General features: G+C 36.8%; 5 protein-coding genes and 1 non-coding gene across 6 annotated transcripts; 3 read left to right on the forward strand and 3 right to left on the reverse strand.

Annotated features, from left to right (window-relative positions):
- Positions 1 to 2,229: 2,229 nt before the first annotated feature.
- LOC114404012 lies at positions 2,230 to 2,336 on the forward strand. The gene has a single exon (XR_003664773.1). It is a non-coding gene; the product is annotated as a small nucleolar RNA R71 (small nucleolar RNA).
- A 9,360-nt stretch (positions 2,337 to 11,696) lies between these two features.
- Positions 11,697 to 16,956, reverse strand: LOC114402748 (5-methyltetrahydropteroyltriglutamate--homocysteine methyltransferase 1-like). The gene is made up of 12 exons (XM_028365417.1): positions 16,802 to 16,956; positions 14,987 to 15,340; positions 14,690 to 14,777; positions 14,345 to 14,472; positions 13,876 to 14,267; positions 13,642 to 13,805; positions 13,486 to 13,566; positions 13,229 to 13,395; positions 13,031 to 13,136; positions 12,676 to 12,926; positions 12,382 to 12,583; positions 11,697 to 12,295 (listed from the first exon to the last, which is right to left on the reverse strand). The coding sequence occupies exons 1-12, from the start codon at positions 16,909 to 16,911 to the stop codon at positions 11,939 to 11,941; spliced, it is 2,400 nt and encodes a 799-aa protein (XP_028221218.1). The 5' UTR covers positions 16,912 to 16,956; the 3' UTR covers positions 11,697 to 11,938.
- Positions 16,957 to 18,828: 1,872 nt separating this feature from the next.
- On the forward strand, positions 18,829 to 21,946 carry LOC114401880 (protein MAIN-LIKE 1-like). Its single transcript, XM_028364458.1, has 5 exons — positions 18,829 to 19,133; positions 19,547 to 19,934; positions 21,129 to 21,416; positions 21,516 to 21,578; positions 21,767 to 21,946. The coding sequence occupies exons 1-5, from the start codon at positions 18,829 to 18,831 to the stop codon at positions 21,944 to 21,946; spliced, it is 1,224 nt and encodes a 407-aa protein (XP_028220259.1).
- Positions 21,947 to 23,868: 1,922 nt separating this feature from the next.
- On the forward strand, positions 23,869 to 25,162 carry LOC114401645 (alpha-ketoglutarate-dependent dioxygenase AlkB homolog). Its single transcript, XM_028364222.1, has 2 exons — positions 23,869 to 24,050; positions 24,126 to 25,162. Exons 1-2 carry the CDS (start codon positions 23,994 to 23,996, stop codon positions 25,002 to 25,004), a joined length of 936 nt encoding a protein of 311 aa, XP_028220023.1. The 5' UTR covers positions 23,869 to 23,993; the 3' UTR covers positions 25,005 to 25,162.
- A 9,184-nt stretch (positions 25,163 to 34,346) lies between these two features.
- On the reverse strand, positions 34,347 to 35,708 carry LOC114401881. Its single transcript, XM_028364459.1, has 2 exons — positions 35,457 to 35,708; positions 34,347 to 35,375 (listed from the first exon to the last, which is right to left on the reverse strand). Exons 1-2 carry the CDS (start codon positions 35,706 to 35,708, stop codon positions 34,347 to 34,349), a joined length of 1,281 nt encoding a protein of 426 aa, XP_028220260.1.
- A 174-nt stretch (positions 35,709 to 35,882) lies between these two features.
- Positions 35,883 to 37,821, reverse strand: LOC114401882. The gene is made up of 2 exons (XM_028364461.1): positions 36,207 to 37,821; positions 35,883 to 36,138 (listed from the first exon to the last, which is right to left on the reverse strand). The coding sequence occupies exons 1-2, from the start codon at positions 37,819 to 37,821 to the stop codon at positions 35,900 to 35,902; spliced, it is 1,854 nt and encodes a 617-aa protein (XP_028220262.1). The 3' UTR covers positions 35,883 to 35,899.
- Between the last annotated feature and the right edge of the window lie 34,268 nt (positions 37,822 to 72,089).

Below are 72,089 nucleotides of genomic sequence, written 5' to 3' on the forward strand. Positions count from 1 at the left end.
CGATGCATAAATGTGGATGGGCTAATACCAGGAATGTCCGCCAGGGTCTAGCCTATAGCCTTCTTATGCTTCTTGAGAACTGACAACAACTTCTTCTCTTGCTCATCAGCAAGGGAGGCAGATATAATCACTGGAAAACTCTTGCTATCATCCAAGTAAGCGTATTTTAAATTTGATGGCAGAGGCTTCAATTCTGATGTGGTTGGCTGGACAGTGGTAGAAGGAGATGGTTTCTCAGCCTTTACCTCATAAAGAAAGTCAGAGGTATGTGTACTTCCTGAAACATGGTTAGTCCTATCTGACTCTATAAAATCAATCTCGAGAGGTAAAACACCACCACCAGACATGCAATCAATATCACTCTCAGATTCACTCTCAGCATCAAATTCAGACATATGATCAAGTACAATTTCAGACTCAATGCATGAAGAGTGAGAGGCATGCAGATTAGAATAAAGATCAGTCATGTATTCATCAACAACATGGTCAATTATTTCAGCACGAAATACAGAAAGATCTTCATATGGGTATTTCATAGCATCCAGAATATTAAAATGAACAGTTATGTCACCAAATTCCATAGACAGTGTGCCTGCATAAACATCTATCTTAGTTCTAGCAGTTTTCATAAAGGGTCTGCCTAGAATGATGGGAACTGATCCTTGAGAAAATCCATCTTCCATATTCAAGATATAAAAATCAACAGGGAAAATCAGTTCACCAACTCTAACTAAGACATCTTCTATGAAACCAATAGGATAGGCAACACTTCTATTAGCTAAATGAATTACCACATCAGTTGACTACAAGGGACCTAGAGATAGAGAATTAAAAATCGACAGAGGCATAACACTAACAGAGGCTCCTAAATCTAGCATGGCATTGTCAAACTTACTATTCCCTATAATACAAGGTATGCTGAATGTACCTGGATCTTTGCATTTTTCAGGAATTTGAGGAACAGATTACCAATCAATGCGGAGACATTTCTGCCCATGCTAATTCGTTCACTTCCTTTAAGCTTCCGCTTATTAGTGCACATCTCCTTCAAGAATTTGGCATATCTTGGAATTTGCTTTATTGCATCCAACAGAGGTATGTTTACCTCTACTTTTCTAAACGTTTCCAAGATCTCTTTCTCTGCCTCTTCCATTTTTTTGTTGGAAACTGCTCTTGGAGGGAATGGAAGAGGGGAATGTACTGCTTCTGCAAATCAGAATTACATGTGGAAGAAGATTCACCTGCACAGAAATTGTTAGGTAAATTTTTGTCATCACCTTTTTCTGGAGTAGAGCGAAGTTTGGCAGGTTCATTTGCAGATGAGGAAGGTGCTACGGGTTGAGGTCCTTGACACTGCTTTCCCGACCTCAATGAAATGGCACTGACATTTTTGGGATTTTGGACAGCTTGAGAAGGCAGCTTGTCAGAATTTTGGGACTGTTGTTGATTCAATTGGGTAGCCAATTGTCCCATCTGATTGGTTAAGCTCTGAATGGAGGCTCTGGTCTCTTGCTGAAACTGCATGTTCTGCATAGTCATTTGCCTCACAAGTTCTTCGAGGGAAGGTTGTGGAGGGGCCTCAACTGTTGGCTGTTTCTGGGGTTGTTGCTGTTGTTGGATTGGTGGAGGAATGTATGGTCTGCTTGGGCCAACAGCATTTTCGAAGGAAGGAGCAGGCTGCTGTTGTTGTTGCTGAGGGCTGGACCATCTGAGGTTAGGGTGATTCCTCCATACAGGGTTATATCTGTTGCTGGAGAGGTCATAATTGTTCTGCTGTGGTTGATTTTGCTGCTGAGGTTGAGGAGGTCTATTGTAAATATTAGCAGCATAAGCTTTCGGCTGCTCAATTGCTCCAGGTTGCTGCATGGAAGGGCAAAGGTCTGTATGGTGGTCAGCAGAGGAGCACAAACCACAAACCCTTGCGACAAGTACAGATTTCTGATTCAAGGCCAGCTGGGTTACCAGGTTAACCAATGCATCCAGTTTGCCTTCAAGCTTCTTAGTTTCAGATGATGCAGATGGGTTTGTAGCTACCTCATGCACTCCTCTAATGACTATGGCATCATTTATGGCGCTAAACTGCTGGGAGTTGGAAGCCATCTTCTCATTAAATTTTTGGCTTCAGTAGGAGTCATGTCTCCAAGGACTCCACCACTGGCAGCATCTATCATACTTCTCTCCATATTACTGAGTCCTTCATAAAAATATTGGAGAAGAAGCTATTCTGAAATCTGATGGTGGGGGCAACTGGCACATAGTTTCTTAAATCTCTCCCAGTACTCATACAGGCTCTCTCCACTGAGTTGTCTAATACCTGAGATATCCTTCCTGATGGTTGTGGTCCTAGAAGCAGGGAAAAATTTTTCTAAGAATACTCTCTTAAGGTCATCCCAGCTCGTGATGGACCTTGGAGCAAGGTAATACAACCAGTCCTTTGCCACTCCCTCTAATGAATGAGGAAAAGCCTTCAGAAATATGTGATCCTCTTGGACATCTGGGGGTTTCATGGTGGAGCAGACAATATGAAATTCCTTCAAATGTTTGTGCGGGTCTTCACCTGCAAGGCCATGAAACTTTGGAAGCAAATGAATCAGTCCAGTTTTAAGAACATATGGGACATCCTCATCAGGGTATTGGATGCACAAGCTTTCGTAGGTGAAATCAGGTGCAGCCATTTCCCTTAGAGTCCTCTCACGGGGTGGAGGTTGTGCCATGTTCTCAGAATGTGCAAAATCAGAATGCTCAGAATCAGAATGCTCAAAATTATAATGCTCAAGATCAGGATGTTCAAAATCACCAATAACAGAATGCACAGATTCACCAGTAATGGAATGCTCAGAATGATCAAAAGGTATAAAATGATGCCTAACTAATCTATGAAATGTCCTATCTATCTCAGGATCAAAGGGTTGTAAGTCAGATGGATTGTCTCTAGTCATACACTACATTCAGCATGCACACAACTAGTTGCCTTATCATGTAAATAAAGGTGTAGGTTTGAACTACAGCTACCCTCAAATGATATCCAAATGACTTGAAATTTTGTGAGCAACCTTATAAAATGATGAGAAGATAGCACAAAAAATTTCAGACAAAAATTCAAAGTCTAACTACAAAAGCTAAAAATGGTAAGTTAAGAAAAATAAGTGAATAAAACTTGAAAAAATAAAAAACTTTTGACAGAATCGCTTTTTTAGACGATGGAGAGCTCAGCCGGCCATAGGTCAGCTACCATGGCGTAGGAAATTTTTTTCTACCCCAAATGCATATATAATAATTGCGATTCTGATAACCGGAGCAAAAGTTATGGCCGTTTGAAGTTTTGACAAACACAAAATTTGCTAGTTTTTTGGAACTTTCAAATCTGACCAAACTAAAGGCTCTAGCTATTTTTCCCACAAAATATGGATTAAAAGAAGTTACCACAAAAAAATTCAGCCAAAAATAACAACCCTAGCTACTAAAACAAAAAATCTCAAATAATTCAGCATGGGTGGTCGCTAAAATCCGTCTCTAATTGATTTCTACTACTACTCTGTTTTTGCCGCAAGCACAATCTTCACAGCAAAACACCCAAGACTGAAACAGGGGAAACGCTTAATGGGAAAACTGACACAGAACACACATTAAACAAAATACCAGGACACTAAACAACACTAACACACATACTAACACAATACTAACAATTAAACACAAAACACGAAAGGATTAAACACACAACACTAGCTAGCTATTATGAACCTTTGGACACTGCTCCCCGGCAACGGCGCCAAATTTGATCGAGGCCGTACCCGAATCAAATAAACATGAAAATGCTGTAACTAGGAAGTGATCCTAGGTCGTTTCCCAACGAGCAGTGACAAACCAAATGTTCATAATATACTTGCATTAACAGTAACGATTGGGGGGGGTTTGGTTGTTTGGTAATTAAAGAGCAGAACAAGTAACTTGAATACGAAACTACTAATATTAAAAACAGGTTGTTTCCTCTGATTTAGAAGCCATTCTCTTATCCTGGGTTATGGAGAATTCGTCCCTAACAGTCAACCACTTAATCCAACCCTATTTCAATTTACTAAGCGAAAATCAACTTAGGGTTTGCAATACGTGATTAGGCACCACATACACCAGTTAGCCCTTCGTCCATTAAGCATGAACGCAAGTTAGGCTCAGAGGCAATTAATCGAACACGAAGCGTGCACTGATTAATATTCACGAAATTGGGATAACTGGTGAAGGGAAAACTGCCAGGAAACCACATTACAAGTGAAACCTCAAAGAGAGTTGGGCTTCGTCCTCAAAAGGAAACAACAGCAGAAAATCTAGCCTTCCATGGATTCAAACAGAAAACGCAAATGAAACATGAAGCAGAAACGTAAATGAGACAGAAACGTAAATGAACAGAAACGTAAATGAAAGTAGAAGAAGAAGCAAGAATGAACTCGTAATTAGAAGCAGAAAATGGAAATTTGCATTAAGAACGAAAACCGTAACAAGGGAACAGAAAAACGTGAAAACCTAAAACCAAAGCTCTGAATAATGAAAATAGCAGAAAATAGAATGCCTTGCACGAATCCCAAGGCTGCTATTTAAAAAGAGTCACTCAAAGTCACTGGGCCCTATTTACAATACTCTGACCCAAAACGAAATAAACACTGAACAACATAAAAATAAAATTGCGAAATTTCCTAATTAGAAATTAACTAAGGGTTTAGAAAATAGAAGAAAATGATGGCACATCACACGTCATCATCAGTTTTCAACTCAATAATTTTAAATTTGATAACTTTGTCTGAATACTCATAATGACCTAGTTGTCGAAAAAACAATTGCCTTACCGTTTGTGATTCATGAATACCATAAGGGGGAATCCCTTGAGGTGCAACTTGCTTGATCAAATCCTTCAATTCATCGATGGTACATATGGAAGGAATGTCAAATTTTTTTGGATTTTTTCCTGTGAACGAGTAACCGACAAAGTCGTGTTGGCATGGCATGTTCCACCTCCCGTTGTAATATAGCAGGGCATCATGAGTAGGGGTCATAGTTGCTTGAAGTAAGTTTAATATACCATCCGGTATTCTGCCAATGATGCATAATAACTCAATCGGGCCAACACACGAGAATTGATGATTACACATTAACATTGTGTTAACATCATCATCGTTTTTCAATTGCATAGATTGAAAGAGAAATTGGTTACCTGCATCTGTGAATGGCCGCCGGTAGTAAATTTCATCCAAATATTGATTGTTGATTAGCTGAATGGTATTGTCCATTCTACTTTTTAGCGTTTGAAAACCACAATCATTAGGTACTCGAATGGGTATTGGAGTGGAACATCAGAAATAAACACTAGTTTCGTTGTGAATAATTGATCCATTCAGAAAAATAGCTAATTTGTAGTTCACAATCGTTTGACTGCTTGTTTCTCCCAAAAATCCCATAGTTTGTTGTAAAATTTGGTTTGTCAAGTTGTTTTGGGAGAGAATGTGTGATTTTTGAGAGTGTTGGTGTGATATATATAGATGGTGTTCACTAAGACTACTTGATTTTTTTTTTAAATAGACACGCGCGCAGATTTGTGTGTGTGTTGTCAAGTACAACAATGTCGTGTCACGCTTTATGTTGCATCAAATATGTATTGCTTTTAAAAATACGCATGCATTTCACAGTGTGTTGTCAAGTTTGATAACGATGTATCATACATGCGTAATTTATTTTGTTGCACGAATTAGTTTATTTCGTAACATAACATTAATGGCTAATTAACAATAAACGAATCACAAAAATTTATATCACATAATCATTAAAATTAAAAATTAACCAAATGAACCAAATAAATAAATTATCCACAAAATTAAAAATATTCCAAATAAATAACCAAATGTCACTGTAAAAAAATAAATGTATCAAATAAATAAATTATCCAAAAAATTATAAATGACATATACAAGGCAAAAATAAAACAACTTCAATGACTATCCATACGCCGCCTACGCCTCAATCTGTGACCTACAGTTGGTTGGCCAATGTAGCTTCTTGCAATGCCCATACATTCTTCAACAACAGTATAGGCTTCTGTTCCTTCGATCAAGATCCTCAAGTTTAGTAGCCTCTCCAACTTATAATCAATTGCTACAAAGCCATCCTAGCAAGTGAAAAAAAAAACATAACAATTATTAGTAATAAAATACTAAAGAAATCAACAAACACAAATACCAAAAAAAAAAAATATTACCACTGCATGTCAAACATGATGGACATCAATGTCTGCCTCATTAGGTGCCGCTGCTGCCATCGGTTGCTAATACATATCTGGTTCAACAAATTCCTCATATTGCTAAACCGGCGAAACTCTAGGAAGATCCCCTGGCTATGCTGGACTCATGAATGGGTGCGAGATCATGTAAAACCAATCCATGTAATCTGGCGAACAGTGGCCAGGCACTGCACATAATTGCCCTACAAGTGCAATGTACTCACCAAACTGCATCCATCTATCATCAATTTCTTCAACAAAGAGCGAAGACGCAACAGGATGTGGCAGAATAGCCTGGATGTAGCCAAACTGTCGTATAACCCTCTCCGGTCGATGAATGACTGTTAAGGGGCCCCATCTGAGATGGTCGAAAAATAATGAGATGACCCCAATTCTCTAAATGAACGGTGGTCACCGTACGGAATCCAGCACACCACGTCAGGGGTCAGTCTATCAAGACGCCTGCGATACGTGGAAACGAGCAGTATCTTGCCAAAGGTTCATCGACATGCACACACTCTCCTCTCATCATAATCCTTGGCAGGAACAGCGGAACCAACGGATGGAAAATACCCGTAGATCCAACACTAAATATATTTTGCAAACATATTCTTTAAAATACACGACAACATATAATATTCAACTTCAATGAAAAAAAAATTTATAACATCTTAACTAACCTGTAATAGAGTGATATATCCTGCAAGCTGTCTCGTCGTGCTCTTGGACGCATCATTTAAATTATCATACATGTTCACAAGTGCAGCAACGCCCCAAGCGTAACCCCCACTCTGCGTTAAGTCACGTAGTGCATCCAAGAATACCACGTGCACGTGTGTGGCACTCTTGTTAGCAAAGAGTGTACATCCAAGCAGATGCAACAAATACGCTCGCACTGCTACGATCCAGTGACATACCTCGATCTTCATCTCATACACGTCACATAACCACGATAGTCGAACATAAGAGTCATGACATTGAATCGTCTCAGCTCTCGCCTCTGCAACGTTGACCTTGAGTAATTCCACCAACATTTTGAAAGCGTCGTCGACATGAAGTAGCTTAAAGCTATGGAACGCCCTACAATAGGCAGATGTAGCAACGACGGGACGTCATCCAAGGTGATAGTCACCTCTTCGACGGGCAAATGGAAACTGCTAGTTTCCTTATGCTAGCGTTCCACAAAAGCAGACATTTGTTTTCGGTCGCCGGTATCTAGGGAACAGGTTATCAAAGGACTTAGTCCACTAGCCGCCACAAGGCCTTCAATCTCTGGAGCAGGCCTCCCGAACTTAGCCATCTTCCTTCCATGGGAAGATAGCTTCAGCTCAGGACGTTCCTGTAAATAATAATATCAATGATGTAATAAAATTATTAACTAGTAAACTACGTTCTTTATGTTTTTTAAAAATTACATACCTCTCCATTCCAGATTCTCAAAGCAATGTGATTTTCAAAATCTCTGAGAACTTATGTGTCATGGGGTTCGCCTGGAAAACCCTCAACATTAGTAACAACTTCTTCAATAGGTGCTTTTGGCTGCTCTTCGTTCAATTCCTCCGCGGCTGTAGGAGAGTCCTCGACAACACGCTTTTGTTGTCACTGTCTACGAACTAATGCAGTAGGCCTTCGCCACTAGGGGGCATCATCGTCACTCGCGTCTCTCCTCCCCAAGACTTTTCCTATTGCCCAGCCTAAAGCCCGACCAAGACCTCTAGTTCTAACCATTATTTGCACAATAATTATCGTGTTTTTTATATTCAATAATCTAATCTGATCTTACTAATATGATCTTACTCTTAATATGGGAAATCTAATCTAATCTAATCTAATGTAATCTTATATTATCATACATAATTAAATAAAAAAACTAGCCAAATTATATAAAAAGGGAGACTAACATATAAATCAGAAAAATTATCAACAAGACTAACCAAATAAGTCCATACATGATTAAATTTCACAAATGATTACAATACACTAAAAAATAATTACACTAATTTTTTTTAAAAAAAAATCAGTAAAATAAAAAAAATTAAAAAATAACTCCAAATTTTTTTACCAAACATAACATTATTAAAAAAACTTTAAAAAATATTTTAAAAAAATATCATACAAATCACTGATCCATATGACAATAACACTAATTAAATTTTAATAAATAACTAAAATAATTTTTTTTACCATACATAACAGCTATTAAAAAAATTTATAAATAACTCACAATAATTTGTTAAAAAATTGCAACAAAAAAAAATTTTAACATAATTATTTTTAATTTTAAAAAATACCATAATTTAAAAAAAAATACCATATAGATCATATGGTTCATACGGATTGACTCCGTATGACCCATACGAATCACTGATCCGTATGACAATAACGCTAATTAAATTTTAATAAATATAACTAAAATAATTTTTTTATCATACATAACAGCTATTAAAAAAATTTAAAAATAACTCACAAGAATTTGTTAAAAAATTGCAACAAAAAAAAAAATTTAACATAATGTTTTTTAATTTAAAAAAATACCATACGGATCACTAACCCGAATGGCAATAAGGCTTATTAAATTTTAATAAATATAACTAAAATAATTTTTTTACCATACATAACAGCTATTAAAAAAAATTTAAAATAACTCACAAGAATTTGTTAAAAAATTTCAAAATAAATAAAATTTAAACATAATTTTTTTAATTTAAAAAATACCATGGATCCGTATGGCAATAACGCTAATTAATTTTTAATAAATAACTAAAATAATTGTTTTTACCATACATAACAACTATTAAAAAAATTTAAAAATAACTCACTCACAAGGATTTTTTTTAAAATTGCAACAACAATTTTCATTTATTTAATTAATAATTTTTTTAAAAAAATACCATATGGGTCAATTCGTATGGCCACAACACACTGTGAAATTTTTTTAATAATAACTAAAATAACTTTTACCAAAAATAAAAGGAAAAAAAGATTCAAATAAGTTTAAAAAGAAAAAAAAACATAGGGATTAGTAATCCGTATGAACTGATCCATATGGGTCATACGGATTCAACCCGTATGACCCATACGGATCATCAATCTGTATGGATTTTTGTCGGCAACATGCCATTTTTTTTTGCAACAGGTCATTTTTTTCCGGCAAAGCTTAAAAAAAAACCAACACCAACAACAGCAAACACCAAAAACCTATTACATAAAACAATACAATCATGCAACAACATCATAATAGCAAGAAATCATTGAACTCTTCAACAAAAACAACTTGAAAGTGGGAAGAGGAACAAGAAGAAGAACTGAACAAGAAGAACACCACTTACCTCGAAGAAGATTTTCCAACGAACGAGAAGAAGAACTGAAGAAGACGAAGGACCAACAACCACCAACAGCAACAACCACTAACATAGAGGAAGACGAAGGATGAGCAGAAGAGGAACAAGCACCAACACCAACGGTGACAGGAAGAGGAAGAAGCGGCCGTAGGAAGAGGATACGAAGGATTCACGTTGTACGGATGAAAAGGTAAAAATATTTATATTATTAAGATGAAGGACATTTTTGCCATTTCACCACTGGTGCTGGGTGCCCCAGCAAAAATATTGGGTGCACCAAGTAACATCGTACCAATTTTTGTGAGTGTTTCCAATGGCTAGAGAATGGCTCTTAAGGGTTTACCAAAATTTGACCCACAAGAAATAATGAAAAATAAAATATGATTCCAGATAGCTGAGAAATAAACAAAAAAAATCAAAATAAAATACTTGGGGTTCGCCAATGAGTCTTAAAAAATTACAAGATCTAATGACCCCAAAAACTATAGAACAAGTCTTCCATCTTAAAAATTATTTTCAAAAATCAAAACAGGTTTCAGCCATATCACCCATTTGAAGCATTTTTTTTTTCATTTTTCAACTCATGCACAAAACTAAGTCATTTCTATGCAAAAATAACTCATGAACAGTTCAAACATCACATAATGAACATGGTTTATGAGTAAAATCCAAAAACTCCCCATGCCACTAGGAGAAAAGAAGAGATGAAGAGATTAAGAGCAAAATCACACAAAACCACTTAGAATTCCACAATTTTTTTAATTGAAAAACAAAAACTCCCCTCCCCTTGGCTAGCTAGGGTCAGCGCACCATGTAGGTCTCTTGGAGTGCTATTGTGGTGCTTAAATAGGATTCCCAATCCGTTGAGATTTTGTGCTGTGAATGCAAGATCTCAGTGACGTTTAATTATTATTGATTTATTTAGGTAAAATCAAGCCAAATAGCCATATTCTCTATGTTTTGTTTCAGCATCATCAGCTTATGCTGGCAGATCTTAGTCTATAATTTTGAGGGTCATATAATATAGGCATAGATATGTTTTTATCCCTAAGAAGTACTATCTTCTCTAATGAATTTTTATTTTGCGTTGAGTCCTTAATAAAACAACAATTTTATTTTTGGTTCTTAATATTTTGTTTTAGTTCATGATAAATTAGCAAAATTTATATTTGTTCATAATAAACTAATGAATTTTGTTTTAGTCATGACTAATTACAAATGAAAATAATTATCAAAGAACAAACATAAAATTAACTAATTCAGTATGGACTAAAAAAAGGTATCAATGACCAAATATGAAATTGTTGTTTTATTAGGGACTTAATGTAAAACAAATTTTATTAGGAAGTAAACACAAAAATCGAATATTAGTAAGTATCAAAAATACATTTAAGTCTAATATTCAACAAATGTTTGGAGATCATGTGATAGAATAAAGCTACTTACACCTCCAAATCCCACAAAAAGAAACAGACCCTATTACTATAGCTTGCAAGGATATCTTTGAGGGTTCCGATCATGACAATAGCACTCCTCCAAAGTTCAAAAAAAAAAAAAAAAAAACTTCGTACCCTATTGCCCAGAGGCTCTTCGCTATGCGAAGGTATGGAGGAGGGATATTGTACACAGCCTTACCCTGGCATATGCAAAGAGGCTGTTTCCGGATTCGAACCCATGACTAACAAGTCACCAGGGCACAACTTTACCGCTGCACCAGGGCTCGCCCTCAAAGTTCAAAAAATAAAAATAAAAATAAAACAATTTTCCCACAGTTCAACCAAATGTGTTAGATAAACCAAAAAACAAAATAGAACATAAATTTTTTATTCATAAGCAGAACCATATACTGAAAAACCTTACCTACAAACGCAAAAATCGAATATTAGTAAGAATCAAAAACATATTTAAGTCTATAATATTCAACAAATGTTTGGAGATCATGAGATAGAATAAAGCTACTTACACCTCCAAATCCACAAAAAGAAACAGACCCTATTACTATAGCTTGCAAGGATATCCTTCTGAGGGTTCTGAGCATGACAATAGCACTCCTCCAAAGTTCAAAAAATAAAAATAAAACAATTCTCCCACAGTTCAATCAAATGTGTAAGATAAACCAGAAAAACAAAATAGCACATAAAACAGTTTATTCATAAGCAGAACCATATACTGAAAAGCCTTACCTACAAGAGCAGAAAAGATGATTTGGGAGAAGAAAGGACAAAATCTTTTATGAAGACATTATTGGAAATACAAAGCATTCGGATTTTCAACATGAGTACATTATCTCACATGGATGACCTTATTGGCTCATTCTCAACTCACTTGGTACTAGCTATAACTGGTTGCGAATAAGTTTGGCAGCAGCAACCATATTGGTGAGGGCAGGTTTGACCTCAGTGTATTTGCGTGTCTTAAGGCCACAATCTGGGTTGACCCAGAGAATGCTGCTTTCAAGAACTGCAAGCATCTTGTTGATCCTGTCAGCAATTTCTTCTGTGGGAGGAATCCTGGGTGAGTGAATATCATAAACGCCAGGACCAATGCCGGCACCATATTTCACTCCCTCATGGAAGACCGAAAGTAACTTCTCATCTGATCTGGAGTTCTCAATGGTGATCACATCAGCATCCATGTCTATGATTGAGTGAATGATGTCATTGAAGTTGGAGTAGCACATGTGAGTGTGAATCTGTGAAATATCACGATATATTAATATTAATATATAAGATTGTGTAATCATTATTAAAGATTGAAACATGAGAAGTGAAGCTGAACCTGAGTAGTGTCCTCCACACCACAGTTGGTAATCCTAAATGAGTGAACAGCCCAGTTTAGATAGAAAGCCTCCTCAGACTTCCTCAGAGGTAAACCTTCTCTTAGAGCAGCCTCATCAATCTGGATGACAGTAATACCAGCTTTCTCAAGATCCTCAACCTCATCCTTGATAGCCAAAGCAATCTGGTAACATGTTTCAAATCTAATAACAAATAGATAATGTTAAATGAACAGATATCCAGCAAAACAAATCATTTAAATCAGCATGGTAGTCATAAAGGATTATTTTCATACCTTGGTTGGTCATCTCTAACAAAGGACCAGTTCAGAATAGTAACAGGGCCAGTAAGCATTCCCTTCATTGGTCGTTTGGTCAAACTTTGAGCAGTTGAAGACCAGAAAACTGTCATGGGCTTGGGACGGCTCACATCACCATAGATGATGGGAGGTTTGACACAGCGGGATCCATATGATTGCACCCACCCATTGGCAGTAAATGCAAAGCCAGATAATTGCTCTCCAAAGTACTCAACCATGTCATTCCTCTGAATTGGCAAGATTTTTCAACAATTAAATTTTTAGCCATATTTCACTTAAGAAAGAGGTCTTTATTAAACTACCAATAATAACAAATATCATCTCTCCTCACCTCGGGCTCTCCATGCACCAAGACATCAATGTCAAGTTCTTCCTGGAGCTTTACAACATTGTAAATTTCCTCCTTAATGAAACGGATATAATCTTCCTCGGAGATCCTATTCACATAGTAAACATGTAGCAGTTTATATGTCAAACTGTAATAATCATTGGTTTGGCAGGTGACAGAAGATGAAAACTTCATACTCACTTGTTAGCCTTGAATTCACGACGAACTCTTCTAAGATCGGCAGTTTGAGGGAAAGATCCAATTGTAGTTGTTGGAAGAACAGAAAGATTCAATTTCTTCTGTTGAGCATCCAACCTGGCACTAACATTTGTGGCCCTCCGATGATCAGAGCCCTTCAGAGCAGCAGCCTAAGAAAATAAAACAAACAGTTTTAAGAATTCTTCTAAATAAAATTTATCAAGTAAAAGACCAAATTGAAAATCCTGATGAGCACTCACGGCTTTTTGGACAGCCTCATTTATCACCCTTGGGGAGGACTTCCTTGAAGCCAAGGCAGCAGCATTAGCAGAAAAGAAAACCTGCAAAAGGACAGGCAATAAAAAACAGAATGACATCAAGTTTGTGACAAAAAGCCTTCAATGGGTTTGATGTACCTCATCCTTCTGTCCAGACAATGCCTTGGCCAAGGCATTTACTTCAACAACTTTTTGTGCTGCAAATGCAAGCCAAGACTTAATCTCTTGGTCCAATTTGGTCTCATTCACCAGATCAACTGCAGTGTGAAGAAGAGAACACGACGTGGAAACCACAACCTTGTCTGCAGAAGAAAAAGATCGTTCCTATTTAGTTTCTAGTGTGCTATAAAAATGTTAATTGAAAACAAGTACCATTTCCAACAATGTCTCCAAGTGCCTGAAGGGTGTTCAGAGAAGATGCAAAATTATTGGCCCAAATATTTCTTCCATCAACAACACCAGCAAAAAGAAATTTTCCAGATGGAAATCCTTGCTTTATCAAATCAAGGGTCTTTGTTCCACGAACAATGTCAAACCCATATGCAGTAACAGCCTTCAAAGAGGTGAGTGTTTTGTATGCTTCAGCAGGGACATCAGCAAAGTATGTCTCAATCAGAACATTCAAACCAGATAAACTTGACTCTAACTCTGCGTAGGCATGGGTAAATGCTTGTAACTGGTGGGCATTGAGATCCTTCACAAGGGTAGGTTCATCAAACTGGATCCAAGTAGCACCAGCTGCCTTCAGTTCAGCCACAACTTCCCTACATTAAATAACAAAGTATGATTGAAGCAACTTTAGTATATGATTCAAGAACAAATCACTACTTTAAGACCATACCTGTAGACAGGAAGGATCTTGTCAATTAGGGAAAGAAGGGAAAATGACTTCTCAACACCCTTAGCTGGTTTTGACAGCAACAAGTAAGAAACAGGTCCCACAAGCACAGGTACAGTATTAATTCCCAGCTGCATATTAGAAAGAAGGTTATAAGCATCAGTGGATGAAGTTAATAATCCAAAATAACTTCTTTTTCCCTTTTGTAATAAACATTCTTCCCAGATCAGAGTCTTTTGTAGTATGTCATAGGTCATGCAGTGAAGATTTTTCTAAGACCAGAGTCTACAGTTGTTCATTATGAAATCAAATGTAGGATAGTTGTGCTAACGCTATCTTTGAACTTACAACTTTAGCCTCTTTGTATTCATCCACAACCTTGTGTGATGCATAGGAGAACTTAACATCTGGACCCAATTCAGGAACAATGTAATGACTGTACCATAAGGGATTATAAGTTTGTTAGAACTGACAAATATGAAACCAATTGACATATTCGATTTTGCATTTATATATTTAATTCAAATACACTAAACCTTTCAAAGTCCCATGTCCCCATCAAAATTTCCATTCATACACTAACCCTTTCATTTTAATCATGTTTGTAAAACTCAAAAATTTAGAAGGGGGCGATGATTCACTTACTAGTTTGTGTCAAACCACTTGGTCATTTCCATAGCTGGTACAGATGAATTCCCTCTTGCCATCGAGAAGTAAACATCAAACCCAATCTCCCCACCATTCCAATTATATCTAGATGGAACTGCCCCAAGCATGGCTGTTGTGTCCAGTACTTGATCATAGTATGAGAAAGTGTTGCTAGGAATATACTTTATTCCAGCATCAGCCATCTGCTTCCAGATGGCTGACCTAAGGTCAGCAGCAACCTTCTGCAGATCATCAGCACTACTCTTTCCATCCCAAAAAGATTCCAAAGCAAACTTAAGTTCTCTCTTGGGTCCCATGCGTGGATAACCAACAATATGAGATGCCATTGCTCTGTCATTGCAAAATGCAAATCCACAATTTGAATACCTCATACGACCAAGTAAGTTCAAAAATAAAAAATATTTCTTACAGATCCAATTATATCAATATATCCATTCCAAATAAGAAAATAAATAATGGAATGACAGTATTGATAGTTAATAGAAATCTGTGGGTTCAAGACATCTAAATAAATCTTGTAAACAAAATTTTTTTATAGAGACTGATGAAAACCACCAAATTTTTTGCACATGTATGGTCTATGTGGGAACCAGGATCTAACATTCTCTTCAACAATAAAAGTGTATGATTAAAAGATCTAATTGACCACTTAATTCAGCCCTTCAGTTTTTAATTAGTGGTACTGGAGATACTACAAACATCAATAATGAACTTTGATCAACTACTACATAGTTACAAATGAAGAAGAATGCTTGAAAGTATCACATGTGGCCTTCCATATTAGTTTCTTTAGCTGAATGTGGACAGACAACATGAGCAGACTATTACTGACATTACACCTCCAGTAATGAAGCAATATATATATATATATATATATATATATATATATATATATATATATATATATAACAATCAATTATGGAGTCCGAAGTTAGAAGACCATTCGTGAGATTGTTTCTTCACTTCCCCCATATAAGTGAATGATTGTGACAATGAAATTAATTAAAAAAAAACACCATAGCCAAGAAATGAGAATTTTCACTAACAACATTGCAGCATATCAATCCAACATTTCATCCTTTATGTATGAATAAAATGAACAAATTCTTTTACCTCAAGATCATATTCAAAGGTGTGCTTTCATTTGTACAGCACAAATAAATATCAGAATGTCCATTATGAAATATAAATATGTACCAATCATTTGAGCCATGGTCCTTAATCTTTCATTGCATACTGAACATAAATCTTTCTATTGTCTTCAATTCAAGTTCTATAAACCTAAGGCAACCTACAATCTTGGCCCAGTCTCAATTATGCTCCTTCCTACTTTTAAAAATTAACTCTTTAATTGAAATTCAATTCCAACTGTAAGAACATATTCGGAGCAACAAAACAGCCACCGCACTTCTGTATTTTAGAAATTATAGTGATTAAACAAAATAAAAATTAAAATTAAACAAAAAGTTACCAACTCTTAAAAACACACACCAAAAGAAAAGAAAAAATCAGTTGAGAGTCAGAAGCATGAGAAGGGAAGCCATTAACTTGCACATGTGATTATGTGAAATTCAAATTCAACCTCAAGAGAGCATCAAAAATCAAATTTTGAAGGTAAAGAGATAGCAAAACCACAAAGGATAAGCAAAAACCCATTTCGGGGCATCGATCAAAGTCTCAGTTAAACTGAACCATTTCGTTCCATGATTGAAAATGGCAGAAAAAGCCATAAAATAACAATTAAAAATTGAAAGAAAAAAACGATGAGATAGAAAGAAAAGGAGAACGCACCGAGAAGAAGTGGCACGAACAGAGAAGCGAAGAGAAGAGGATGAGAAGGAGAGAGTGCAGAGTGAGATCGTAAACGGCGCCACACACTGAATAGAGGAGAGTTTGTACATTTATACTACTAACTTCACTTCTCTCTCTTCTTACTTCTTTCACTGATACGATTAATAATCTAGCTTCTACCTACTACTACTTTTTTTCTTATCACTGATATTCTATTTTGGGATATGCTAGGTGCACCCAGTATTATTGTTGGTGTACCCAGCAATTTTAGTGAATGGACCATTTTGTCTTTTAAGTAAAAATTTAAAAAAGACGCTCTTCCTCCCGGAACTACTTCCTGCTGCTTCTTTTCCTGGTCCCGGAAGACCACTTGGTGCTGCTTCTTTTCTTCTTCCTGCGTGCTTCTTCTTCTCCGCGAGACCAGCGAGCCCAGCTGATTCTTCTTCTCCGCGAACCACGCCTTTTGCCTTCGAGATAGGTGTCCCTAACTTGCCTTTGCCTTTATTATGCAGTGTAGTTGTAGCATTTAGGGTAGGATAGTGGAACCTTAGGGTAGAAGACGCCGGGAAAATGGGGAAAGGAGTGGTTACGGTGGCGGCTTCCGGAAGATCCGTTTAGGGTTCTTCCGGAACTTCCGGTGTTCCATAAGATTTCCGGAAGAAGGGTTCTTCCGGAAGTACTGAAAGGTCTTCCGGAAGAACTGGTCTTCCGGAACACCTCTTCCAGAAAGTTTCCGGAAGAAGTAGTTCTTCCAGAAAGTTTCCGGAAGAAGGATTCTTCCGGATGACCTTTCAGTGCTTTCGGAAGCACTTTCTGGAAGAACCACTTCTTCCAGAAAGTTTTCGAAAGAAGTACTTCTTTTCGGAAGTTTTTTTTTTAAATATTGTTTTGTTTTTTTTTTAAAATTAGTGTATTTTATTTATAAATAAAGTTGGTTATTTGTATAACTTAAGTTGGTTATTTTTGTTAATTGGTTTTGTTTATTTTTTATATGATTTTAGTTGAGTATTTTACTAATTGTTTAATTTTAAATTATTTTTTTTTATAAATGAAGTTGTTTATTTTTTATAAATAAAGTTGTGTGTGATTTGGAATTTTTTTAAATACTAATTATTTTTTATAAATGATATAAATTAAGTTGTGTATGTTTTGAATTTTTTTTCCCATTTTTGTTTTATTTTTATATATAATTTTAGTTGTGTATGTTTACTAATTATATATTTTGAAATTAGTTGTGTTCTTTTTGTTTATAAATAAAGTTTTTTATTTTATTATAAATAAAGTTGTTTATTTTATTATAAATGAAGAATTTTTTTTATAAATTAATTTGTGGATGTTTACTAATTAATTATTTTTACATTAGTTGTGTTTTTTTTTATAAATGAAGTTGTTTATTTTTTAAAAAAATTAAGTTGTGGATGTTTACTAATTAATTATTTTTACATTAGTTGTGTTTTTTTTTATAAATGAAGCTGTTTATTTTTAAAAAAAATTAAGTTGTGGATGTTTACTAATTAATTATTTTTAAATTAGTTGTTTTTTTTATAAATGAAGTTGTTTATTTTTTTAAGTGGATGTTTACTAATTAATTATTTTTACATTAGTTGTGGTTTTTTATAAATGAAGTTTTTTTATTTTTTTTTAAATTAAGTTGTGGATGTTTAGTACTTAATTATTTTTATATTAGTTGTGTTTTTTTATAAACAAAGTTGTTTATTTTTTAAAAAAATTAAGTTGTGGATGTTTACTAATTAATTTTTTTACATTAGTTGTTTTTTTATAAATGAAGTTTTTAAATTTTTTTTTAAATTAAGTTGTGGATGTTTACTAATTAATTTTTTTACATTAGTTGTGTTTTTTTTTTATAAATGAAGTTGTTTATTTTTTTTAAATTATGTTGTGTATGTTTTCAAATAATTTGATTTAAATTAGTCTTATTTGTTTATAAATAAATTTGTTTTATTTTATAAAGAAAGTTGTGTATATTTTGATCGAAAAAAATACGTGTTTCACATGATTTGCAGATCATGGCTAGAACACGAGGTTTAGGTTGTGCTATAGCTAGACTTATAGGTAGAGATAGACATGATGACCATGATGCAACTGATGTTCCCGAGAGGCGTAGGCCTACTGCCTCAGCCCGTAGGCAACGGGTTTATCAGATGACTGCGGATGCACTTGATATGGTTGAGGATGTTGCTGACATGATTGAGGATGTCCCTGATCTGGCTGAGGAGGCACCTGAGATGACTGCGGACGTACAGGGTGTTGATGGTGCTGAGGGGTCAGATGCTGATGATGCTGAGGGATTCCCTGGTGGGCCACATGACCCGTCAGTGCTGACATCATTTGCGGACCATGTTGCACATGCTGTTTGGAGTGGACATGTATTTTAATTTGTTAATTATTTATCATTGTTGATTTGTTTGTCATTAATTTTTTTTAATAATTGTATAATTTGTACTTCAAATCAGGAACGTCCTGATTTGAAGTTGGTGTCACATGGGAGGAAGGTGACATTGATTGGTGGCCAGTGCCTGAGATTGAAGGACTGGTAGGTGCTACAGGATTAAGTGCACTGATCGATTGTTCAGTTGTTACTGGCGATCCTGGACTTGTATCCGCATTTGTGGAGAGGTGGCACAGCGAGACCAGCACCTTCCACCTTCCGGTAAGAGAGTTGACGATCACATTGGATGATGTGTCGTCACTCCTCCATTTGCCTATCACTGGCGCGTTGCACAGTTTTCATGCTCTTTCTGCGGAGGAGGCGATCTTTTTGTTGACCGAGTTGCTAGAGGTGTCTATTAAGGAGGCTAGAGCCGAGACAACACGATCACGTGGAGCATATGTACGACTGGGATGGGTTCGAGACATTTATGAGATGAGATGTCAGGCCCGGAGGTGGATTGTAGCAACTTGTGCTTATCTGCTGCACCTGGTCGGTTGCACTCTTTTTGCTAATAAGAGTGCAACATATGTTCATGTGGTGCACCTAGACGCTTTTCGCGACCTGGGTCAGAGTGGTGGTTATGCTTGGGGAGTTGCCACACTGGTTCATATGTATGACCAGTTAGATGAGGCTTCTAGGACCACCACACAACAGATTGCTGGGTACCTGACTCTACTACAGGTTGTTAGACAAGTGGCCTCAGATATCTTAAGAAGGGGGGGTTGAATTAAGATATTACAAACTATTTCCCCAATTAAAATTCTATTTCACTTTCTATTCAAGTTACAAATTCCCTTAATAATGAACTTCTTAAATGTTGATTCAAATAGAACAATCTGAATATAAATATAAAACAATAATAAATAAAAGAGATTAAGGGAAGAGAAAGTGCAAACTCGGATTTATACTAGTTCGGCCACACCCTTGTGCCTACGTCCAGTCCCCAAGCAACCCGCTTGAGAGTTCCACTATCTTGTAAAATCCTTTTACAAGTTCTAAACACACAAGGATAATCCTTCCTTTGTGTTTAGAATTCTTTTACAACAAGAGACCCTCGGTCTCTTAATCCCTTAGAGAATTAGAAAGAGAAGAAGAATGAATCTCTCTTGAAAGAGATAGATTTTACAATCTGAGCACTCAAATGATTCCTTAATGAATTGAAATTGAATTGGCTAAGGAATTCTTAAGAGGATAAAATGATTTTGCTCTTTGAGAGAATAAACACTTGTTGTTCTGAAAAACTCTGAGCAAATTTGTGTTCTAAGTCACATATATATAGACCATTGGTGGTCATGTAAAAACCTTTTGAGAAGTTGTGACTCTTAGAAATATTTTTCTGAAAATCTTGTCTGATAATCGGTTACAGTATTTGTGTAATCGATTACAGCTTTTAAAATTTGAATTAAAACGTTTATTAACTGCTGGTAATCGATTACCAATATTGTGTAATCGATTACACAGTCTAAAATTTGAATTCAAATATTTAGTAGTTGTTGTAAAGCATTTTTGGCCACTGGTAATCGATTACCAGAGAGTAAATCTCTTGAAAAACACTTTTTAACTTAAATTACTTGGCCAAACCTTTTGCTATATCAAATAGGAATTCCCTTCCTAACATACTAGTGATCATCTTGATGTTGTGGCTTGTATTCTTGAATCATTGTCTTGAATTTAAACTTGAAAAGCCCATTTGCATCATTTGCATCAAATCATCATGATCATCATCAAAACACCAAAGGCATTTTCTTCTACACAGGTAAATTTTGTGTTTTTAAATATGTTACGTTCGATTATGATTTAAACATGTTTTTATGTTATGTTAACCTCATTTTTTTGTAGTGCTGGATCTATGAGCACTTTCCTAGTGTTTATTAGTGCGTCACAGATGATGCATACCAGGAGACGTCTCCATGTGCCTCCCGATGGCTGGCGTCGAAGGCGCATATGAAGGGAATCATAGGAGCACCGTACAGGGCACATTGTGATGCTTTGACCGTCACAGATGTGTCCTGGTTGCCTTACACTGAGCATCAGGGGGTTAGGGCCTTTGAGCTGATTTCATCATTCCAGGGTCAGCTGAGATGGGGTCCTATGGTGGTCACAGCTCGACCGGAGAGGGTGGTACGACAGTTTGGTTATATTCAGAGCATCCCTCCGCCGCCTGTTAGTGCTCGGTAGTCACATGATGATATAGATGACAAGTGAATGCATTTTGCGGACCACATACTAGCTGTGGGTGTGCTTTGTCTAGTGCCTGGGTAGGTATCTGCGGATTACATGGAGTGGTTTTTCCGGATATCTCACCCATTCATGATATCGACCCAGGTAGGTGACCAACCTAGAGATGCACCAGCAACAGACCCTGAGGAGTTCATACAGCCGCCCAGCCCCTAGGTTCCAGTGGCATTTGACCCCCCTCCACATGCAGTGGTAAGATTTTTCGCGCATTTAATGTTTGATGAGTTGTTATTTATTTTAAATTTTATAATAAATGTTTTTAATGACTGTCACAGGATGATTACGACGGCTATGAGGCGATTGCACAGAGGTTGGAGCGTGTGCTCAACCTTAGGATGGTCACTACAGGCACAGAGTTATATGATATTATGCAGGATTGCCTAACGATCGCCAGAGGGGGAGCCAGTGCTGATGGAAGTGTCAGGGTTCGACAGAGACGGCGCACAGAGCATTGATTATTGTATTTATTTTCTGTTTTGTAGTTGACATGAATTTTTGTATTTGTTACACTTTTTAGTTTAATATAGTTGACTTGTTTTGTACATTTTATTATTTTATGATATTAACTGACGTATCGATTCTGATTCCGATCGTGGTCCTTAAGCGAAGTTTTGGCGTGTTTTAATTTTTTTTTAAAAGTGAAGCTAAAATCATGAGTTTTGTTTGTAATAATTACATTAAAAATAAATGTTTTTATAAAAGAGGCAGGAAATCCAAAAAAATAAGAATCGGATCCTTTTTTTTTATGTTTAAGTACCCATGTTTGGGGTTTTTTTTTATGGGTGTGCGAGTGGCGTAAGACATTGAAGGGGCGCTATTTGTCATTTTGGACGTCAAAGAACACAAAAAAATTATTTCCTTTCCCTGGTTCCATCAAATTACACCTAAAAAATGAGCTAGAAAATCCAAAAAAATAGGAATAGGACCCTTTTTTATGTTCAAGTACCCATGTTTGGGTTTTTTTTTTGTGGGTGTGCGAGTGGCATAAGACATTGGAGGGATGCTATTTGTCATGTTTGGACGTCAAAGAACACAAAAAAATTATTTCCTTTCCCTGGTTCCATCAAATTACACCTAAAAAAAGAGCCAGAAAATCCAAAAAAATAGGAATGTGACCCTTTTTCATGTTCAAGTACCCATGTTTGGGTTTTTATTTTGTGGGTGTGCGAGTGGCGTAAGACATTGGAGGGGCGCTATTTGTCATGTTTGGACTTCAAAGAACACAAAAAAATTATTGCCTTTCCCTGGTTCCATCAAATTACACCTAAAAAAAGAGCCAGAAAATCCAAAAAAATAGGAATGTGACCCTTTTTTTATGTTCAAGTACCCATGTTTGGGGTTTTTTTTGTGGGTGTGCGAGTGGTGTAAGACATTGGAGGGGCGCTATTTGTCATATTTGGACATCAAAGAACACAAAAAAATTATTTTCTTTCCCTGGTTCCATCAAATTACACCTAAAAAAAGAGCCAGAAAATCCAAAAAAATAGGAATCCGACCCTTTTTTATGTTCAAGAGCTAGAAATTATTGCATTTGTCAAGTTGTGTTTACTTGTAGCAGTGAACAAAACGGTGGATATGGTGATAAGGGTGGACGAAAAATACAATGGTTGTGGAAGGGAGACATTTATACTCTCAAGAGGCAGGGTAGGACATTTTATGGTTTCAGTGGTCGTCGTGAAAGTAAGAGATGAAGGTTGAAGAGTTTCAACGATATCACACAAGTCAAGCAAGCGATTCCGAGTACTCGCAAGATCAATCCCAAGGGATTGAGCTAGGTGCTCATAAGAAAAAGGTAAGTGGTAAAGCGGAAGGGATATGACCTATGCGGATAGGCTACCATGGACAAAGGTGGGGAGCAGTCATGGGAGGCAAGGTACCAACAGGTCACACCAAATTGTCAGAAACCTAACTATACTAGCTATGCTAAACTACAACTAACATGTATTTGATAATTCTTCTTTTCTCATTTCTATTATTGCTGATAGCTTATTTATAGTTGTACATATCCCACAACTACGACCCATCATTGGCTAGCTACCATTACACGACTAACAAACTTACACTGAAATGATTATAAAGAAAATGGATATTTGTGACAATGAATAAAAGCAATAACAAAATGATACACAATAATATCATAATGGTGCATAATGAAATATTCTCCAGCTGGTGCCCATGCTGGTTGTCCTATGTATCCTCTTGGGGCCCACTAAGTGTTACTATAGTATTGCTATCATATATCAACCAAAAACTTTTGGAACAAATTTAGGCTATTATCAATTTATTAATTGTAAAACAACTTACAACAACGCTTCTTTTTAAGATGAAGGAAGTAGTAAATATTTTCAAATAGTACTATTCTTTTTAATAAATGTGAATGATATCGAGGAAGAGTAAAGCATAGAAGCGTGGGGGTTGGGGTTGAACTGGTGTAAACGAAAAGCCGCAAGTCACTCTATAAATTTATAAATAGTACCATTTTTGGACGCAAGGAAAGGAGCAATGGAACCTCGTGGTCGTGGTCGTGGTCGCGACCATCACTCTCCATCCACTGCACCGGTAATTCATATTGATTTGACTGTTAATGTAATTAGGGTTTTTTTATGTGGTGATATGTTGCATGGGTATGTGTAGGTTGTTGTTAGATATGAGGAATCTGAGCGCGGTAGTGGCAGTAAGGAGAAGAATTCATCAGCTGATTCTGATTCTGTTGAAATGAGAGTGGGGAAGTTAAGTATTGGCGATGATAAGCCAGCAGCAGCAGGGTTCGATATATGTCCCCCTAAACAAGCTGGAAGCGTTGTTCTGAAACCTCCTTTGCTTTTAAAGAACAGAGAAAAGAGACAGTCTAGTAATAGCCGTAGCAATGTGGTCGTATCATTAAGGCCTGGGATGGTGTTTCTGAAGGGTTACCTGTCACTAAGCGATCAGGAGATGATAGTGAAAAGATGCAGGGAGTTGGGGGTGGGAAGTGGAGGATTCTACCAGCATGGTTACGGGGAAGACACCAAAATGCATTTGAAAATGATGTGCCTCGAAAAGAACTGGGATCCTCAGTTCGGTCAATACGGAGACCGACGCCCATTTGACGGAGCAAAGCCACCGCAAATTCCTCCCGAGTTCCACAGCCATGTCCACAGTGCACTCAAGGATTCCAATGCCCTCCTTCCCTCTATCTCCCCCGACATCTGCATTGTCAACTTTTACTCCGAAACTGGCCGTCTGGGTCTTCATCAGGACAAGGATGAAAGTCCAGATAGTCTTCGCCTAGGCTTGCCCGTCATATCCTTCTCCATTGGAGACTCTGCTGACTTCCTCTACGCTGACCACAGGGATCTCGACCAGCCTAAAAAATTGCAACTCCAATCTGGTGATGTTTTGATCTTTGGTGGCCCCTCTAGAAATCTATTCCATGGCGTCGCCTCTATTCATCCAAACACTGCCCCCAACCTCTTGCTCCAACATACTAATCTATGCCCTGGTCGCTTGAATCTTACCTTTAGGCGGTACTAAATTATATATGCCTTTCTATGCATTGCTACCTATTTTGTAAAGTCTCTTATGTGATACAGACTAAATCAACAATGCTCCTAATGCTCTACTAATTTTGATGATACCTATAGTTTCTTATTGCTTTTTAAATTCTATAGTTTTTAGTTGCATTGCTTCTCGATCATGTGTCCCTCTCTTATTATTGCATTTCCGCCATTATGCTTGGATTGATTAGTTTGTCAAACCGCAAGGTATGTTCTTTCCCTTTAGAACCAGGTATTGTTTTTGCACTTGATCTAAATAGCACTATTATCCATCGAATTCAAAGCTTTCTGATGTGCTTGACTCTGGCGTACTTGTATCTTACTATGAATATCCACAAGAAAATCATTTAATAACTCAACTTTGAATGTCAACAAGAGCCATAAACGACTTTTCTTTATTTTCATCTACCAGAGAAATTGAAATTTAACATCAAGTTAGTACCTCTTTTTTTTTTTTTGGGGGGGGGTACAAATAGCATCATAGATCAACATTGCACTTAGACAGAGCAATCCAAGCTCTCATTATCAATGTTTGGCTCAATCCCGTTTAATAATTTAACTAATAAATAGAATTAGAGTCATATTGTTGTGAAGCAGTTTCTTGATCTAGAATCAAGCTCGGTTCTCCAAAGCTAATGTAGCGGAATCAATATGTACAAGCAGACAAGAATAAACTTTTTGCTTCAACCTGTCAACAGTCTCCACCAGCCCTTCACTATCCGTGTTAGAACTGCTTCTCAGCATTAAACTTGATTGTGTCCTTTAATTTAAAATTTATAATGTATTCCATTATTATATATATTTGTTTTCTATTAGATTCTGGCAATGAAATTGAACCATTTTCAACTACAATGCAGAAAAAACTACCCTTTCAGCCCCGATTGTCATGTTTACCATACAGAAATGGTGACACTACAGAATTTCTTCTGATGAGTATCCTTTGTTGTCATATACAACTGATTGTATCTAATAAGTTGATTGAGATTCTTTGCAATTTTCATTCGAAGTCAATCATATTTGTTTCCATATCGCCTTCACTTTCCTAACTACCCCATGGTTACCTAGGACAAGTTAAATTCTACAACCATACATTCTTGGGCCTTTAGCAATTGGAATCCAAAGCAAGAATCATACCTGGCCTTTGATCTCTAGTTGCTTTCCTTTCAAAGATCCCACCTTTTTACTATCTACACCATTTTCTAAATCATTTCATTTGCTTCCTATATTAGTATCTGCCTCTGTGTTAGCCCATATTTTTGATGAGCTAAAAATATGCTCTAAATACGAATTTTGTTAGATACTGTTTGAATCGAAAAGACAAGAAGGTAGGCTTCGAGCCATTGGGCAAGTCGAGCGGGCGTATGGTCGAATCGAAGGCAATGCAGCAAGATTTCTGGACTTAGCGTAATTTTTGATAAAACTTCACAAAATCAGTTCGACTTCGAGCAATATGGATAACCGTTCTAAGGAGCAGTTATGTGCATGCCAGGTGTACGTAGCAGGACACTTGGCGTTAGGATAATGTTCGATCGTTAGGGCAGTTTATTTTTAAATGTCTATATATAGCAGTTGTTAGTCAGATTTCGAGGTCGCAAATCATTTATACAAATCCTTATATACTCAAAGTACCCAGCGCAGAGAGAAACGAGTACGCAAGGAGAATGTATGTTTGTGAACCATTTTAAGTTTCTGTAAACTTTACATTTCGAATGCAATGCAATTTACGTTTCACTTTATAATTCCTGTCTTTTAAATGGTTCATTCGATCGAATGAACTCGTTGAGCCTTTTAATTCTGCAATTTATCTTCCCTTGTCAAGTTACTTTCAGCATTTCGATTCTGTCAAAGAATTTTCCTTTCTGCAAATTTCGAACCAGTGAGTGTTTGTTGCAATGATGAACATTCAAAAGCTTTACATTTAAACGCAAAATACACAAATGACATGCTCATGAGATTCACTAGTTGATCTCGCAAGCAATTAACTTAGACTAGCGGTTGTTTACCAAATTCCAGTGTAAACAAATTGGCACGCCCGGTGGGACTAGTCAATTGTGCGTTTTGGCTTTAAATTATTATTAAAGTTTTATTGAGTGCAGTTGGTTTATTGCATTCTTAATTGTTTTGATCTTGTATGCATTTAAGAAGTGGGAAATCTGTTCCACACTTAACAGAATTCAAAAGTCGTACAAGGATGGCTAGACCACCCCCAAGTAATCGAAACAATGACCTTCCAAATATGGAGGGGCAACCAACGCAGACATCTGTTAGTAATGCCAATGTAAATTCTGGCGTAGGAGCAATTCCTGACCAAACTATTGGCACGATAAGTTCGACCGCTTCGACGGTTATGAATCAGACAGGGGTAACTTCTCCCATGACCAACATGACGTTGGCAAGTTCGACCACGTCAGCTTCTGTTCTTGCCCCATGGAATAACCCTAGTTTAGGGAATCCCAGTGGAAGTCCCTTTCGACCGCTTCAAAACCCTCTATATGGCATGCCTACATCTTTAATGGCAGGATTGCAAAATTCTCAACCAAATATAGAGAATCTTAATATGTCCTCTCCATCAGGGTCTGTAGCGGGCAATCAAGGTAGGGTAATTCCTCAACATTTAACCAATACATCCGTGTTATCACTCAGACAACAAATGGATGAAAGTAACCATGATATGGTTAACATGTTAACCCAACAAATAGGAACTGTCATTAACCCCTTAATTCAAAATACAAATGACAGTTACCAAATGTTAACAAATCAAATAAGTCGAATTGCTGACTTTTTTGGGGCACCACCCATACAGCAACCACCAATTCGACAGATCCAAATACAGGCGCCTGTCCAAGAGATACAGATGCCTAACAATCCAGGGATGCAAATGGCTCAAGCACCACAACCAGTGGCACGCATAGAGCCACCAGCCCAACAGGTCGAACCAAACCCTGGTATAGTTTTGGTAAATAGAAACCAAAATGCTGATGAAGTAATAGGGAATATTCAACAAAACCGTTTCGATAGGCAGAATAACCTGGCCCAAATGGTCGAAACAATTTTAGTACAGAATGGTTTGAACTTGGGCGTACACAGGCCCAATTTTGTGTCTCCATTATCTGAGTATGTGTTACAAACAGAGTTACCAAGGGGTGTGAAAATCCCTAAGTTTACTAAGTTTGCAGGAGAGACAAATGAGTCCACTGTCGAACACATTGCTAGATATTTGGTCGAGGCAGGGGACTTAGCTAATAATGAAAATTTAAGAATGAAATATTTCCCTAATGCCTTAACTAAAAATGCTTTTACATGGTTTACAACCCTTCCTCCTCATTCCATACATAATTGGAACCAATTGGAAAGGATTTTCCATGAACAATTCTATATGGGACAGTCCAAGATAAGCCTCAAAGAGTTAGCCAGCGTTCGACGTAAGGCACCTGAATCAATTGATGATTATTTGAACAGATTCAGACTCTTAAAGGCAAGGTGTTTCACCCAAGTCCCCGAACATGAATTAGTCGAAATGGCTGCTGGTGGCCTAGACTATTCGATTAGAAAGAAATTAGATACCCAGTATTTAAGGGATATGGCTCAATTGGCTGATAGAGTTCGACAACTCGAACGATTGAAGGCTGAAAAAGCTAGAAATTCTAAGTTCCACAAGAGGGAAAAGGTTGCATATATCGAAACTAATGACAGTGACCAGGAGTTCGATATTATTTATGAAGATATCGAAGACAATGAGGTTGATGTAGCCGAATTAAAACCTGGACCTCCCTATGTTTGTAAATTCCTTAAACCTTCCAATGGAAAAAACCCTGTTGAACCTAAAAATGATAAGTTTGTGTCTAAAACTTATACATTTGATATAACTAAATGTGATGAAATATTTGATTTATTAGTCACAGATGGCCAAATTGTTGTTCCTAAGGGCTTGAAAGTACCCCCAATCGAACAACAGAGGAAAATGGGTTATTGTAAATTTCATAATTTCCTTGGCCATAAAACCTCACGTTGTGTTCTTTTCAGGGATTTGGTTCAAAAGGCTCTCGACGAAGGGAGGCTCAAATTTGGTGAGAAACCAAAGGTTGTTCAGGCAAATGCTGAAACATCCAAAGCTGCTGAAACTCTCTATGCGGAGCCCCAAGAAATAATGATGGTCGAAACAATGGAGTTGTCCCATGTGCAAGTTCAGGACATATCTGAAGAGGATTACAACGAACAAATGAAGGTTGTGTATCCTCAGGCTGAGGAGGATTTAATTGATTTCTTGAACAGATGCAAACTCGAAAACAAGATTGTGATGCTCTGCCCTCGCTGCAGTGCAGTATGTGATAGGGAGGCTACTGAGGGCCTCAAGAAATACCAAGTTGTTAACAAGGGGGCAAAGCAGAACCAACGTTTCGATAAAGGCAAAAGAGTTATGGTGCAGTCGAATACTAATCAGAAGTCTGGTCGAAGGAATACTTTCGCTCCTCCTGGTTCAGTGCCGGTCGAAAAATGGATGCACCAGGGACTCATAAGGTTCAACAAAGGGATCATGGAAGTAGGTGGTTCGAGTGGAACGAAGCAAGTTGGCCCACAAGAGGCTAATAAGTACTCTTATAGGAACAATTACAGAGGGAAGAATCCTATGACGAGGACCCAATGGCGTAGGTTCCAGCGTCAGAAGAAATTGGCCCAACAGAATCTGCAAACGGGCCAATATAAAGAAGTATCTAGGAGGCCAGTAAAAGAGAGGCTCCTGCCTCCAGTGGATGAAGATAAGATGGAGGATGAGGATTTACTGGATTCTGAACCAGATTTTGATGTCATCTGTGTGGTATCTATCTTGCCATCTGAATATGATGTCCAATCTGAAGTTACTGAGATTGAAAGTGAGTTCGATCATTTTGATATGGCTGACCCAAAGCCAGTATGTTACTATGTTATGAACAATGGCTGTGTGGAAGAACAATTAGCTTATTTCGAAAAGCCAGATTTTCAGATGAAGAGTCATCTCAAACCTCTTTTCATCAGGGCAAAAGTTGAGAATGTTGGAATCAACAAAGTGCTCATTGATGGAGGAGCGGCTGTCAACTTAATGCCTCGATCTATGCTCTACAAGATCGGGAAACATGACACTGATCTATCTGCCCACAACATTGTGCTTTCGAATTATGAGGGTAAAACTGGCTATTCTTTGGGAGCCATTCAAGTAGATGTTGCTATAGGCAGTATAGTTCGACCAACTCTATTCCTGGTGATACAGTCCAAAGCTAATTTTAACTTGCTATTAGGAAGGGAATGGATCCATGGAGTGGGGGATGTGCCATCTACCCTTCACCAGAAACTCATTATTTGGAGGGAGGATGGGATTGTTGAAAATATAGAGGCGGATCAAAGCTTCTATAAGTCGGAGGTCGATAATGTTACTGCACAAACCTTTGACAAAAAGTTGGCTAAAATAGCACCCTGTGGTGATAAGGAGGCTATTGTCGAATCAAGTGACAATGTTATCCACTCTGTCAAACTCCATCCTACCTATGGGTTTATATGGGAGAGGGAGGAAATTGATGCTGTTCCCTCTGAAGATGGAGTCATTCCACCAACTGGGTGGAATATATATGAAGATTAATATGACTGAGGCCACTGCATGGGCCAGAATTACGGCTTATATGGCCGAAAATAGACTAAATACGGCCTTTGAGGCTGAATTTCAACAAAATATGGCAGTTGAAGCCAAGATCGAAGATCATGAAAACAAAGAAACAAAGGATCGAAGACTGGATTGTATTTATGATGATGAGCCGCTGGGTTTTGAGAAAAATCCCATAAGTGAGGCGCCAAAGATGCAGGCTCAAGATCCTTTGGAAGAGGTCGACATTGGAGATGGCTCGATAAAAAGGCCAACCTATATCAGTGCCAATATCACCTCAAGTTTAAAAGAAAAGCTGGTGCCTCTTCTTAGAGAATTTAAAGACTGTTTTGCTTGGGATTACCATGAAATGCCTGGGTTAAGCAGAGAAATGGTCGAAATGAAATTACCTATTAAGGAAGGAAAAAGACCAGTAAAACAACTACCAAGAAGATTCGCACCAGAAATCATGTCCAAGATTAAGGAAGAGATCGAAAGGCTGCTGAGGTGTAAATTTATCAGATCTGCCAGGTATGTCGAATGGTTAGCAAATATAGTCCCTGTCATTAAAAAGAATGGAACTCTTAGAGTATGCATAGATTTTAGGGATTTAAATAATGCTACACCTAAAGATGAATATGTTATGCCAGTAGCGGAAATGTTGGTAGATTCGGCAGCTGGCTTCGAATTTTTAAGTATGTTAGATGGTTATTCTGGTTATAACCAAATTTTTATTGCTGAAAGTGATGTGTCAAAAACAGCGTTTCGATGCCCAGGTGCTTTAGGCACTTATGAATGGGTGGTTATGCCCTTTGGGTTGAAAAATGCTGGGGCCACTTATCAAAGGGCCATGAATTCCATGTTTCATGATTTTATTGACACATTTATGCAAGTTTATATTGATGATATAATCATCAAATCCTCTTCAGAAGATAGCCATTTGGATTACCTTAGGCAATCTTTCGAACGAATGAGGAAACATGGATTAAAAATGAATCCATTAAAATGTGCTTTTTGTGTGCGTGCAGGAGACTTCCTTGGTTTTGTGGTGCATAAAAAAGGCATTGAGATAAATCAAAACAAGACAAAGGCTATTCTTGAGACGAAGCCTCCTTCGACCAAAAAACAGCTTCAGTCTTTGCTAGGAAAAATCAACTTCTTGAGGCGATTCATTTCGAATCTAAGTGGCAAAGCTCAAATTTTTTCGCCATTACTTCGACTCAAGAAAGATGAACCATTCAAATGGAATGAAGAGCATCAAAAGGCTTTCGATGAAATTAAAGAATATTTGATCAAGCCTCCTGTGTTAATGCCTCCTAGTCGAAACAAGACTATGAAGTTGTATATTGCTGCATCTGATAAGACCATTGGTAGCATGTTGGCCCAGGAAGATGATGATGGCGTAGAGCATGCAATTTATTATCTTAGTCGTGTACTAAATGATGCAGAAACTAGATATACTGCCATAGAAAAACTCTGTCTTTGTCTGTATTTCTCTTGTGCAAAACTTAAGCAATATATAAAGCCTGTTGATGTTTATGTGTATTCTCATTATGATATTATTAAGCACATGTTGTCAAAACCTATTCTACACAGTAGAATTGGAAAATGGGCTTTAGCATTAATAGAATATTCTTTAACGTACAAGCCTTTGAAATTTGTTAAGGGTCAAATTGTGGCAGATTTTATTGTAGATCACTCAGTGATCGAGATGCCGCAAGACTATGTCGATACAGAGCCTTGGATTTTGTATTTCGATGGATCGAAACACAAACATGGAACTGGAATTGGAGTTTTAATAATATCCCCCAATAAAGTTCCAACTAAGTTCAAATATAAAATCAAAGGGCTTTGTTCTAATAATGAGGCTGAGTATGAAGCTCTAATTACAGGCCTTGAAATTTTAATTAGCCTGGGGGCAAGAAATGTTAACATAAGGGGTGATTCAGAATTAGTATTGAAGCAATTAACACAAGAATACAAATGTGTTAATGAACACTTAGCAAAATATTTTGTTATGGCGAGTTCTCTTCTGAATCATTTCGATTACATTAACATTGAGCATATACCTCGACAAGAAAACCAAGAAGCAAATGATTTAGCCCAAATAGCTTCAGGGTACAAAATGTCGAAGGAAAAATTAACTCAGTTGATCGAAATAAAAGATAAACTGGTGATACCAGAGCCATTAAGTACTAAACTGCCAATGCCAATACTTGTGGGGGCAATTACACCACAAAATAATGAAGATGAAAGCATGGATGATCTCCAGGGAAAAATTCAAATTTTGGCCATTGACAATATGTTAGATAATGATTGGAGAAAGTCCATTGTTGAATATTTGGAAAATCCAATAGGTAATGTGGCTCGAAAGATCAAATATAGGGCTTTAAATTACGTGATTGTGGGAAATGATTTGTTTAAAAAGACTGCAGAAGGAGTATTGTTAAAATGTCTAAGTGAATCAGAAGCATACTTGGCAGTTTCCCATGTTCACAGTGGGGCCTGTGGATCGCATCAAGCAGGCCATAAAATGAAATGGCTTTTATTTCGACAAGGTTTGTATTGGCCTTCGATGTTAAAAGACTGCATAGAATTTGCTAAAGGTTGTCAAGAATGCCAAAAGCATGCAGGGGTACAGCATGTACCTGCTAGTGAGTTACACTCCATAATCAAACCTTGGCCTTTCAGAGGATGGGCTTTGGACCTAATTGGTGAAATCAAGCCTGCCTCTTCTAAGAACCAGCGTTATATTATAGTTGGTATCGATTACTTTACAAAATGGATCGAAGCAGTCCCTTTGCCAAATGTTGATCAGGAAGCAGTAATTAGTTTCATTCAAAATTATATTATTTATAGGTATGGTATTCCCGAAACAATTACCACTGATCAAGGTTCAGTTTTTACTGGACGAAAAATGCAAGAATTTGCCCAAAAAACTGGCTTTCGATTATTAACCTCAACACCATATTACGCGCAAGCAAATGGTCAGGTCGAAGCAGCCAATAAGATTGTAATTAACTTGATTAAAAAACACATTGCCCAAAAGCCAAGAAATTGGAATAAAACGTTAGATCAAGTTCTATGGGCATGTAGAAATTCTCCTAAGGAATCAACTAATACTACCCCATTTCGACTGACTTATGGGCATGATGTTGTACTTCCGGTCGAAATACATTTGCAATCAGCCAGGGTACAAAAACAAATGGACATTCCAATCGACCATTATTGGAAAATGATGTCAGATGAGTTGGTTGATTTAGATGAGGAGAGATTAAGAGCATTAGAAGTTTTGACTAAACAAAAAGAAAGAGTTGCTAAAGCTTATAATAAGAAAGTAAAGTCAAAAACTTTTAATATTGGAGATTTAGTTTGGAAGGTTATCCTGCCCATAGATAGTAAGGATCGAACCTTGGGCAAATGGTCCCCAAATTGGGAAGGACCGTTCAAAATAATTCAGATCTATTCGAATGGTGCTTATGAGTTAGAGGAGCTAACCCCTCAGAAACGTACTTTGAGCATAAATGGTAAGTATTTGAAAAAATATAAACCAACATTGCTCGAAGTTAAAATAAGCATAGAATGAGAGAGATACTGGAAACATAGAAATGGCGATAACAGTAAATTGCCACAAAAGGGCCTGTGTCAGTATTACATCAAAAGTAGAATCGAAATACAGAATTCGAAATAAAGAAATTATAAGTTCTACTAATGCATGACTAAGTCCTCATATAGTTTCTTCAAGGTGGCCATCTCTTTGCTTAAGACCTGGTCAGCACTCTCCATAACTCTCGCCTCATCTGCCACAGCTTGAGATGCGCTAAAGGCCTTCAGGCCTTCCCTCCCTTTTTCAGCAACCTGTTTCTGAATCGAATTAGCGGCCTTCTCTTGGAGTTCCTTGCGTTTCGCCTGCTCTGTTACAATTTTCTGCCTTAGATCATCGACCTGAGACAGCAAATTCGTAATAGTAGCCTCCCAGGAGGAGATGTTATCATCACAGGCTTTGATCTCAGAAGATCCTTCTTTCGCCTCTTTGGTGAGACGTTCGACTTCATGTTGAGCAGCTCGGGCTTTCTCGAGCAGAAGGATATGTGCCTGTTTCTGGGCATCTAGCCTGGCGCCATTTTCGCGTTTTTTCTGCACAGTACTTGCAAATTGATCGATAATGGACTCGATTTGGATAACTTTGCCCAGAATCTCATCAGAAGTAAGGGGGTTGTGCAATTTCTTCAAAAAGTTCAGGTGCCCAAAAGCAGCAGAGGGGTTCTCTTCAATGGATTTAAGTACGTCTTCCCGTGCGTATTCCATTGATAACTTCAGGAGCAGGCAATCTTGGCGTACTGAAGAGTTTATTTCGGCATCAGATGAGGACGAAGCACCAGGATTCTTTTCACTTGAGATGTTGGTTTGACTGGTGTTCAGCAGGAGTCGAAGGGCTGCAGCAGGGTCTTCGTCTTGCATTTGAATGAATGTATCTTCTGCGATCCCTATGCTAGCGGAAAGCTTAGATGTCGAAGACGCCGGGTAAATGTCCGAACCACCAGCTTCAGCCTCTTCTGTGGCCTCTTCATCGAAAAAGTTTTCTTCGGATGAACTTTTCTGACTCGATCCATGAGGACTGCTGGGTCCAATGCCTTGACCTTCACCCTGTTCCTCAACATTCACTGCATCCGTCTCAGGAGCGGGAGATGTTCGAGCATGCGAGGGTATTTCTTCTACAGAAACATTTTGTTGTACCTGATTCGAATTATCATGGAAAAAGGTTAACAAATAGTTTCGTATAAGCTATGATTTAAAAACACATTAAGAGGATGATACCTCGACGGCAGGTTGTTCTTGTGGTAAGTTCGGTTGATCGACAGGGTTACCCATCTCAGCAATAGAAGGAGTAGCCTCTACTTCAGTGCCGTCAATATCGGTCGAAGGTGGTTGGACGTCAACAGGTTGGTTGTCACCTTGCTCTTTTGAAGGCTTGGTCTTTTTCTTTTTCTTTTTGATTGGCTCACCACCCTCAACAGCCACAGAAGGTTCAGGCTCGACCTGTTTCACTTTCTTTTTCTTCTTAGGCATTTGAGCCTGGGAATTCCCTGCCTCTGTTTGTTCGGTAGACTTGGTCGAAGTCGAAGGAAATTTTCTTTTTCTTATGAGTGGTCTTTCCTCCTCTTCCTACATTACGAGGGTAAAAGAATTGTCAGAATATAGACTTGAAAGAGAATTACACTATTGACATTAGGAATAAAAACTTGCATCTTTCTCTTCGTCTAATTCGACGACCGCATGCTTCGAGCGTTTTGAAGTAGTGGTAGTTTCAGTGCTATCATCTTTCTTTTGACTCTGAAAAATAAAGAAATATGAGGCAAGACGTTAAGAGTAAAAGATAAGTTCAGAAGAGTTACCTTCTCTTCTTGTTTCCTTTCTTGGATCTTCACCCCAGTGGGTTTCTTGGGTCTCACATCAGCTCGAGACGTTTCAGCGCTTTTCTTCGTCATGATTGTTTTGCCTGAAAGTAAGAATATTAGAAAAGGCAAGAATACATATCAATTTAGAAAGTCAAAAGTAATTTAATACCTCGAGCTTGAAGGTTTGAGCGGATATTCTCGACCGTTGGTTGTGTAAAACCACTCTCAAGTCTGGAGATCATGATAGTAGTGTCTCCAACTGAACGGGTCGAATAATATTTCTCCCACCAGGTAACAAACCCCATGGTGCAGAAGTGGGAATGGTTGAACTCAAAAGGATGCAGGTTATAGTTTTCATCTAGAGAAATCTTCAAAAACTTCTTGAAAGTTTTTTCTGAAAGATTGGCTCCTCTTATAACATCTCGAGGATCTTCGAACAAGCTTTTAGGACGGATTTGCGAGAGGCCAAATTGTCTTGAAACCAAATTAGGCTGGTATCCAACCAAGCCTAAATAGTTCGATTGAACACCTGTACGACAAGACAGGATCTGTGGATTCAAGTAAAATGACCATATTTCGTTCACTTCTTCTTCATTGTCCGGATCGACAGCAGGAAAATAGTCAGTGAACCAGGCCGGGCCAACCTCTCGACTAATGAATGGAGCATGTTGGGGAAGAAACTTGTCAAAGCTCAGAAAAATCCTCATGTACTTTAGGAACAGCTTTTGTGGGTTTTGATCTAAGGTCTTGGGTGTTAATCGAAGTGCTCTCTGGCCTTCGATCGAGCGATTCGCAACTTCTTCAGCATAATCTTGTGGGATTATTAATCCCATTTCTTGTTCGAAAGTGGCATTAAGCCACAATTGGAGAAGCCACATAGGCCCGGACACTAAGAAGGAAGACCCATCCTTCGATTTCTTCAGATCATCGCATGCCTCACCAAGCGATTCGTATAGCACTGCTAACAAGAGGCGTCCAAATCCAAAGTTCTGACCTTCATGAATTTGTAATGCCATTGGAATAAACCTTTTGGCTACTTGCAAGGATTTTGTGCAAAAGACGTAGTGAGATAGCCACAGGGTCAAGAAGGCTACATGCTCTTCATCAGAGACTTCCTCTTCGACCGGTCCTTTGTGTTCAGCTATATATTTGGAAAAGGTGTTCTCCTTATATACTAGCTTGATATTATCACTAGATTTAGTGGGATCATAAGTTTCTCCGCTAGGCCTAAGGCCTGTGAGGGCGGCTACGTCTAAGAGAGTGGGGGTCATCATACCACATTTAAACTGAAAGGTGTTGGTGGAAGACTCGAAAAAGTGCATAGCTGCTATCAGCATTTCTGGTCGATATTCAGGACCAGATCGAGAGAATTGTATCAAATCAAAAATTCCATATGTCTTCCAGAAATCTTCATATGCTTGTTCGACTCTATCAAGCCAAGGTAGGTAATCCCTATGGGCTATTGACGGGGCGGATCGAAAGAGTTTGTTGGGTTTGCTTAAACAACTAAAGTTGTAGGGCTCACTATCAAAAATCCTAGGTTCGCAAGTTGGGTAGCAGGGAAATACCTTGTTCATTGCACTCGAAAGTGATTCTTGGTCTGGCAGGGGTCCACCGAAAGCGTAAACTGTTCTTTCCACTGCGAAAGGGATCATCACCTCCGATTCCCAGGTTTCTGTGTGTTCGGCGTCACCATGTGGTTCTGGAACCACCTTTTCTCCATCAGTCCTGACTGTAAAACGATGCCATTTCCCAGCAAACGGAACTGTTTGTCCTTGCGACATTGTAAGAAATTTGAATTGGGATGATTTTCTCGCGAAGGGTTTGGTAGTTGTTGGAATCAGTGAGTGAGAGCTTGGGTTCACGAAGAACAGTGGCAAAGTTCGGAAATGCGGTGAGGTTGATGATAAAAGGAATAACGAGTATCTGGAAATAAGAAAGCTTCGCCGGAGATAATGGATGCAAAGAAGAAAAAGGGTTTCAGAAGAAGGAGAAAGGTTTCGGAAGCAGAGAAGCTGAGGGGTTTTCTGGAGTTTCTGGCGCTATTTATGGGGTTTCATTTTAAAAAAGGGAAAAAACAATATAATAAGAATCAAGGGTCAGAAATCAATCACATCAGATTTCCCTTTTAGCTCCCCAGCATGACACGCGTCCCACTCTGCCTAGAAAGGTGGAATTAATGATGGGTAGTGGGAAATCGAGGCGACGGTTATCAGTGAACGTGCGATCATGACGCCGTTTCAGGAAAACTGGTAGAAGAAGAGAAAAAATGTCAACTTCTCATCTTCCTTCGATCTCGAATCGAAGCAGACATTTTTTGGGGGCAATTTGTTAGCCCATATTTTTGATGAGCTAAAAATATGCTCTAAATACGAATTTTGTTAGATACTGTTTGAATCGAAAAGACAAGAAGGTAGGCTTCGAGCCATTGGGCAAGTCGAGCGGGCGTATGGTCGAATCGAAGGCAATGCAGCAAGATTTCTGGACTTAGCGTAATTTTTGATAAAACTTCACAAAATCAGTTCGACTTCGAGCAATATGGATAACCGTTCTAAGGAGCAGTTATGTGCATGCCAGGTGTACGTAGCAGGACACTTGGCGTTAGGATAATGTTCGACCGTTAGGGCAGTTTATTTTTAAATGTCTATATATAGCAGTTGTTAGTCAGATTTCGAGGTCGCAAATCATTTATACAAATCCTTATATACTCAAAGTACCCAGCGCAGAGAGAAACGAGTACGCAAGGAGAATGTATGTTTGTGAACCATTTTAAGTTTCTGTAAACTTTACATTTCGAATGCAATGCAATTTACGTTTCACTTTATAATTCCTGTCTTTTAAATGGTTCATTCGATCGAATGAACTCGTTGAGCCTTTTAATTCTGCAATTTATCTTCCCTTGTCAAGTTACTTTCAGCATTTCGATTCTGTCAAAGAATTTTCCTTTCTGCAAATTTCGAACCAGTGAGTGTTTGTTGCAATGATGAACATTCAAAAGCTTTACATTTAAATGCAAAATACACAAATGACATGCTCCTGAGATTCACTAGTTGATCTCGCAAGCAATTAACTTAGACTAGCGGTTGTTTACCAAATTCCAGTGTAAACACTCTGTCACTCTTGAGTTTGGATTAAGAACACCTTGCATGTACCTGGATGCAACACCAACTTTTTCCTCTTTAATAACGATCTTCTGCCTTGAACTTGGATTCTCTTTGGCTTCTGTTAAATCCATGGACTTTGAACCATTAACTCCAACATTATCTGATTGCTCTAGCATCTGCATTAGATCCTTAGGATTGCCTTCAAAAGGGTGCCGTCCGGGGACTGGTCTAACTCCAACCAGAATTGGAACAAGTGTACCAGACTCGATTCTATCCACATAAAAGAATTGCCCAAGCTGCAGCTTATTATTCAAGATGAACTCGTTGTCTTCCTTGGAGAGTGAGACATAGGTTGAATGAGAAGAGTTAGAGACTTTTATGAAGAAACCTTGGTTAGGCCATAATTCAAATCCAGATAATGCGAGCACGATGCTGATCACTTGCAAAAGGACTGAGCGATATTCCCCATGAACTTTCACATTAGAGTTCATACTTTGGAGAAGCTTCAGTAGAACTCCTTGTACCAGGGATGCCATTCTTCTTCCCCTTTCTTCCAATTATATTCCAAATTGTAACTGTGATGCATTGTAGTTTTTAAATGTTAGTAAAAATGCATGCCTGAAATATTAAAAGACAATGCAGATAAAAGAAAAATTGTGTCAGTAGATACTTCTGTGCCATAAATTGACTCGACTTATTTTATTTTATCTTATCATGAGATCTTCAATGTATAAAAATTTGGTAGGAAGATTTCTTGATTTTCTTCTCTGGTACAACATTAAAAGTAAGTAGAAAAACAGTTGTCTATACAGACAAAGTGAAAAATCAAGTTACCAGAGAGGAAGAGCATAAAGGATCAAGAGAAGTGAAGAAGAGAAAAGTGGAAGAGGCCCTTTTTCTTGATTCTGTACAGAGATGACAAAACTACTTGGCTTCCAAAACAGAATAGATTGACTGCATCATTGCTTCTGCACAGTGACGAACCTACATTGGATTGAGGGTATGCACTTGCACCCCCTCATTTTTTAAAATTCACTAAATTTGTAAATAAAATCTTATATTTTTATATTTTATTTTATTTATATTTATATAATTGAACCCACTGATTTTAATTTTTTATAATTTGTACCCACTGACTCAGGGTCTTGGATCCGTCACTGCTTCTGCAATGGCATAACCGAGAACATCTAATGCTTTGCATGCGAGGCACGTAACCATCAAATTCCCTTGGCTTTCAAGCCAGGGACCATCATATACTTACGCGTGAGAAATGTAGAACACATTCTGTGAGACGCGAAATGACAAATCAGCCCCTTTTATAGAGAAATTATGCCTTACCCTGTTAGCAATTTAGTGGAAATTATGGTCTTTATGCTGGTGGGGCTCCATCTGGTCGCGTTTCATTTTTAAGTTAGAGGCAATGAAAACATTAAGAAAGGTGAGGATATTCCCATATCAATTTCTTGTGTGGTGCATGTCACTATATTTGCACAGGGCACCAAAGAAAACGAAGTAGATTGAGAAATCTGCAATCCTACTAACACTATAAACAATCATAGTCATTCATTCTTTTACCATAACGGAGTCCTGCCATAGTAATTTCCATGAAGATGTACATCATAAAGAAAAATTCAGCTCATCTAGAGTGAGGGACAAAAATGTACTCTCCTACATAAATTTCAGTCTATCAACAATCACAAATACAACGCACAAGAGACAGAAGGTGGCACAGCCATCAACAATCAACAATTAAGACATTTGCTAGGCATGGCCAGCCCGGAGGCTAGGAGTAGGAGATTCCCGAAATCACAGTTTTGCTACAGTCGTCAGATTATGGATTTCTTAGAATAAAATTCCTGCCCCCTTCTTGGTATCTTGGAGCAGCTCCACCTGCCTTCACGTCATGAACAATAAAATACGATGTTATCTATGAGTAGTGGACGACTAGTTTCATAACAAACAAAGCCACTTCTGCCTACAAGTCAGTATATGTAATGTCTATTGCAGATAAATTATACAAACTCTTAGAAAACACTTCATTAGGGAAGCACTTACCATGCATTTCTGCATACCTCAAACACATGCTTCCATGCCTTGTATCCTCATTTTTAATTGTAAAGGGACTTGGGCAACATATATGATTAATCTATTAACTCTATCAAAGCATAATTTGCAATTGCAGACCTAGGTGGTAGCTCTGAAACACAACGAGTAAATCTTCAAATCATCACATGTCACATGACGTCTGAGTTTCCAACTGATTTCACCATTTATTCAATCTTCAAATCATCACATGTAATTCTTTGTACATGGAGTATAGAAGCTTGAGATTTGAATCCCAGAACCTCACACTTCACATTGCCTTTTCCACTTTAATTTATGTAACATGTATGGCATGAATTTCATAGTACGAAGTGAAGATTGTTGTATATACGTAACCCCTAAACAGAAATTCTGGTAGCAAGAATCTAATTCAGATGTATTGTCTGTCTTCCCAAAATTCATTTCATTTCAGTGGAAACTATATTCAAATTATTATATAACCACATCCACAAATTGACTACATATTAACTAACAAACATATTAACACGACATATACATCATACAGAACTATATTCAAATTATTATATAACCACATCCACAAATTTACTACATATTAACTAACAAACATATTAACAACTAATACAAATACATTCTAAGTTTATAACTGCATTATTTACTTAAACTAAACTTAACACTATAATAAACAACTAATAAAGAAATTTTATACAACAACAAAATACAATTATGTTACCTAAATCATTTAATATTATACCAAAATCATTATACCTAATTAAACCAATTATCCACAATTGAAAAACAGATATTATAAATGATAATATTCACACACACACACACACACACACACACACACACACACACACACACACACACATATATATATATATATATATATATATATATATATATAAATTTTAAAACAGAATTAAAAAAATTTGTTAATAAGGGTAACTTCCTGAAGTTACTAAGCTCAATTCCAGAAGAAGTTGTTCTAGAAGCACTTCTTCCAGAATTGAGCTTAGTAACTTCCGGAAGTACTTCTTCCGGAAGTTACCAAGCTCAATTCTGGAAGAAGTTGTTCCGGAAGACACTTCCAGAAGCACTTCTTCCGGAATTGAGCTTAGTAACTTCCGGAAATCCAACATTCTCATTCCGGAACTACTTCCTCCTGTGGTTAAAATTTCTTTCGGGAATAGCTTTTTACTATTTATCTTCTCTAAAAACTACCCAGAAAATGCAAAAAATACCGATAAATGTGTACCTCCGACGAAATAGGAAGAGCAACGATTAACACAACTTCAAATACGGAACAACTGCTTCACGGGACCACCAAATCTTCAAATACGGAACAACTACTTCACGAGACCACCAAATCTTCAAAGCTTTTTACGGAAGGAGAGCAATAGCAAGAACACATGGATGCAGGTGAAATGGAAGGGTGTAAAACGAAAAACCAGCGCAGTAAATTTAAAGAAAATTACACAGGGGCAAAATCGTCATTACATATGCATTAAATATTATTTTATTTTTAGTTATTATTATAAAATGAAATTTATTTTTACTTGACGTTGTTATAAAATTATAATTATTTTTTATATATATATTAAGTTTTGTAATACAAATTAAATGTTATCATAATAAATATTTTATATTTTTTATAAAATATACGAATTAATTAATTTTTATTATTTAAATTATACTAAATTGTCACACAAATTATTATTTACATTTACATGCGCGCAAAAAAGGAATTACAAATATTAGTCATAATTATGTTCACTACTAATTTATGTACAATAATATTATTTATTTTATAACATATTTTTTTTATTAAAATTAAATAATTAGAAAACATAGTATTTTTTAAAAAATAAACAAATTTCGGAAGATCCTTTTTCCAGAAGAAGAAGGTTGTCTTCCGGAAGACCCTTCTTCCGGAACACGTTCTTCTGGAACGTATTTTGGAGTTCTTCCGGAATCACACCTTCTTCCGGAATATGGATCTTCCGGAATGGTTCCGGAAGAAGGGTCTTCCGGAAATAGCCTTTGCGGAAGGGCAAAATTGCCCATTCACTGTTTGCTGGGTGCCCCAGCAATATTGCTGGGTGCACGTAGCAACTCCCTTCTATTTTTATTCTTAATATTATGATTCTTTCTTGTTTTCTAAGTTTTACACTCTTATGAAACAAAAATAAATCAAATTTGAATAATTTGGTTGCTGAAGTTGTAAATAAAAGACTCAGTTCTTTTCCTGTTATTTCTCTATATCTAATTTTAGTTTTTTATTTTTTAACTGAGAATTTTTATTTTTTATTTTTGAAAATTTGTGATTTTAATCTTCATATTTTTTAATTAAGACTTTTTAAAAAAATCTATAATTTTAGTCTCTTGGGTCAATTTTAGACTTAGTTATGTATTTTTTTAATTCTTTTATTTAATAAATTAAGCTTGCTGGTAATTAAATAATTTAAGAAAAAATATTTGTGAGGTGGATAATAAATAAACACCTGTTCGTCCGGTTTATGAAATGGGTAGATCAACCTATAAGTGAAAGAGTGTGTATCTCAATTAAAAAAATATGTAACTAAAATGGTAAAATTTTTAAAAGTAGAAGATGAAATATCTCAATTAAAAAATAAAACGACTAAAATTACATATTTAAAAAATAAGGGGACGAAAGTTACATTTTAACCCAATAAAACTATATACTTTAATAGTTTTATGTTTAATAATTTATAATTTTAGTAAAGATTATTTTCTTTTTTTCGGCAAAGACGCTTAACGTAATAATTGACCTAGTCACTTCAAAAATAAAGATTAGTTAGTGTTTAGAAATATTCACATATTATAATTCAATTTAAACATTTATTTGTTTAAATATGATATTTATCTTTTTTTTCTAATAAATATTAGATTCGTCATTACCTGATAAAAAAATATTAGTCATGGTTATTTTTGTTTATTGAGAAAGAGATACACACAAGATTTGAACATTACATTCTTTAGATAAACTTCTTAGAAAACACTTCTATAAAAATAACATAAAATGAATTAACTTAGTGAAATTAAATAATATTTTGTAGAAATTGAGATGATTTTAGACATCTCCACAATTTCAAATATGTCATCATCTATTTTTTTTCATAAATGCATATAAACTCAATAAATCTCAACATTTTATTTTTTAACAAAATAAATAAATAGATCAGGAAGTGTGTCCAGTGTCCTCGTATTAAAAATATTATATATAAAAATAAATAAATTATATGCAAGAAGATTAATGCCTCCAAATTTGATATGGAGGTGTGTCTAGTGTCCTCATATTAAAACAATGAATTATAAAATAGATAGAGATAAGACATCATTTTCTTAGAGAACATGTTTTAAAAGTTGATTGCTGCATTGAGTTCATTAATAGTGAGCATCAACTAGTAGACATATTCACTAAACCACTTGCTAGAGATAGGTTCTTCTTTATTATAAATGAACTAGGCATCTTAGATGGATCTAGCATTCAATGATGTTATGTTTAGTGCATGTAATATGTTGCATATTGCAATCTATATCTTGTTTTTCTCTTGAAGTGTCTTAGTTTGTTGATATGTTTGATTAGTCATTTTTTTTTAAAAAAAAATACATGATTACCTTGATTATTTCATTTTTCTCTCAGTTTTAATCGATTACTCTTCGTTTTAATCGAGTATTGTGTGTTTAAGTGTATGATTAGTTTTCAAAACTTCTTGTTTTAATTGATTACGCCTTAATTTAATCAATTACCACTGCTTGGTATGTGTTATCAATTTTGAAAATCTTTCGTTTTAATCAATTACCCCGCGTTTTAATCGATTACCATTTATGTGTTTGTGGTGTTTTGATTAAAACTGTCTGTTTGAATCGATTACCTATCTGTTTTATTGTTTACTTGCTTGTAAGTAAGAGTTTTGTTTGGATTTCGTTCTATTTTAATCAATTACTCAACGTTTTAATTGATTACCATGGCCTCAGGGGGGGGGGGTTATGGCATATTTAATTGTTTACGCTTGCGTTTTAATCGATTGTTTATAGCAGCTTTTAGTTTTGAGTGAAAATGATGGCCAATTTAATCAATTACTATGTCTTTTTAAACGATTACTTGCGTGTCTATTGCTTGTAATCCATTACATTACTTCGTCTTCACCTCATCAACCACCATTATTTCTGTATTTACTTCCGCCACCAACTTCAGCCAACTAGAACGTCCCAACCTCTCTATAAAAGGCAACCTTAACCCATCCACAAATCACACCAACACCTCCTCTACGCACCCCTCTATGAACCCAACCTTCTTATGCTTCCAAACCCTCTATTTCTCTTCTGAAAATGGCAAGCAACCCCTCTAGAGCTTAAAAGAAAGCCAAGTCTTCCAAAGGGAAGCAAGGTGAATGCTATCAAGCTACTCTCAACAAGTTGGATACATGGTTTACCGACGAAAGTAAGAAGAATGACTACAAGATAATTTACGCCGTGAATAATGTGAGAATACCCAAGTATTTGGACTTGGAGTAGTTCTCTTAGCAAGGGTTCAACTTCCCTAATCTACTAGAAGCTTAAGATCTGTCCAAGCTTGTGCAGATGAAAGGAACATTTTATTTGGAGCTAGTGAAAGTCTTCTACATGTGTGCATGCACCAATTTATAAGGTAATATTTTTTCTACAATTAATGGAGTACAAATTGAAAAAAATATTATGGAACTCAACAAACAAAGAGGGGGGATGAATTGGTTTCAAACCAAAAAAGCACTGTTAAAAAAATAGAGTTTACAGAAAAAACTTTATTATGCAGATCGCATCACAAAACAAATATGAATCAAACGCAATCAATACTTAATCAATCCTTCCTTACACATGATCCTTCATTAACTTCCTTTCTTTCAAAATAAAAAAACTTGAATCTTTTTAAACCTTGAATAAAACTTGAATGAGTTGATTAAACCTTAAATGAGAGAAAGATATGAACAAGAAAGAAAAAACACAATCTTTTATGCTGGTTCGCTCTCTATTTCTAGAGAAGCTAATCCAGTTATCTAATCCACAACCTGAATTATATTTCCACTATGCATCAAGAATTCTTACAAGAAATTACAATCATTCTACAATCCTCACCTCGGAAAAAGAGACTAAGGCATCCAACACTAGGACCCTCTGTGAATATTGTGAATGTATGAATACATGATTTTGATGTTGCCAAAGAAGAATCAAACAAGGTTGCTTCAAAGGATAAGCATTGCTTCAAGATTAATACAAGGTTGTTTCAACAAACAAAGCCTTGCTTCAAGATTAACTAAAGATCAAGCCTTGCCTCAGAACAAAGTGTTTCCTAGACATCCAAGGCTATGCTAATCGATTACCAGGGAGTGTAATCGATTACCAGAAGACAATTTTGAAATATAGCTGTTAAAAAGGGTTTTGAATTTGAATTTTGAACCTGTAATCGATTACCAGCTACGAAAATCTTGAAATTCAAATTCAAAAGTCATGACCTTTCAAAATATAACTATGTAATCAATTACCAGAAACCTGTAATCGATTACCAGTGAAAAAATTCAAAAAAAGCTTTTTGAAAAGACACATCTCTTCAAACCATTTTAAAAAGGCACGAGAGGCCTATATATATGTGTCTGATTTCAAAAAGAAAGAGAGAGATATTCCAAGAGAACTTCATTATCAAATGCTCTCTCAACAACTCTTGGACAAACACTTGCAAATCTATTGAGAGTTCATCCAGGAACTTCAAATTGTATTATCCATTCTAAAGGAGAGAAATCTTTCCATTCTTCTTAGAAAGTCAATTGTAATCAAGAGGCTGGTTATCTCTTGAATTGTGAGTTTCCTGAACACAAGGGAAAAAGATTCCTTGGGTGTTCAAAAGTTGTAAAAAGGATTTTTACAAAGATAGTGGAAAATCTCAAGTGGGTTGCTTGAGGACGGGACGTAGGCACAGGGCGTGGCCGAACCAGTATAAATCGAGTTTGCATTTCTTTCTTCCCTTATCTCATTTATGTTATTGCAATCAATTTTTCCTTGCACGTTTAAAATTACATTGTTAAATTGATTGCTTCTTGCTCTTCTTCTACATTCTAAGCCTATCATTTGAAAAAAGGGGTTAAAAGTTTGTTAGTGGGAATCTTGAAACTTAATTCACCCCTCCCCTCCCCTCTTAAGTTATTGAGGCCACTTGTCCAACAAATATAAGCCTAAGTGAACCTTACTCTTAGCCCAAAATAGAAAACCCTATTCTAGCTTGTTGTAAGTAATTCACACATAAACACGAGACCATGTAAAAACCATACACATGAAAAAACCAAGTAGGAGAGATACAACTTGATCAATCTTTCCACAAAAACCTTGCTGAATTGAGAAGTTAATCTTCCTCTACTCAAAAGACACAACTCCCTTTCAAGAAAAGATCTTTCAAATCAAAAGATTAAGAAGTTGTGAGTTACAATAAAGCTTTTTTCTCTTCTTCTCTCGATCACTAATGACAGTACGAAATCTTGCTCATTCCGAGGCTAAGAAGTAATTTTTGAGATGTACTGAGTATTCTCTAATGATATCATGATGTGTAGATGTGAACAAAAGTTGGTTATTTATAGAGAAAACAGTTATAACTGCCTGTAATCGATTAAATCTATAAGGTATTTGATTAAAGTGTTCATCCAACATCTGGAAAACAACTCAAGAATAATGTAATTGATTAGATGACCTAAGTAATCGATTAAAGTGTTCTTGTTCACCTCTGAATAACTTAAACAAGAGAGAAGTAATCGATTAATCCACCTGATAATCGATTAAAGTAGAGACTCCTGAAAAAATAGTCATTGTCTAAAACAACAGTGTAACCAAATAAAGTACTACCATAATTGACTAAACCGATACAAGACTTAACTCTTTAAGCAACTTGTTGTAATCGATTACGAAAACTATGTAATCAATTAAAATTGAGAGTTTTTGCCTCTGAAGAAATTGTTCCAACTTAGAAAATTTCTTTATTCACACTATGATGATGCACAATGCAAAACAAATATCAAATGTACTAAGATGCAACAATCAAGTTAACAACCAATACAAATGTCACTCAAAAGGAGTTGGGCATATAAAAGCCAAAACTTCTTCTAAAACTTCTTCAAGCTTTTCCTTGAGCTTCAAGGTTTAACCTTAGGTTGTTCCATGTTGTTGCTTCCCTTATCTCTAACAGAACTGGTGATCGACGCTGATGTATGGATGGAAGTAGCTGGACTGGACATGGGTGGAATCCGTAAATTCGAAGAAACTATTGATGGGTACAACAAGATGTAGACCTATAGGGGAATGCTTCTCGACCCAGTGAGGAATTTGAGGAAGCGCCTAGGTGTAGGTGGTCTGACATCAGAAGACAAAATGCTCATGTACCTCATTACTTACATTCTCACTCCAAGAGGTCAAGTAATCACGCTCAGGTAATTGACGATGATCTGTAGATTGTGTATGGTCTTAAATCTGGTATCAAGATGAATTGGGTACTTTTGATTGAAGACATTATGTTAAAGAGTCATCGGTTGGTGGACTATGAATTTCCGTATGTTGTGCTTGCCTAAAGATTCATTAACTATTTCAATGTCAATGTATCTAATAAGATAGTGGATTTTACCAAAGCATCTAGTGAGATCACCGAAAGGCATCTCAAGAATCTTGGGATGAGGCTTGTTGAACATGAGTGGATTATGGTTGGAGAGCCACCATCAGCAAGAAACATGGATCAGATGGATGAAGAAGCTAAAGCTGAAGCTCCGCAAGAGCTTGCACATCAATGGAGTCCTTTTAAGTAACTTATGATTCAGAAGATGGATGCTATGTTTCACCTCAATCAAGAGCACTTAGTTGACATTCATAGTACATTATAAAACACCACAACTCGGGTGCCAAACATAGAAACTAGGCTGACCCTTAGTAACCTCCTTAATTCCGATGAGAATGAAGCTTAGTCATGTTTTAGTGCTTGTTTCTGTTGTTTGATGGTTTGTTCTACCTATGTTATGTTTGCTTCTATTTTTCTTTCTTTTTATTAAGAAGTTATAATATTGTTTATTAATTTAAGGATTAAAGTTATAACGGTTTTATATTTTATGAAATGCTATGGCTTTTTCCCTTCAAATTTCTTTTGTTTGTTTTGATTTTGGGTATAGTTCTAACTTTTTGACCTTGTTAATGCTAAAAGGGGGAGAACTAGCATTATCATAGCATATTGCGTACTACATTGTGCAAAAGGGGGAGAATATACATTAGCATTACATCATACATACATACATACATACATATATATATATATATATATATATATATATATATATATATATACACCTCATGATGATGAAGATATACAATGATACTTCTCTTAGTGTTAAGATATTTTCAGGACTGACTAAGAAAAGCAAGTCTCTACTCTCAAGACTCAAACCCTCCAAATGCACTCAATGGCAAGTTCAAGTTTGGCATCATCAAAGCCAAAAAGGAAGAAATTGTTAGAGATAGGAGGAGCAACATAAAGACTTAGCCTTGAAGCTTGAAGAAGAGCTTGAAGAAGTTTTGTCTTTTACATGCCCAACTCTCTTGAGTGTCATTTGTATTGATTGTTGTGTGTTGTGTTGCATCTTAGTCTCTATAATTTCATGTGTGCATCATGCATCATCATGAAAAAGTAAGGAGAAAATTTCTAAGGTTAGAAAATTTTCTTCAAAAGCCAAAACTCTTTGTTTTAATCGATTACAACCTTACAGTAACGATTACACAAGTTGTTTAACCTTGCAAAGAAATCTCTCGTATCGGTTTAATCGATCACATCCTTATCATAATGGATTACACATTTTGTTTTGAGACAATGATTGATTTATTTAGGAGTCTCTAATTTAATCGATTACCATATGATATAATCGATTACTTCTCTTTCTATAAGTGTTTTAGAAGTGATCAAGAACACTTTAATTGATTAAATTGAGGATCTAATCAATTACATTGCTCTTGAGAGGTTTCCAATTTTTGGAAATAACTCTTAAACCGATTGAAAAAAATAATATAATTGATTACTTCGTTGAAATAATCGATGACATTGTAGATTTAATCAATTACAAGTGGCTATAATTGTTTTCTCTATAAATAGCCACCTTGTGTTCTCACTTTTGTGTGTACAAGTTCATTAAGTGCGAAATTGTATGAGCTGAAATAAGTGAAAGAATAGAAGAAAAGTGCTTAGAAATAGTGTTTCATAACTTCTAATCTTTGATTATGAAGATCTTTTTGTAAAGTGAGTTGTGATACTTTCTTGAGTTTAAGAATACACCTCATTCAGTCAAGCAAGGTTTTTGTGGAAATGATTGATCAGGTTGTGTCTATCTTTGATTCTACTTTTTCATGTGGTTTTACACATTACTTGTTTGTGCATGAATTTCTAAAAGCATTCTAGAATAGGTTTTTCTAGTTTGGGCTAAGGTAAGGTTTCTTTTACGGTCTTATTCACATAGGACCCTAGGGTTTGGGTACCTTAGTCTCTTTTTTTAGGGTAGGAATTGAGATTGCTTGTAAGAATTCTATTTGTATAGTGAAAATCTAATTCTAGTTTGGATTAGATAACGAGATCAACTTCTCTAGAGATATAGAGTGAACCAGTATAAAAAGTGATGTACTTATCTTGATCTTATCTTTCTTTCTCATTCTGGTCTCGATCAATTTACTATAGGTAAAACAAAATATCTTTTTGAAAGAAAGAACTTTAAAAAAGGGTCTTGTGTATAGGGTGATTGATTTAGTATTGATTTATCAAAGTTTTGTGATACGATCGGCGCAAAAGAAGTTTTTTTAACTCTGGTTTTGAAAGTCTATATTGTTTTGGAAACCAATTCACCCCCACCCCTCTTAGTTTATGAGTTCCATCCTCTTTTTCAAGTACAATCTTAGAGATTTCCCTTTCAATTGGCGTTGTTGGCAAATATGCAAGCAATCAATCTTTGTGATGATGTTTGAGAAAATGGGGTGGTTGGTTGTTTAGAATGCCCATCTCATCCTTTCTGCTTCTACTTCCTTAGGTGGAAAAGTTTTAAATAACGTGTGTAGTTGAGGCTAATGTGTAGCCCCGAGGGTCTTTGTAAACAAGACCAAATCATGCGCCTCCTCCTTGCTTAACTATTGCATCAATGTTGACTTTAAACACATAGTCTAACTATGGCGGGTGTGGAGAGGGGCACTTCTTTGGCTGGTTAGACACGCTTGGGGCAAGGGTATCTTCATCTTGGCACGTCACAAAGAAAACTATGTTCAAAGCTACCTTCATCATGACCTATTTCTTTTCGAAAACCCATTCATTCCTCTTACCCCATAGCGCCCAAATGCTCCAAACACTAGCTTTGGTTGTCCTTCTTCTTGGGGGTAGATTTCTTCACTAGATTCTTCCCCTTTTGCTTCTTCACTTTCACTAGAGGAATGTGAAGTTGTAGCCTTATCTTGGCTAATATAAATGTCTTGGCCCCTCATAATCATGGTTTTTGTGGTGGGGCATTGAGAAGTAATGTGTCCTCTTCCAAGACATTTAAAGCACTTTATAGAACTAGTTTTCTCTTGCATACTAGCCTTAGGGGCTTGCTTTTCTATTGCCTTCCCCTTATCATCTTTGGGCTTAGAAGGTGTCACCCCTAAGATGCCTTGACCTCGGTCTTTGGATAAGAGTGAGAGCCATAAGATTTTGATGTAGACTTCTTTTTAAGTTATTGCTCTACCCTTATTTCCCAATCTAAGTTAGCCTCTACATTGTCCTTCCTATAGAAGTATGGGAGGTTAATGTTAGTCTCTTGAGGCTTTCTTTCCTTTTCTCTCCTATATGAGTGAGGTGTAAGATGTGACCTATGCCTTCCTTCGTAATAGTCACAAAGTTCTTCACTTAGGCTCTTGCAAGAGTTATGACTACTATAGAAGGTATATTTTTCTCTTTTCATTTCTTTCATTATTTTTCTTCTTTCTTCCTCTCTTATTTTCTTTCTTTCATCTTGACTTATTTCTTCCACTCTATTTTTCCTTTTTCTTTTCTCTCTTGTTTTTCTTTCCATAACTTGAGGGAACTCAACTCATCTAAGATTCTAGATAAAGGGTCTTTATGACTAGTACCCTCGCCATTAACACTAGATGAATGATGACTCATGTTGGTTCCTAAGTTGTGGTTCTTTCTTGTTGGAGGTTTGAAAACAAAAGGTAAAAGAAACTATGGTTAAAACTAGCCAAAATAAACACTAAAAGAGGTGTGAAAGATAAGGTAAAAAAAACTAATTGGTAAAATGCAAACTATCTACGCAGTTTGACAATGGAAGGTAAAAGAAATAAGCTATGAAAGTAAGCAAGAAAAGTAAACTAGGTGAATCCTAAGAGTGTTTGGATGACCACATCAAGGTTCCCAACAAAACACTCACTATCCTAAGGAAATATTGCCTAAAATTATTACACACAAATGGAAGTTTGGTAACCTATTGGAGGCTCCCAACACACTTCCAATGAAAGGCCTTGTTGTTACAAAACTTGAAAGCAATAAAGGTAAGTAAATTGCAAATTAAAAAATTACAAAACGTCCTCAATTTTGGTGGTTGTTATCTCTTTGGTGAGTCACTCAATTTGGAGTGCTTCATAGTCCAATAGCTCTTAAGGTGGTTGGCCCCTTGCTTCTTGACTCAAATTCTTCAAGGGATGGCACCAATCCTCCTTTCCAATTCCCTATATGGCAACTCACAAACAAGGAAACAAAGAGACAAGCAATAACCAAAGACAAAAAAATGAAATGAAAGCTAAACCAATGGAGTTTTAACAAAACAATTTTTCAAGGATTATTCAAAAATTAAAGCAATGAAAAGGACATAGAAGCAAGCTAGGACTTAAAGAGAAACTTAGAATGGCTCTAGAGTAGAGTAAAAAAAACTATAAAAAAAAGACTCAACAAACCTCTAGCTTTGACACTTGTCTTCACACTAATTTTCAATTGAAATTTCCAATTATAGAATAAATTTTGAGCCAAAACAACAAGCACACTTCCCTTTCACCTTTTTTTTTTGGATACTAATTTTCCTGCCAACTTGTGTGATTTTTCATATTTTTTCCTTTTATAATTATTTTTTTCTAATTTTTTTCCAGATGTCTAGAAAATTCAGTAAACATTTCAGCTCAAAATTCGAAGTAACCAATTCTCAGTAATTTTTACAAGTTTGTATGTCCAAGCTGCCAGCACCAGCGATTTTTTTTAAGCATGGTATATTGATTGCCTTGGGCTTACTTTCAACCTTCCTATGTATGTTGAACTCACTAGGATTGTTTACCACAGTTTTAGGAGTTCAATTTTCACTTAGGATCAACATTTCAGCCAGCAATTCAATCACCAAAACTCAAATTCACAATAGACACAATCATAAGGAAACCTAAAAGTTCAAGAAAAGGTTCACAATCAAAGACTCTCTAAGAATTTTGCATGAACATGTTAAGGACTAATTAACATAAAAGATTTGACTCAAATCAAATAATAGGCTAAAAGAATTTCATACACTCATGAACAAATGAATTAGACAAAGAAACAAGAAAATAAAATTCATCACAACATAAGAAATCTTATGTGACAAGTTTCATGACTAGACATGACTTCTATGACAAAACTACAATAGGTGAACAAGTCACTCTAGATTTTTGAGTTTTTCTTCTACTTTAATATTTTTGTAAGAATTTTATGGTTTGGGATTCAGCCACAAAAAATAACAAGACAAAACTCAAAGGAACCTAAACTCAACACAATTCATGGTTCAAGAACAAGAACAAGAAATTTGAACCATAGAAAATCAAATCTAGCTTCTATAGCAAGTTTAATCGGTGGAAACTCTAAAGAATTATGTTAAAAACATTTAGCACAAGACATGTGAGGAGATACATGGAGAAAAATAAACAACAATGTAAGAGAAGGTAAAGCAAAAAAATTAATGGAGGTTTAAGGAGCACCTACTTGAATCTCTTATGCTCTGATTACCACTTGATGGAAGCTTGCTTGTGGAGCTTCTATGGAGGCTGGATCTTTGAGTTTCAATGAGGTCCTTTAATGGTGGTTTCCTACCATTGAGATGCAGCGGAAGACAAAGGAGAAGAGGTGAGAGGAGGCGCCATCCACTAGGGAATAAGCCATGGAAGAAGGAGCTTCACCACCAAGATGAGCCTTGGATAGAAGCTTGGAGATGAGGCTTCAATGGAGAAAAAGAAAGAGGGATAGAAAGAGAGAGGGGGGAGCACGAAATTGAAGGAAGAAAAAGGGAGAGAAGTTGAACTTTGAGTTATGTCTCACAAGACTCTCATTCATCAAAGTTACAACAACTGTTACACATGCTTCTATTTATAGACTAGGTAGCTTCCTTGAGAAGCTTTCTTGAGAAAACTTCCTTGAGAAGCTTCTTTGAGAAAACTTCCTGAGGAAGCTTGAGCTTAGCTACACACACCTCTCTCATAACTAAGCTCACCTTCTTGAGAAACTTCCTTGAGAAGATTCCTAAAGAAGCTAGAGCTTAACTACACACACCTTTCTAATAGCTAAGCTCACCTCCTTGAGATGAGAAGCTAGAGCTTAGCTACATACCCCCTATAATAGCTAAGCTCACCCCTATGACAAAATACATGAAAAAACAAAAAAAGTCCCTACTACAAAGACTACTCAAAATGCCTCAAAATACAAGGCTAAAACCCTATACTACTAGAATGGCCAAAATACAAGGCCCAAATGAAGAAAAACCTATTCTAATATTTACAAAGATAAGTGGGCTCATACTTAACCCATGAACTCGAAATCTATCCTAAGGCTCATGAGAACCCTAGGGCCTTCCCTTGGATCTCTGACCCAATCTACTTGGAGTCTTTTATCCAATGCCCTTGTGGGGTAGGATTGCATCATGTACCCTCCAATGTGTTAAGACAAAGAATTCTTAGGCGATTAGTCCCTTGAATTCTTTGTGAAGGGGATACAAAAGCTATCTCAAGCAGTTAGTCCTTTGAAATCTTTTGTATAAAGGGAAAGGGAAAAAGATATCTCTGGTGGTTAGTCCTTTGAAATCTTTTGTAAGAAACAGAAGATATCTCAGGCGGTTAGTCCTTTGAAATCTTTTGTCAAGAAGGAGAAGGGAAGAAACAAAAGAATTCTCAGGCGGTTAGTCCTTTGAATCTTTTGGCAAGAGAAAGAAGTGAATGAAGAAGAAGAGTAGCACAAGTTTTTGAACAATAAAATTTTCTTGAAAGAGAAAGTATTGAACAAAAACTCTATGAAAGAAATCTGTTAATCATGAAAGAAATCAGTCTTAGTTATTTGAAATTCGTGCCATGGTCACATATTTATAATCATTTGATGACTCAAGTTAAAGTTTGTGACTCTTGGCAATTTCTTTAAAACTAGTCACGTTTTAAAAGTTGTGACTCTTTTGAAAACTAGTCACTTAAAGGTTGGGACTTTGGAAAAACTCTTCAAAAACAAGTCACTTTAAGAATTGTGACTTTTGGTAATTTATTTTCGAAATCAGTCACTGGTAATCGATTACCATCAAGGTGTAATCGATTACACATCAACAGATGTGACTCTTCATGTTTAAATTTGAAAATAAAAACATTTAGAAACACTAGTAATCGATTACAAGTATTGCGTAATCGATTACACAAGTTTGAAATGATTTGAAAAAGTTTTATCACAAGTTGTGACTCTTGAAATTTGAAATCTGACATTTTAAAACATTTGTAATCGTTTACATGATTATGGTAATCGATTACAACTTTGTAAATCAGTTTTGAAAAGAATGTTGGCTACTGGTAATCGATTACTGCCTTCTAGTAATCGATTACCAGTGAGTAAAACTCTTTGGTAAAAGATTTTTCTTTTTGAAAAATTCTTGTGTTATTCAATGTTTTGAAAAACTCTTTTAATACTTATCTTGATTGAGTCTTCTCTTGATTCTTGAATCTTGAGTCTTGATTCTTTACTTTGAATCTCAGAGGACTCAAAGTTCTCGCCTTTAGAGGGCTCAAAGTCCTCGCCATCAAAGGACTCAAAGTTCTCACCTTTAGAGGACTCAAAGTTCTCGCCTTCAGATGATTCAAAGTTCTTGCCTTTAGAGGGCTCAAAGTCCTCGCCATCAAAGGACTCAAAGTTCTCGCCTTCAGAGGACTCAAAGTTCTCACCTTTAGAGGGCTCAAAGTCCTCGCCATCAAAGGACTCAAAATTTCTCGCCTTTAGAGGGCTCAAAGTCCTCGCCATTAGAGGACTCAAAGTTCTTGCCTTCAGAGGACTCAAAGTTCTCGCCTTTAGAAGGCTCAAAGTCCTCGCCATTAGAGGACTCAAAGTTCTCGCCTTTAGAGGACTCAAAGTCCTCACCTTTAGAGGGTTCAAAGTCCTCGCCATCAGAGGACTCAAAGTTCTCTCCTTTAGAGGACTCAAAATTCTCGCCTTCAGAGGACTCAAAGTTCTCGCCTTTAGAGGACTCAAAGTTGTCACCTTCAGAGGGCTCAAAGTTCTCGCCTTTAGAGGGCTCAAAGTTCTTGCCTTTAGAGGGTTCAAAGTCCTCACCATCAGAGGACTCAAAGTTCTCGCCTTCAGAGAACTCAAAGTTCTCACCTTTAGAGGGCTCAAAGTCCTCACCATCAGAGGACTCAAAGTTCTCGTCTTTAGAGGACTCAAAGTCCTCGCCTTTAGAGGGTTCAAAGTCTTCGCCATTAGAGGACTCAAAGTTCTCGCCTTCAGAGAACTCAAAGTTCTCACCTTTAGAGGGCTCAAAGTCCTCACCATCAGAGGACTCAAAGTTCTCTCCTTCAGAGGACTCAAAGTCCTCGCCTTTAGAGGGTTCAAAGTCCTCACCATCAGAGAACTCAAAGTTCTCACCTTCAGAGGACTCAAAGTCCTCGCCTTCATAGGACTCAAAGTCCTCACCTTCATAGGATGCAAAGTCCTTGCCTTAGAGGGCTCAAAGTCTTCGCCTTTAGAGGGCTCAAAGTCCTTGCCTTTAGAGAAATCAAAGTCCTCGCCTTTATAGGACTCAAAGTCCTCACTTTATCTTTCATAGAACTCAAAGTAATCACTTTATCTTTCATAAGACTCAAAGTCCTCGCATAAGACTCAAAGTCCTCTGTCATTTACTTTTCAAAGACTATCATAGTCTTTCATCAACCAGAGGCAAGCGAGCTTGTTGACACGTAGAGACAAATATGGTCATCTTCTCTTTTGTCGAAGACTCAATGTCTTTCTACCGAGACTGTTACAGTCTTCCTTTGCCATCAAGAGACAAGCAAGTCCGATGGCACGCAGAGACAAATTATGGTCATCCACACCATTTTGCTATCCAGAGACAAGTGAGTCCGATGGCATGCAGAGACAAATTATGGCCATCCGTACCCTTTTGCTATCTAGAGACAAGCGAGTCCGATGGCACGCAGAGACAAATTATGGTCATCTGCACCCTTTTGCTATCCAGAGATAGTCGAGTCTGATAGCACGCGGAGACAAATATGGTTATCCGCCACCTGTCAACCTGAGGCAAGCGAGCCTGTTGACCCACAGTGAAAAATTATGGTCATCTGCCCCTTTTGGTCGAAGACTCAATGTCTTTTGACCGAGACTATTGCAGTCTCCCTTTACTATCCAAAGACAATCGTGTCCGATGGCACGCAAAGACAAATATGGTCATCTTCTCCCTTTGTCGAAGACTCAATGTCTGTCGACCGAGACTCTTAAAGTCTCCCTTTGCTATCCAGAGACAAGCGAGTCTGATAGCACGCGGAGACAAATTATGGTCATTCGCACCCTTTACCATCCAGAGACAATCAGGTCCGATGGCATACGGAGACCATAATGTCTTCATTTACATTTTGGAGATAACAATGTCTTCAATCATTGCATGCCTTCAAAAGGCGACAATTTCCTCATCTACATTTCGAAGACGACAATGTCTTTAGTCATTGCATGCCTTAAAAGGCAACAATATCTTCATTTACATCTCGAAGACGATAAGGTCTTCAGTCATTGCATGCCTTCGAAGGCGACAATGACCATCATTTGCATTTTGAAGACGACAATGTCTTCAGTCATTGCATGCCTTCAAAGGCGACAATGACCATCATTTTCATTTCGAAGACAACAATGTCTTCAGTCATTGCATGCCTTCAAAAGGCAACAATGCCATCATGCACACTTTCGAAGACAACAATGTCTTCATCTCAAAAACTTCAATATCTTTTGTCTTTGTGCTTTATAGAACTCAACGTCCTCTGTTTCTATGCTTTTTAAATAATATATATATATATATATATATATATATATATATATAGAAAATAAAAAAAAATAAAATGAGAAAAGGAAGAACTTCAATGTCTTCATGCTTTCACAGGTTTTACTGCTTGGACTTCTACTAGTGGTCGGTCGGGTGGAAAGTTAGCTCGAACAAAATTAGTGTCTTATCTTTACTTCCCTTTTATCCCCAATAAAATATAAGTAAAGAGGGGCAACTTTCATACCCTAATCTCGTCCGGGGATGATCATTTGCAAACATTTAGATTCTCGCCAGCCGAATTGAGCTGCTTAACACCAATTGCTGTGCAATATGCAAGGTTTCATGACGTTTTGGAAGGAAATGGGCGAGAAACTCAAGTAGGGTCAAAATGGTCCATTTTGGGACATTCTTCTGCCCCAAAGCCCACCTGGGTCCATTAGAAGACTTAGGGGAGAAGTAACCAGCTCGCCTGGGCAAGCTGAGCTTGCCTGGGCAAGCTGAGCTTGCCTGGGCGAGCAAGTTGCTTCTAGAGTAAGTCACCAGCTCGCCTGCGTGAGTTGGGCGGTAAGCTCCTCCCCCTATTTTGCTATAAATAGGTGTGGGAGGCTGAGGGGAAGGGGTTGTGAATGTATGTATACATGATTTTGATGATGTCAAAAGAAGAATCAAACAAGGCTCATTTTGCTTCAAAATTAATACAAGATTGTTTCAACAAACAAAGCCTTGATTCAAGATTTCTTCAAGATCAAGCCTTGCCTCACAATGAAAGGTTTCAAGTCATTCAAGGCACATGTAATCGATTACCAATACATGTAATCGATTACCAATGGTTTGAAAGTGTGTAATCGATTACACATCATATGGTAATCGATTACCAGAGACTCTGAACGTTGGGAATTCAAATTTTAAATGAAGAGTCACAACTGTTCAAGAAATATAACTGTGTAATCGATTACACAAACATTGTAATCTATTACCAGTGGAGAGTTTTCAGAAAATCTGCCAACAGTCACATCTTTTCATTGGATTTGTGAATGACCATCAAAGGCCTATAAATAGGTGACTTGGGCACAAATTAAAGAGAGAGTTTTGATTGATCAAAATGTTTTATCCTCTCAAAAGATTAAGAGATTTTTGCTTGGCAAAAATGTCTTATCCTCTCAAAAGACAATGAGAGAAATTCCAAAAGAACTTCATTGTCAAATGCTCTCTCAAAAGAAATTCTTGACCAAACACTTGCAAAATCTATAAGGATTCTTACATGATCTTCATTGTAATATTCTTCTCTTGAAGAGAGAATTCTTCTTCCATTCTTCTTATTCAATGAGATTGGTTAAGAGACTGTGAGTCTCTTGTTGTAAAGCATCTGAACACAAGGGATGGGTTGTCCCTGTGTGGTTCAGACTTTGTAATGGATTTTACAAAGATAGTGGAAAACTCAAGTGGATTGCTTGAGTACTGGATGTAGGCACAAGGGTGTGGCCGAACTAGTATAAAATTGTGTTTGCATTATCTCTTCCCTTATCTTATTTGTTTTGTTGCAATCAATTGTGTCTTGCATGTTTAAAGAACATTGCTAAATTGTTTTTTGTTGCTTCTTCTGCATTCTAAGCCTATCCCTCTTAAGATTATTGAGGCCACAAGGTCCAACAGGGGTTCAGCACCCTTACTGAGCAAATTCCACTGAAATTGGTGAGAAGAAGGAGAAAAAAGAAGAAAAATCAAGGTCGAGGCACTTCTATAACGCTTCTGTGACATTTTCGTGATCAATTCTGTGAACGTTCTTTGTTGTTCTTCATCGTTCTTTGCTCTTCATTCGGTTAGTGCTTGCTTTAAGGATTTGAATTTGATTTATGGACCCTTAGGGGTCCCCTTTAATCTTTGTGCATCTTCATCTCCTTCTTCGATCATTGGTGATCTTTTTCTTTGTTTAAAGTGAGTTTCGGCCGATCGTTCATACCGCAATCTCATTTAATCATCATTAAAATAAAATTCGACCGATCGTTTGTGTTGTAATCTCACTTAATCACTGTTTAAATGAATTTCAACCAATTTTTTGTGTTGTAATCTCACTTAATCACTGTTTAAATAAGTTTCGACCGATCGTTTGTGTCGTAAACTCTTTTCATCAATGTAAAATAAGTTTTAATCGGTCATTAACACCGCAAGTTATCTTAAGAAGGGATTGTAGATTAATGAGTCAAAACCAAATAAATCCAACTCATAAACTTCTTCATTTCATCAAAAAATCAAGAGATCGTTCAAAGGTCCAACGCCTTAACGATTCTCACCTTTCAAGCTTGAGAAGATCGTTTCAAGGTCCAACGCCTAAATGACTTTTTCTCCTCTTTTAAAAAATCAAGAGATCGTTTCAAGGTCCAATGCCTTAAACGACTTTTGCTCAGTTAAAATCAATCTTTCAAAAAAGATAAAAAAAAAAACAATTTAAGCAACGTTCAGTTCTCAAAGAACTACACAGGTCTGATTTCCTCATCCCAATTGAGGAATACGTATGAGTGAGGGAAACACCCTTGTCGACCCCAAAAAAGTAAAAAATCATAAAAAGTAACAAAAGTTAAAAACATAAAAAGGGAAAAGGATAACATATAAAGGGAAAATACATAGTTTTGAAGTCATGATTTGCACACTCGATTAGAGGCTGTTGTCCCTTGTGATGGGGGCGTGGCTTGCTAATACCTTCCTCGTGCGTAAATGACTCTCGAACCCTCATTTTCAAAATACGAAGACCTTCGACCTTTTTCCATTTTTGGTTTTTCCGATGTTTTCCTCGAATAAACGTTGGTGGCGACTCTGCGCATTTTCCTTCCTTGGAAGATGCCCCATTGAGTCCCGCGTCACGCCCCCGTCGAAGGGTAGGTTGCGACACTATCATAGGGGGAGCCACTTGGGCTGCCAAATCTCTTCACCTTTGGGCGTATTCTTTGAAAGATTCGTGCCCCTTTTTGCCAATGTTTTGTAGCTGCATCCTTTCCGGAGCTATACAGAATTGTACTGATACTGCTTAACGAAGGTAACCATCAAGTCCTTCCAAGAATGGACTCGAGAAGGTTCCAATTTAGTATACCAGGTGACGGCTGCCCCAGTAAGACTTTCCTAGAAGAAATGCATCATCAATTTTTCATCTTTCAAGTATGCCCCTATTTCCCAACAATACATTTTAGGTGATTCTTGGGGCAAGTAGTCCCCTTGTATTTATTGAAATCTGGCACCTTGAACTTCGGAGGGATAACGACGTCGGGTACTAGGCACAACTTTTCCATGTCAGCAAAGGAATAATCTCCACCTCCTTCAATGGCCCTGAGCATTTCCTCTATATGATCCAATTTTCCTTTTTCCACCATAGCAGGAGGGACTTTCCCCGCCGCAAAATGCAAGGGTTGTGGGCAAAATTGAGGGCCCTCCAAAGTGTTTGGCAGGAGTACACCACCAGCTGCTCGCCCCTTAGTGGCATATCTGAGGCGAAGCTCGAAGTTGACTAGATTGTGGTGGGGTATTTCATGTGTCTCCCCCATGGGTTGAGAGACATGTGCATGATCAGATTATGGTTGTTGGCTCTCAATGAGTATGGGTGTGGAGTTGTCGGTGTTCTCGTCGGGCACCGGTACATCATTGGGTGGTGTATAGTTGGGAGGCAAGCCATATGGCGGGAAGGCATGCTTGTTTTGAACTTGCACAAAATGGGGGCTGCCCATACTTCCCAATTCTTTGCCTCCCCGACCTACCATATCTGAGGTTGGATGATTTATTTGGTTGAGGCCAGATGGGGGAGTCGGGTCCACCTCAGCAACAGCGGTGGTAGCGGCAACTGCAGCCGCATTGACCTCCATCATCTTCTTTATGCTCATCATGGCCTCCATCATTGTGGCCATTTTCTCTTTCATGGCCTCCATATCGGCCTTCATCCGTTATTGCACCTCTTCTACTTCACTCATTACTCTAGCTCTACCTTAGACAAAGAAACGATGTAACTCGATCCATCTTTTGCCCTAACTTTCGCAAGCCGGTTACTTCCATACTTGACCTTGACTTGATGAACCTTTCCTTAAAAAGCATGTGCTTGGTTCAACCCCATAATCCAAGGAATAGCAATTTTGATCGCCAATACTTCGACCACATCTCATAGAGATGAATGACTCGGGCATGTTTATGCTTATGCATGGCAAATGCGATTATGAGATTGACATGAGATGCCCTAGGAACCACCATTTTCCTAGTTAACCATGCATTAGGTAGCCCTTTCACATGATTTTCAATCATTTTTTTCTTGATAAATTGGTGTATAATCCCAACATGGTTGGTTTATAGCCATCGTCATGGTACCCAACACATGTAACTAAGAATGTGGTGTGACTTTCTTTTTGTTCTTTGTTTTTTTGTTTTTTTGTTTTTTTTTTTTGCAGAGGAAGATGCCAGGATCATGCACGAGTGAACATGACATGCGAATGATGGAAGTAGAATATATGTAGTTGGCCGAACAAAAGCATGCTAAATGAAGGCGTATGATAATGCAGTGATTTATGAAAATGCAATGCACAAATATGATGTAGGAATGATATGCCTATTTACGATGCCATGGAGAGATGCATGACGTAATCAAGGAATATGCCAGAGTAAGCTTGCTATGTGCCCCCTAATTGAGGAACCTAATAGAAATGATCCAAAAGTCCACTTCTAGTGATAACTCCAAGGGGTGGTTTTAAGTAACTTTACTGGTTTCTAGAGATATCATCCTCTTAGGTAATACATTGTGGCAATAGGAACTATCAGCAACAATGCACCACTAAAAGAGGAAAACTCTAGATAAGGCTTCACTGTCATCAAGCGAGTCGGAGACCCAGCATGACCATAGATTGACCTCCACTCCTTACGACTCACATAGACCCGGGTATAGGGCCTAATATCTCAATGTGCGTGCGAGGTGTAGGTGCCATGTGTGTGTAGAAAAAATATTTCTAACTATCAATGTAATCGATAGACAAACACACATCAAACACAACAACATAGAAAAGGTTATATACAAATATGGACAAAACAAAAGAGAAAATGGAAAATAAATAAGAAGTCATGATAGAAATATTGCACACTGATAGAATGGCCTAACTGTCTAACAGTCCCCAATGAAGTCACCAGCTATCGCAACCTACCTTTCTGCGGGAGCACGATGCGAGGCTCACGGGTGCGTCTTCCAAGGAAGGAAAACGCGCGGAGTCACCGCCAACGTTTATTTGAGGAAAACGCTAGAAAAACCAAAAAGGACAAAGGTCTGCGTATTTTGAAAATGAGGGTTTGGAGTTGTTTACGCACGGGGAATGTATTAGCACCCCACGCGTCTGTCACAAGGGGCGACAACCTCTAATCGAGTGTGCAAAACATGACTTCAAAATTATGTATTTTCATTTTTTTATCTTTTTTTGTATTTTTCCCTTTTTATGTTTTTATCTTTCTGCCTTTTTATGTTTTTTACTTTTTGGGATTGACAAAGGTGTTTCCCTCGCTTCTATGTATCCTCGGGTGCGATGAGGAAATCAGACCTACTTAGTTCTTTGAGAACTAAACGTTGGTTTGTTAAATTGATTTTTTATCTTTTTCAAAGATTTATTTTAGTTGCGAACAAAAGTCGTTTAAGGCCATGGACCTTGAAATGATCTTTTGATTTTTGAAAAGAGAGAATCGTTAAAGCGTTGGACCTTTGAACGATCCCTTGATTTTGAAAGAAGAGAAACGTTAAGGCGTGGGACCTTTGAACGATCTCTTGATTTTTTGATGAAATGAAGAAGTTTATGAGTTGGTTTTATTTGGTTTTGGCTCATTAATCTTCAATCCCTTTTTAAAGATAACTTACGACGTTAATGACCGGTTAAAACTTACTTTACATTAATGAAAAGAGTTTACGACACAAACGATCGGTCGAAACTTATTTAAACAGTGATTAAGTGAGATTACAACACAAAACGATCGGTTGAAATTCATTTTAATGGTGATTAAATGAGATTACGGTATGAACGATTGGTCGAAACTCACTTTAAACAAAGAAAAAGATCATCGATGATCGAAGAAGGAGATGAAGATGCACAAACAATAAAGGGGACCCCTAAGGGTCCATAAATCAAATTCAAATCCTTAAAAGCAAACACTAACCAGATGAAGAACGAAGAAATATGAAGAACGATGAAGAATGGTCGAAGAACGAACGACGAACGGTGTAGGAATCAATCACGGATGCGATTCGGAAGCGTTTCGGCCTTGTTTTCTCTTCTTTCTTCTTCTTTTCTCCTCTTCATTCTTCTTTCTGGACCTTAGGGAGCCTTAAGACCCTTTACTTCAGCCTTCTCACGCTTATTTATAGCAAAACAAGCCACTTGGAATGAAGGTACCTTGCCCAGGCGAGCTGATTACTTCATTTTGAAGCAACCTTGCTCGCCCAGGCGAGCTAGTTACTTCATCATGAAGTTATCTAGGTGGCTCAGGGGCTGAAAAATGCTCCAAAAGTGACCCTTTTTCCCTCCTTTTGAGTATTTTGCACATTTCCTTCCGAAACGTCAAAAAACCTTACAGAATGCATGGCAATTGGTGTTAAGCAGGTCAATTTGGCTGGCAAGAATCCAAATGTTGGAAAATGAAGGTTCTCGGACGAAATTAGGGTATGACAGTTGCGCTGTGAGATTTTCCTATGGTAGAGAACAGTATTCCTATCGCTCTCCTTTAGCCAAGAGGCTCGAGATCTTTAAGTCCAAACTTTTTCGTTTAGCTCCAGAAGATCATCTAGTTGTTTTTCAACTTCCTAGGTCTTCTTAATTACTTGCATTATCTGATCTTTGTTATTTGGAACATCAAGTAGCCTTCTCTTATCCTTATGTTCTTCTTCATGGCTCCAAGTTTAGCCTGACCCCATTCCTCAAGATTAGTCCCTACTCGAAAAAGTATTAGCTACCATTTGTTCTCCTCTACACCAGGACCTATCGACAATAAGGCCACACTCATCCTCATTCACCCACATCTTCTCAAACTAATACATTTTAACCCTTTTCCTCTTTTTTCTACTTTTCAAATTTCCAAAGGTTAACACAATTGCATTATGGTCAAATTGGTACCTAGGCAAAGTAGCTAAGGACACATCTGAAAATATCAAATATCACACTAGAAGGGCAGGAAGAGGGTTGAATAATATGTTAGTCAAATATGATAACTTTTTTGCAAAGAGAATACTTTTCATAAACAGATATATAAAACACAACTGTTGACTATGTTGTCCTATGATGGAAAAATAGTTTTAGTCAAAACCAGAGATTGTTTTCCAATGAAAGATAAAGGAGTTTTCACAAAGATTTTTCAAATAAACACTCGGTGACCAAATGTGTCAAAGTAAGCTTAAGAGAGAAGTAGAAATACTTAGTTTATATTGGTTCACTCAAATAGAGCTACATTCAGTTCTCCTTTACAAACTTATAGAGGGTTCCACTAATCAAAGCTTGATTACAAACAAGTATTCTATCTTATCACTCCTAGCTACACAATTATTCTCTAGGCCACTACTAGCACACTCTTAGACTCTCCCGGAATTTAAGATTACCCAAGTATTATTTAACAATAAGCCATTCCTGGCTTTCATAAATAGAAGTTTGAAAGAATATAATGATTCAATAACACTCAAAGAGTGGATAAACACTTTAGCTAGAATACAAATAAACTTTGCTAAGCAAAGGGCGAACTATTTAAGCACAATGTATGTCATCCAATGATTTTGACAGAGTTTCACTTCAAAGTTCTTTTGCTTGTTTTCTCTCTATGTTTCATTTTTGAAATCCTACGCTTGAGTCTCCTTTTATAGACTTCAGTGAAGGATCCACTACGGGATTAATGTTGAGTCTTCAAATGACTGTTGTCTCACAATTGAAAATAGTACCACTTGGCGCACTCTGGTTGGAGAGAGAAGGAATAATAGTACAGACAACTGTATGCGCTTCTTTTTCGGGACAAAAGTGACCCTTGAGGAATATTCTTAAGAATTCATTCTATTATCTTCTATTTTGTCCTTTCCTTAAATTCAAATGTTAGAAATTCAAATAAAGAGAGGGAAAAATGAAATTGAAAAAGTAACGTTTGTGCATTTCCCTTTCTAGCTAACATTGACTTTTCATGCTTGTTGGACGTCACTTATGAATTGTATAAGATAAATCGTAAAAGTGATTAAGTCCATTGGAAATGCATAAAACAAATCAGCATATGAATACTGATTTTCACAATAAATGGACCCGGGTAATTTAACAACCTGTTGGATGCTAAATAAAACTCATTAATCAAAATAGTTTTCCACTTATGGTTGGATGCATACATACAAGATTTGTAGGATAAGAATTAATATCAAGTTTGCTCATTATGTTGTAGGACATGTTCACTTAACAATAGATCATTAGTCCATCAATAATTTATACCTTTGTAATCATCAAAATCAAAGGCAGTAATGGGTCGTCCAGACCTAACAACATCATCCCATAGGCTCAACCATTTTTCATTTGTGAACCCTCAATCTAGAGTTTCTTCAACCTGATTTAGGGGATCTCTTTTATTAGTCTAGGTAGATTGGGTCGGGCCCCAGTAAATTGAATATTCTAAAGGTCACAGTGATGAAGTGTGCTTGTGAAATTAGCTATCTCCCCAACATTTGGTGTCGCTCCCCTCTTTTGTCTTGGGGGCTAATAATTTGATTGTAGTCCCAAATACTCATCAAATTAACATCTTCAGCGGGAACTAGATTCACAATAATCTTACCCGTAAGATGTTTTATAGCGCCTTGCTGGAAGCCATAAATAACAGAACATAGGTTCCAAACATCCCTTACTAGGGATCAAAATTTGAACTAGATATGATTCAAGGACCAAGATATAATCTCCACTCCAACAAAGTCAGTCCACAACAAAATTAGACCACTAGCCTTATTTCTTCCATTCCCTTCACATCCCACTAAGAAAAGATGTGATAGTTCGACAATATTCTTCAAAAAAATCACTTTGCAATCGTGCTTCGTTTCCATGAGGAAAATGATATCGGGACTTTCAAAAGATAAAAGCTTTTTAACAGCTCTAACTGCTCATGGGTTCCCAAGCTCACGGGAGTTCCAACTTATGATTTTCATTGTTCTCGACATGGCTTGTTGGCAACCTACACTGATATGCTTATCATGGATTTCTTTGTTGGTGTGGTCACATATGTCTCTGCTTCCATATCCTCTACTTGCCTCTGTCTCTCCTTTACCCCCCTTCAAACCCTCATTTTGCATCATTTTCATGGAACCCCTCTCTAGTTGCTGATGTGCCATCATTTTCTTCTATTTTCTAAACCCTTTTTGCACCATTTTAATTATTGATTGGTCTTAATTGTCAATTAATTAGGCAGTTTTATTATTTGGGCCCATTTAGCTAATTTGATGTTTTTAATCTAATTTCAGGAATTAATGAAACATTGGGCTTAATCCGGATTTTGGTTGTGGACTTGAAGAGGGAAAATAAGCAGCGCTTACCTTAGTTAATTTCTAATTAGGAAATTTTGCAATTTTATTTTATGTTGTTCTGTGTTTATTTCGTTTTGGGCCAGAGTATTGTAATAGGGCCCAGTGACTTTGAGTGACTCTTTTTAAATAGCAGCCTTGGGATTTGTGAAGGCATTTTGTTATGCTATTCATTATTCAGAGCTTTTGTTTTAGGGTTTTATGTTTTCTGCTTTGATGCTACTGTTCACGTAATGCAATTTTACGTTTTCTGCTTCTAATTACAGTTTCGTTCTTGCTTCTTCTTCTACTCTCATTTACGTTTCTGTTTCATTTACATTTCTGTTCATTTACGTTCTGTTCATTTACGTTTCTGTTTCATATTTCATTTGCGTTTTCTGTTTGAATCCATGGAAGGCTAGATTTTCTGGTGTTGTTTCCTTTTGAGGATGAAGCCCAACTCTCTTTGAGGTTTCGCTTGTAATGTGGTTTCCTGGCAGTTTTCCCTTCACCAGTTATCCCAATTTCGTGAATATTAATCAGTGCACGCTTCGTGTTCGATTAATTGCCTCTGAGCCTAACTTGCGTTCATGCTTAATGGACGAAGGGCTAACTGGTGTATGTGGTGCCTAATCACGTATTGAAAACCCTAAGTTGATTTTCGCTTAGTAAATTGAAATAGGGTTGGATTAAGTGGTTGACTGTTAGGGACGAATTCTCCATAACCCAGGATAAGAGAATGGCTTCTGAATCAGAGGAAACAACCCATTTTTAATATTAGTAGTTTCGTATTCCAGTTTACTTGTTCTGCTCTTTAATTACCAAACAACCAAACCCCCCCCCCCAATCGTTACTGTTACTGCAAGTATATTATGAACATTTGGTTTGTCACTGCTCGTTGGGAAACGACCTAGGATCACTTCCTAGTTACTGCATTTTCATGTTTATTTGATTCGGGTACGACCTCGATCAGTTGCTCTTTTCCTTTTCTTCACCTTTTGAATCCTTGCTAGGTAAAACCCTAGCAGAGTGTAGGAGTGAGAATGGGCTACTCCAATTGCTCGAATCATTCTCCAGGTCTAAGATGACCTTTTCATCATCTTTAAAGTCAATATTCTTCCATCGCTCCATGGTTTTCCCCCAACAAAAAGGTCCTCCAAGGAGGACATAAACATCGAGGGATAAGACAAAAGGAAAAGAGAGTAGCGAAACTAGGTATAATGGCCTTAGAAAGGATAAGATATACTTTGGTTAAAACCCTTACACCAAAAACCTAAAATCCTCACCAGGTAAAACCCTAGCAGAGCCTAGGAGAGAGAAGGGGACAACTCCAATTGAATAGGTCATTCTCTCTACTTTCTAGCTCCTCTATCTCTCTATACTTTATCTTTTTTTTTACATCTCTACTTTATGGCAATTTCTCTTTCATTTGTTTTCTTTATTTTTTAGTTTTTTTTTTCACTTTTTTTATAGAGAGGCATGAGAAGATATATATGAATCGAAGATTGGAACTAGGCATATTTTCTTTGCCTAAGCCATAAGACTAATTTCTTAAATACATAAATATCAATTAAGAGGCAATTCTTCAATTCACAAGTAGGCATGACAATAAAAATTGAACTCTTGAGTACTTGTGCGACCCCACCCCGACCTTGGCAGAGAAAACACACTTTGACTGAGGTCGAGGTTTACCTGACTTAGGAAAGTAGGGCTGGAGTCGAGTTTAGGTATGTCACTTCCCGTCCTAGCCTTGCTTCCGTACCCGCCCCACTATGTGCATATTTGTAATAATTAATAATATGATTATACTTATTATTTATGTAATTATTTTCATATTTCACTTTTTAATTATTAAAAATATAGAATAATTATTTTAATAGTTAAATAAATAATATTATAATTATAATACTAATTAAATAACAAAGCTAAAAATTATACATTGAAATAAAAATACAATTTAATTCTTAAATATTCTTATAGTATTGATTCTTTATTAATTTTTATAAATATTGCTTGAGTTAAAATGTAATTAATAACTTAATATATGATTTATTTAAAATATATAAACAAATAAATTTTAAAATAGTGTGAGATGGGTTTCCGGTGAGTTTCCTTGAACTCGATAAAATTTGAAAGAGGATGGGCATGATTTTATTTTTTTGCCCTACCTTTTATAAATCTGAACCATACCCGAAGATGCCTCCCCTTTTGCTGAAATGAAAATGAGGAGAGTCAAACTTGTTGCCAATCCGCCCATTGTTATGCCTATTCACAAGTGCTACTCTATACACGCATATTAAGAGATTGAACTAACCGATAGTCACTTGTTGACACACCTTGTGGGTAATATAGAAAGTAAGTTTAACTATTTTACCATTTTTAATATTAAATGAATATTTGGTAAAAGAAATAAAGATTGAATGGACATATAAAAATTGTAAAAGAATAATTTTCTAATATTTAAAAATATAAAAGGTAAAGTATCACTTTTCAAATAACAATGAGTGATAATCTACCCAAGAAGGCTCAAGGTCCAAGGCTAGAAAATGTTTGTATAAATAGATTTGAGATTGATGCAATCCTACCCCGCAAGGGTATTGGATAGAAGACTCCAAGTAGATTGGGCCAGAGATGCAAGAGAAGACCCTAGGGTTCTTATGAGTCTTAGGGTAGATTTTGGGTCCATGGGCTAAGTACGAGCCCACTTATCTTTGTAAATATTAGATTAAGGTTTCATTATTTTTGGGCCTTGTATTTAGGGCTCCATAATGTAGGTAGGGTACCTTAGAAATATAGGATTTTCCAGCCCTTGTATTTTAGGGCACCTAGACTAGTTTTTGTATTAGGGGTAGTTTTGTAATTTCACATGCAATAAGTGAATATTTGATTTGTGTGGTTGGAAATAAATTTAATTGAATTGGTAGAAGCCCAATCCAATTAAATTTTAGAGGGGGAGGTGAGCATTTGCTTACTACACCACATTGCCACATCATATAGTCACACTTTGTGCATGTCCTTCATGCTTTACATGCCTCATGACACCTAAGCACACTTAGTGGAGAATCTTGGAATTAATATTGGATTAGTGGGCTAAACCATACTAAAATTTACTAATCATAATTAGTGAAATTTTGGCTCCAAAGTTTAGCTCCACAAATTCAATTTCAAATTCAAGTGAAATTTGAATTGAAATTCAAATTTCCCTCGAATTTTTGTGACACTTAGGCTATAAATAGAGGTCATGTGTGTGCATTTTTTTTTTAACTTTGATCATTTGAATATTAACTTCAGATTTCAGAACTCTTTTAGAGCACAAAATTTCGTGCTCTTCTCTCCCTCTCCCTTCATTCATCTCCTTCTTCCTCCAAGCTCTTATCCATGGCCTCCTATGGTGGTGAGCTTCTTCTAGACTCATCTTCTCCTTAAAGTGGCGTCTCCTCTCTCTCTTCCTTCTCCATTCCGCTGCCATTCATCTTTCAAGAAGCAAATGAATCCATTGATGAAGAAGATCCTAAGCCTACAAGTTCCAATGGAGCTTACATCAGAGATGAACAAGGCAAGAGCAAAATATTTATTCACATTTCTCATTTATTGTTCAAAACTGATATCTAATTGGAGAATCGGAGTGTCTTTTGTAAATACTTTATCTTTTGAACCTGTACTATATGGAAATAGGATGAATGAGAGTGAAGGAAGCAACTAAGAAAAAATGTATCTGCCACTATAGGTAGGAAAAAATGAGTGACACGAATCTCACAAAAGAAAGTTGATGATGATGAAAATAAAAGGATAATAAAGAAAAATAAATAAACAATAAATAACGATGACAAGGGTAGGATGAAAAAAATCACTTGTACAAGAAACATAATCTAAGGCGAGTTTCCTTCCTTTTTTTAGAAAAATAAATTAAACTACTTTTTCAAATGTGTTTAGTTGAAAAACTAGACTTTAAATCAATACAATAATTTTATGTACTTAATAGGCCTTTTAATTAAATAATAATAATATTAATATTATGCTAAAATTTTATTGCCGTATTTTAATATTGTATACATAATATATTGATA

Source organism: Glycine soja, chromosome 20 (genome assembly GCF_004193775.1).
Source record: "Glycine soja cultivar W05 chromosome 20, ASM419377v2, whole genome shotgun sequence".
Classification (NCBI taxonomy): domain Eukaryota; kingdom Viridiplantae; phylum Streptophyta; class Magnoliopsida; order Fabales; family Fabaceae; genus Glycine; species Glycine soja.

Coding starts and splice junctions, on each gene's coding strand:
- LOC114402748 (XM_028365417.1), bottom strand. CDS start 16,911: ATGTACAAACTCTCCTCTATTCAGTGTGTGGCGCCGTTTACGATCTCA. Junction 14,473..14,689: donor AATACAAAGAGGCTAAAGTT/GTAAGTTCAAAG, acceptor TCTAATATGCAG/CTGGGAATTAATACTGTACC. Junction 13,567..13,641: donor TGTCTGGACAGAAGGATGAG/GTACATCAAACC, acceptor GTCCTTTTGCAG/GTTTTCTTTTCTGCTAATGC.
- LOC114401880 (XM_028364458.1), top strand. CDS start 18,829: ATGGCTAGAACACGAGGTTTAGGTTGTGCTATAGCTAGACTTATAGGT. Junction 19,935..21,128: donor GGTACCTGACTCTACTACAG/GTTGTTAGACAA, acceptor AGTGTTTATTAG/TGCGTCACAGATGATGCATA. Junction 21,579..21,766: donor CATTCATGATATCGACCCAG/GTAGGTGACCAA, acceptor TGACTGTCACAG/GATGATTACGACGGCTATGA.
- LOC114401645 (XM_028364222.1), top strand. CDS start 23,994: ATGGAACCTCGTGGTCGTGGTCGTGGTCGCGACCATCACTCTCCATCC. Junction 24,051..24,125: donor ACTCTCCATCCACTGCACCG/GTAATTCATATT, acceptor GGGTATGTGTAG/GTTGTTGTTAGATATGAGGA.
- LOC114401881 (XM_028364459.1), bottom strand. CDS start 35,708: ATGCCTAAGAAGAAAAAGAAAGTGAAACAGGTCGAGCCTGAACCTTCT. Junction 35,376..35,456: donor AAGAACAACCTGCCGTCGAG/GTATCATCCTCT, acceptor AATTCGAATCAG/GTACAACAAAATGTTTCTGT.
- LOC114401882 (XM_028364461.1), bottom strand. CDS start 37,821: ATGTCGCAAGGACAAACAGTTCCGTTTGCTGGGAAATGGCATCGTTTT. Junction 36,139..36,206: donor CTCAAACCTTCAAGCTCGAG/GTATTAAATTAC, acceptor TCTTACTTTCAG/GCAAAACAATCATGACGAAG.